Source organism: Triticum dicoccoides, chromosome 3B, assembly GCF_002162155.2.
Source record: "Triticum dicoccoides isolate Atlit2015 ecotype Zavitan chromosome 3B, WEW_v2.0, whole genome shotgun sequence".
Taxonomy (NCBI): Eukaryota; Viridiplantae; Streptophyta; class Magnoliopsida; order Poales; family Poaceae; genus Triticum; species Triticum dicoccoides.
In genome coordinates, this window is record NC_041385.1 from 1,933,759 (window position 1) to 1,991,848 (window position 58,090).

General features: G+C 42.8%; 2 protein-coding genes across 2 annotated transcripts; one reads left to right on the forward strand and one right to left on the reverse strand.

The window, feature by feature from the left end:
• Window positions 1-23,254: 23,254 nt before the first annotated feature.
• LOC119274240 (1-deoxy-D-xylulose 5-phosphate reductoisomerase, chloroplastic) lies at window positions 23,255-28,132 on the forward strand. The gene is made up of 12 exons (XM_037554907.1): window positions 23,255-23,477; window positions 24,720-24,898; window positions 25,044-25,130; window positions 25,258-25,383; window positions 25,472-25,534; window positions 25,942-26,091; window positions 26,204-26,271; window positions 26,360-26,471; window positions 26,560-26,664; window positions 26,933-27,054; window positions 27,152-27,298; window positions 27,721-28,132. The coding sequence occupies exons 1-12, from the start codon at window positions 23,372-23,374 to the stop codon at window positions 27,890-27,892; spliced, it is 1,437 nt and encodes a 478-aa protein (XP_037410804.1). The 5' UTR covers window positions 23,255-23,371; the 3' UTR covers window positions 27,893-28,132.
• Window positions 28,133-28,625: 493 nt separating this feature from the next.
• Window positions 28,626-31,300, reverse strand: LOC119274241 (RING-box protein 1-like). Its single transcript, XM_037554908.1, has 5 exons — window positions 31,107-31,300; window positions 30,961-31,011; window positions 30,785-30,844; window positions 28,973-29,044; window positions 28,626-28,887 (listed from the first exon to the last, which is right to left on the reverse strand). The coding sequence occupies exons 1-5, from the start codon at window positions 31,261-31,263 to the stop codon at window positions 28,850-28,852; spliced, it is 378 nt and encodes a 125-aa protein (XP_037410805.1). The 5' UTR covers window positions 31,264-31,300; the 3' UTR covers window positions 28,626-28,849.
• Window positions 31,301-58,090: the final 26,790 nt, after the last annotated feature.

The window sequence follows — 58,090 nt, forward strand, 5'->3', positions numbered from 1 at the left end:
CAGCAATATTTATATAAATGTCGGTTCTTGGACCATTGGGTCCCTCCTTGTATTAAAATAAAAAAATCATCACTGATCTACACTCAAACCTAGGAGTTTTAAAGTGTACCTCTTGACCTTCTTTAACCGGTTCCATGGTTTTTTGGGACTCAAGTTATCAAATTATTTTTTTCGGGTCATGCCCCGGCCTTCCGTTTCAAAGAAGGTGTTGCATGCCCATACGATGTACTGATACTGATACAGAGCATGCTTACGTCCAATCAATGGCCAGATTTTCCATATAACTCTACTTCTGGAACAATCTGGTTGGTAACACAGTTTAATATTGTGTGAAAGTATACTCTTGCCCCTCGTTCTTCTCGCACTCTTGGTTTCGTCCTTTTTTTTTGCGAGAGCATCAGAAGCATTACCCAAAGTCTAGGGTTACAAAGCAGAGCAATAATTACATCCAAGTCCTTAGGGACTGATGATCTTCTACTTCCCAAATGAGCCGGTGGTGCACTGCACTTCCGCTCCAGTCCCGGAGCCGGCATGACTTTGCTACCTATGGTTGAGAAATCATCAAAACAACGGACGAGGATCTGGAGGAGGACGTGGATTTTTAAAGCGCTTTGCATCGCAATCGTATGCAAGCCATGGGCCGCGTACGCCTATCCAGCTGCTGACGCGGGCAAGGCAATGAGCAGCAAGGGCTGCCAGGACTGCCGTCGACGAGCATCCCACCAGTCACCGCCGATGCTAGGCAATGGAAATGGAGCATTACGGTATGGGTAGGGTTCAGCAAGAAATGAAACGTTGGCTTTAGTGTTAGGAAAGTTTGGTTCCCTGCAAACAAATGGGGACTGTCGACCCACATCGGCGGTAGGAGATGCGATTCTGGAAAGTTTTGATTTGTGTTGTATACGAGGAAAGTTTTGATTTTCCCATGACTTTTGGGAGGAAATTAAAGTAGTGAGACGGGGAGGGATTTCAATGATGGGCAGATTTGTGTACGAGGGACACAAGAACCGGAAGAAAATGAAGAAAATGGGTACGGATGGCGGGGTTAGGCTAGGGGAAAATCGGTGGGGGTGCACCTTGGATTGATTGTGTTATTAGGAGTATCGAATCGGAGTAGAGATTGCAACGAATATCGAATCGTATCACATAAATACAAAGATTAGCTGGGATAATAGCTTTGCATTCAAAAATAGAAACAACAGTGCTTCCTTGCCCCCTCATATTGGGCATATATGTATATAAATAGTACTACACCCGAACAAAGATGGTCACCGTTTCTCAGAAAAACCAACTCTGCTATAGACGATATAGACGAGGGGCAAACAATTTCTCCATGGACAAGCTCTATAGGAACCGTTCCCTTGCACCAATCATACTGTCGGTGCTTCTTGTCACGTGCTTCACTACGGCCCATGTGCGGTGTAAGTTGATTTCTATTTACCGACAAGCGTTTACGTCTTTTCTGAGTGATTGCCTATTTGTTTGTTTGTTTGTTCATCAACTATATACTTTGTTTCTAAACAGAGAAGAGACTAATATGATTATTAATATATTTTCTGTTCCACAGCTAGAATATTGGAAGAGGTGGAAAGGGTTAAGATCCATCTAAATGGTCTGTGCCTCCTTAATACGTGCACAAACGACCCACGGATTTGCTACTACTGCTGTTTAGTAAAGGATGAGTGCTACCACTCAGTTGATGAGTGCAAGGCTAACTGTCCCAAGATTTCTCCCCTGGACCCAGCACCGGCGACGATCCTTGCACCATCGACTCCTATCTAATCTAATTATATAGCTTAATTTTCAAGTATATATAATGCATGCATGATGTGCCGATGAATAATTTGGATGAAAATAAATGCCATGATGTTCGTGTTTCATGAGATGAGAATTGAGTGTATTTGTTTCTTTGTTGCATGAAATACTTTGTGTATAAACAGAAACTATATATATGTGTGTATATGTATATGTATATGTGTGTATATATGTATATGTATATGTATATATGTGTGTGTGTGTCTATGTGTAATTAACCCACATCATCAAAATTAATTCCCAAATACTCAATAGTGCAGCTGCACTAATTAGGCTTCGCGAGCGCAACGTACATGACAAAAAGCTCACACTACAAAAAAAGTAATTAGCATTCCGAGTCATCATTACACTACGAAAAAGGCATATGGCACGTACAACATTATTGGAAGAGAACAAGGAAATCTTCCATTGATTGCCCCAAAATAATCAGGAAACAATTAGAAAAAATCTTGCTTATAGGACCCCACAGGCATCTTGATTTTATGGGTGGTGGTGCATGGCCGTTCTTACTTGGTGAAGCGATTTATCTGGTTAATTTCGTTAATGAACGAGACCTCTGATTGCATACTAGCTATGCAGAGTCATCCCTCCGCAGGTTAAAGAAACAGTTAAAAAAGGAAATTCACCATCCATAAAATATGCCGACGAAAATCTCCTTTACTCCTCTACATGGCCCCCGCCCATCAATCTTGCTCTTCTATCTATGGTCAGTAGCAGTGTTTTTTCTCGGTCAAATAAAGTGTATTGTGCTTTCCTAATTCGGGCAAAATGTATATTATCCCAATACCTTATTTTATCCTACAATTGTTGATTTATCAAGGAGCTGTACGGGATGTTTGTACTTTGAATTAGGAGGAGCCAAGTGTCTCAAAAGACCGGTTTTGCAGTTATATTTTCCTCTTTTTTCACAGTTCAATATATCGTACATCTAACTTATTTTTCTATATGCTAGATGGAAAAATAAATCTCTCATGTTTGGGAGATTCAGTATATTGTTTGAATGGGGGTTGAGACATAAATTTATCAATGACAGAGAGTTGATCAAGACTGGTGGCCAGATGACACCGGCGGATAACGGTAAGTAAAGACTTGCATCAAGTCAAATACTTCAAGACTATAATGCATATCATCGAAGAATTGAAGAACCTAGGGTTACTTGGATGCCTGCCTCGTCGCCTCTATTTAGGAAAAAAAGCACTCACAGTAGTATTATCTACTCCCTCCGTTCGGAATTACTCGTCAAAGAAATAAATGTATTTAGATGTATTTTTGTTGTAGATACATCTATTTTTGTGACAAGTAATTCCGAACGGAGGGAGTAGATAATACTACAGTGAGTGCTTTTTTTCTGTGGGAGTAGTAACTAACTCGTGATTAGCTTCTTGCTCCCCCACCCCACCTGAGAGTTGTACTTAATTATGAGCTTATTGTTTTAACGGGTAATGGTATGACTTGTAGGTATCTTGTCTACTCTGGATCAGGATGCAAGTTGGCCGGCCGGGAAACAGCAGGACTTGTAGGTATCTTGTAGGTATCTTGCTGAATTTTTTGGTTGGTAGCAACGCAACCAAGGATAAGTGTGACAGAGACGTACTAGGAGTATATAGCTGGAAGAGGGTTTCCCAGGCTGTATTGTAGCTCATGACCTTTTCTACAAATACAAAACAATTAATATATTTGTTGGACCTGCCATGTACTAGTAGAAAATTCAAACTCGTGTCATTGCATGCCTAGGACTCGTGTTGATCCAATTCAGACTCGTGGCATAGCATGCCTAGGAATCTTTAGTAAGTACTGGTATTGAATATGAACTCTAATCAATAGTTCATATGTTAGTGTGAAGATGAACCCTAGTTCATAATTTTTTTTGTTAAAAAAATTATGATGTAATGCATGTGGGAGGACTTGATTGTAGTTTGATGATGCATGTTGATATGATGATATGAAGATGTTGGAGGATTTTTTTTGTTTACAAATATGATGATATGATGCATATTGGAGGATTTTTTTTTAAATATGATGATATGATGCATGTTGGAGTGATGATGCATGTTGATATGATCATATGAAGATGTTGTTTGGAGATAATACATTGAAGATGAATGTTGGAGGATTTTTTTTTGTGATATGATGGATGTTGGAGGATTTTTTTTTTGATATGATTTGATCCATCATGTATAGTAGATGTTGTCGGAGGATTTTTTTTTTATATGATGCATGGTGATATGATTTTGATATGATGCATGTTTATGTATGCTTATGCTTATGATGTTTTTGTTTATGAAATTTTATTAAGGCGGCCACCTCTTGAGGACAACATCGGCCCACGGTACATCATGCTGGACTGGGCACTCGACAAGGGTCATCGTGCCCATTTCATAGAGAACGGAGAGGTAAGTGATATGAATGAAATATTGATCAAAGTTTTCGGATTGATGAAAATAACTTCCTAACTTTTGGCGTTCACTTTTTGACAGATGCTCCAGCCACTGCGCATGAGGGGTCACGGGGTTCATGGGCATATGGACTACGACAAGCGCTACGCGCCGTTCTTCAAGAAAGCCCGACTGTTGGGTTTCGTGTTGCAGTTCAAGCGTCAGCCGCCGATGCTTGTCCATGCAGCTCTGACAGCTTTGATTGACTGGCGGCAACCGGAGACCCATTCTTTCCATCTCCCATGCGGGGAGATAACGATGACCCTCGAGGATTGGTCGATGATTACTGCCATGTCGATGGAGGGTCATGCACTGACCGGGCGAGTGGAGAGGACAAACTGGCAGGAGAGGGTTACCACCCTCATCCGCGGCTGCCCCGAGGCTAAGGGTAACCGTACATCCGGTGCGCCGTTGCCCTGGCTCTCGGAGCACCGGAAGACATGCCCCGAAGACGCCGATGAGACGACTGTGGAGTGGTACACGAGGGCCTACCTATGGTATCTTCTCACAAAGGTCGTGTTTCCAGACGCATCTGCGAACTCTGCCAATTGGTCGTATCTGTTCTTCCTAGCCGACTGGGATGCAGGGTACAGTTGGGGGGGCGCATCTCTCGCCTACCTATACTGTTCGATAAGAGAGTATCTGATTCCCACCTACGAAAGTATGTCGACATTTTGTTATATCTGATCCTCATTTGGTGTTTTGCAGCTTGACGACGCAACGCAGAGGACGGGAGACAAGTCCAATATGGGTGGCTTTGTATGGGCCTTCTCCATTTGGATGTGGGAACGGCTGCCGGTGGGGCGTCCTAAGAAGCTGCCAAGACGCCCATGGGGTGCCTATAGCGAGGACGGCGACGCTACTCGACACCCCACCGTAGCTTACGAGTGGGACGTTGTCAAACTCTACACGGATCTAAACAAGACTTCATATAAGACCTACAACAACGAGTTGGACGCTTTGACGCATTGGCAGGTATATGAACTAGCTAAACACATTTCTCTTTGATTCCACTTTGGACCGAGAGTGGGAACTTACCAACGTATATGTAATAGGTAAATTGGTGGCTGTATCATGACCGAGAGTGGGACTTTGATCTGAACGTGATGTCCGATGAGGACCGTGGTCTCTGGCGGTGCATCATGCCCATGATCCGTGTGTACGGCGTCGAGTGGCACTTGCCACACCGTGTGGCCACGCACTTTGGGGCATATCAGCATACCCCACCCGGCCAGCCCACTGATACCGGCGGCCACACGCTCCACTTGTGAGTGCTCGCGCTTGTTATTTGTGCCCATGAATTCATTGCGTTCGACTTTATTATGATGTTTCTTGTTGCTAATGCCTTGCAGGATGAGCCGGAAGAAGAATCAGGCTATCATAGACTAGGGAGATGAGCATAAAACTCATGTGACGGAGTGGAACCGATGGAGGTACTGGAAAGACGGGGAGAGGAAAGTGACTGACTGGGATGCTTACCTGGACCGACACATGAAGTGGTACGATGATGGCCAGAAGCACCGTCTTCGTCTCAGGCCTCGGTGGACAGCGGAAGACATCGCGGAGCTGGAGAGGGATGACCCCGAGTAAGAGGCCTACCAGACCGGCATCAGAGACAAGCACAGTGGATTTAGGGAGTTTGCACCCCTCATCAACAAAGTGGTAAGTTTGAACCGACGGTTGTATTTAAATTATTGTATTCGTCATCGTGACTGACTTATGCCATTGCAGTCTGGTGAGCTGAACAGATGCATCTTTGAAGCCTCAGATGCACTAGGTGATGCCCCCGGGAGTATACAATCTGAGAACAAAATGAGGGGGACGATGAAGGTACAATTTCAGCCTCCTCGGAACAGATGCATCTTGTTCACTTGCAATCATAACCATGATACTTATTATGCCCTTGTTTCATTGTGAGTGCAGAAGTTCGTGAAGCGTTGTTGCAAGCTGGTAGGCCTGCTTGGGTGTGCTGGAGCTGGGTCGGTTGAAGCTTATCAGCCTGTAGCCACACAGGGTCACATCGCCTCATCGAGCCATGGCACTACAAGAAATATGTCAACTTAGGCAAAAACTGCCACATGGACATGACACATAGGCAAAACTGATGAGGTGGCGCCTAGTCATAGCAACCCACCACAATTTACAAGGCTATGACCATCTATATTGGTCGTTAACAACTAGAAATAAGGCAGCGGACTAGCGCTGTTAGCTTTATGACCATGTAAGGAAATTATGACCTCTCTGACCAAAATGGTCGCAATGGTTTAGGGTTAGGAGCCCCTCGAACAGCTTTTGACCAATTGGTCTCAAATGGTCATAAATCTATGACCAATTCTTCCAGGGTCACTGACAGAAGGTCATAAGTTGATATATTTCTTGTAGTGTGGTCCCTCGTCGTCTAGGTTGGTTGAGGAGGAGGAGGAGGAGGCCACACATGAAGAAAGGGAGGAGGAGTACGATGAAGATTATGGACCTCCAACAACTCAATCATCTCAAGCACCTCAGCTGCCGCCGAAGAGGAATCCGAAGAAGAAGGATTTGCTGAGTCCGGACCCTTTCCAGAGACCGGTTACTCGACGGCCCAAGAAGAAGACTGAAGAGCTTTGTTCAAAGAGTAACAAGGACCGTACCTCCAAGAGGGGAAGGAGCAACTGATTCTGCTCTTGGCTCTTGTAGTTGGGTTTGTTGGGGAACGTAGCGGAAATTCAAAATTTTCTACGCATCACGAAGATCAATCTATGGAGAGACTAGCAACGAGGGGAAGGAGAGTGCATCTACATACCCTTGTAGATCGCTAAGCGGAAGCGTTCAAGTGAACGGGGTTGATGGAGTCGTACTCGTCGTGATCCAAATCACCGATGACCAAGTGCCGAACGGACGGCACCTCCGCGTTCAACACACGTACAGCCCGGTGACGTCTCCCACGCCTTGGTCCAGCAAGGAGAGAGGGAGAGGTTGAGGAAGACTCCATCCAACAGCAGCACAACGGCGTGGTGGTGGTGGAGGAGCGTGGCAATCCCGCAGGGCTTCGCCAAGCACCATGGGAGAGGAGGAGGAGGGAGAGAGGCAGGGCTGCACCAAGAGGGAGAAGTTCTCATATGTTATGGGCAGCCCCAGGCCTCTATTTATATAGGGGAGAAGGGGGCTGCGCCCCCTTTAGGGTTTCCCACCCCAAGGGGTGCGGCCAGACCTAGATGGGACTTGGGGAGGCGGCCAAGAGGGGGAGAGAGGGGAGGCGCACACTAGGTGGGCCTTAAGGCCCATCTGGACCAGGGTTTGCCCCCCTCCCACTCTCCCTTGCGCCTTGGCCCCCTTGTGGGGGGCGCACCAACCCTCCTAGGGGCTGGTCCCCTCCCACACTTGGCCCACGCAGCCTTCTGGAGCAGGTGGCCCCACTTGGTGGACCCCCGGGACCCTCCCGGTGATCCCGGTACAATACCGATATCGCCCGAAACTTTTCCGGCTACCAAAACAGAACTTCCCATATATAAATCTTTACCTCCGGACCATTCCGGAACTCCTCGTGACGTCCGGGATCTCATCCGGGACTCCGAACAACATTCGGTAACCACATACAAACTTCCTTTATAACCCTAGCGTCATCGAACCTTAAGTGTGTAGACCCTACGGGTTCGGGAGACATGCAGACATGACTGAGATGTTCTCCGGTCAATAACCAACAGCGGGATCTGGATACCCATGATGGCTCCCACATGTTCCACGATGATCTCATCGGATGAACCACGATGTCAAGGACTTTAATCAATCCCGTATTCAATTCCCTTTGTCTATCGGTATGTTACTTGCCCGAGATTCGATCGTCGGTATCCAATACCTTGTTCAATCTCGTTACCGGCAAGTCACTTTACTCGTTCCGTAACACATCATCCCGTGATCAACTCCTTGGTCACATTGCGCATATGATGATGTCCTACCGAGTGGGCCCAGAGATACCTCTCCGTTTACACGGAGTGACAAATCCCAGTCTCGATCCGCATAAAACAATAGATACTTTCGGAGATACCTGTAGTGCACCTTTATAGTCACCCAGTTACGTTGTGACGTTTGATACACCCAAAGCACTCCTACGGTATCCAGGAGTTACACGCTCTCATGGTCAAAGGAAGAGATACTTGACATTGGCAAAGCTCTAGCAAACGAACTACACGATCTATGTGCTAGGCTTAGGATTGGGTCTTGTCCATCACATGATTCTCCTAATGATGTGATCCCGTTATCAACGACATCCAATGTCCATGGTTAGGAAACCGTAACCATCTGTTGATCAACGAGCTAGTCAACTAGAGGCTTACTAGGGACATGGTGTTGTCTATGTATTCACACGTGTATTACGATTTCCGGATAATACAGTTATAGCATGAATAAAAGACTATTATCATGAACAAAGAAATATAATAATAATCAATTTATTATTTCCTCTAGGGCATATTTCCAATAGTCTCCCACTTGCACTAGAGTCAATAATCCAGTTCACATCGCCATGTGATTAACACTCACAGGTCACATCGCCATGTGACTAATACCCAAGAGTTTACTAGAGTCAGTAGTCTAGTTCACATCACTATGTGATTAACACTCAATGAGTTTTATGTTTGATCATGTTGCTTGTGAGAGAGGTTTTAGTCAACGGGTCTGAACCTTTCAGATCCGTGTGTGCTTTACAAATCTCTATGTCATCTCCTAGATGCAGCTACCACGCTCTATTTGGAGCTATTCCAAATAACTGTTCTACTTGGAGCTATTCTAAATTATTGCTCCATTATATGTATCCGGTCTCTCTACTCAGAGCTATCCGGATAGGTGTCAAGCTTGCATCGACATAACCTTTTACGACGAACTCTTTTACCACCTCCATAATCGAGAAAATTCCTTAGTCCACTAGTTACTAAGGATAACTTTGACCGCTGTCCTGTGAGCCATTCTTGGATCACTCTTGTACCCCTTGACTGACTCATGGCAAGGCACACTTCAGGTGCGGTACATAGCATAGCATCCTGTAGAGCCTATGTCTTAAGCATAGGAGACGACCTTCGTCCTTTCTCTCTATTCTGCCATGGTCGAGCTTTAAGTCTTAACTTCATACCTTATAACTCAGGCAAGAACTCCTTCTTTGACTGATCCATCTTGAATACTTTCAAGATCATGTCAAGGTATGTGCTCATTTGAAAGTACTATTAAGCGTTTTGATCTATCCTTATAGATCTTGATGCTCAATGTTCAAGTAGCTTAATCCAGGTTTTCCATTGAAAAACACTTTCAAATAACCCTATATGCTTTCCAGAAATTCTACATCATTTCTGATCAACAATATGTCAACAACATATACTCATCAGAAATTCTACAGTGCTCCTACTCACTTCTTTGGAAATACAAGTTTCTCACAAACTTTGTATAAATCCAAAATCTTTGATCATCTCATCAAAGCGTACATTCCAACTCCGAGATGCTTACTCCAGTCCTTAGAAGGATCGCTGGAGCTAGCATACCTTTTAGCATCCTTAGGATCGACAAAACTTTTCTGATTGTATTGCATACAACCTTTCCTTACGAAAACTGGTAAGGAAACTTGTCTTGACATCCATCTGCCAGATTTCATAAATGCAGCTAATGCTAACATGATTCCGACGGACTTTAAGCATCGCTACGAATGAGAAAATCTCATCGTAGTCAACTCCTTGAACTTGTGAAAAACTCTTCGCCACAAGTCGAGCTTCACAGACGGTGACATTACCGTCCACGTCCGTCTTCTTCTTAAAGATCCACTTATCTCAATGGCTTGCCGATCATCGGGCAAGTCCACCAAAGTCCATGCTTTGTTCTGATACATGGATCCTATCTCGGATTTCATGGCTCCTAACCATTTGTCGGAATTTGGGCCCACCATTGCTTCTCCATAGCTCGTAGGTTCATTGTTGTCTAGCAACATGACCTTCAAGACAGGATCACCGTACCACTCCGAAGTAGTATGTGTCCTTGTCGTCCTACGAGGTTCGGTAGTGACTTGATCCGAAGCTTCATGATCACTATCATAAGCTTCCACTTCAATTCGTGTAGGTGCCACAGGAATAACTTCTTGTGCCCTTGCTACACACTTGTTGAAGTAACGGTTTAATAACCTCATCAAGTCTCCACCATCCTCCCACTCAATTCTTTCGAGAGAAACCTTTCCTCGAGAAAGGACCCGATTCAAGAAACAATCCTTATTGCTTTCGGATCTGAATTAGGAGGTATACCCAACTGTTTTGGGTGTCCTATGAAGATACATTTTATCCGCTTTGGGTTCGAGCTTATCAATCCTGAAACTTTTTCACATAAGCGTCACAGCCCCAAACCTTTAAGAAACGACAACTTAGGTTTCTCCAAACGGTGTCGTCTCAACGGAATTACGTGGTGCCCTATTTAAAGTGAATGTGGTTGTCTCTAATGCCTAACCCATGAACAATAGTGGTAATTCGATAAGAGACATCATGGTACACACCATATCCAATAGGGTGCAACTATGATGTTCGGACACATCATCACACTATGGTGTTCCAGGCGGTATTAATTGCGAAACAATTTCCACAATCTCTTAATTGTGTGCCAAAACTCGTAACTCAGATATTCATCTCTATGATCATATCATAGACAATTTATCCTCTTGTCACAATGATCTTCTACTTCACTCTGAAATTACTTGAACCATTCAATAATTCAGACTTGTGTTTCATCAAGTAAATATTCTCAACATCTACTCGAATCATCTGTGAAGTAAGAACATAACGATATTCACTGCATGCCTCAGCACTCATTGGACTGTACACATCAAAATGTGTTACTTCCAACAAGTTGCTATCTTGTTCCATCTTACTGAAAACGAGGCTTTTCAGTCATCTTGCCCATGTGGTATGATTTGCATATCTCAAGTGATTCAAAATCAAGTGAGTTCAAACGGTCCATTTGCATGGAGTTTCTTCATGCATATATACCAATAGACATGGTTCGCATGTCTCAAACTTTTCAAAAATGAGTGAGTCCAAAGATCCATCAACATGGAGCTTCTTCATGCGTTTTATACCACTATGACTTACATGGCAGTGCCACAAGTAAGTGGTACTATCATTACTATCTTATATCTTTTGGCATGAAAATGTGTATCACTACGATCGAGATTCAATAAACCATTCAGGTTTGATATTAATCTTGATGGTTGAGGGAGCGTGCGATGTTTGATCACATCAAACTTGGAAACACTTCCAACACATATCGTCAGCTCACCTTTAGCTAGTCTCCGTTTATTTCGTAGCTTTTATTTCGAGTTACTAACACTTAGCAACCGAACCGGTATCTAATACCCTGGTGCTACTAGGAGTACTAGTAAAGTACACATTAACATAATGTATATCCAATATACTTCTATCGACTTTGCCAGCCTTCTTATCTACCAAGTATCTAGGGTAATTCTGCTCCAGTGGTTGTCCCCTTATCACAGAAGCACTTAGTCTCGGGTTTGGGTTCAACCTCGGGTTTCTTCATTGGTGCAGCAGCTGATTTGCCGTTTCATGAAGTATCCCTTATCGCCCTTGCCCTTCTTGAAACTAGTGGTTTTATCAACCATCAACGATTGATGCTCCTTCTTGATTTCTACTTTCGCGGTGTCAAACAACGTGAATGCCTCAAGGATTATCATCTCTATCCTTGATATGTTATAGTTCATCACGAAGCTCTAGCAGCTTGGTGGCAATGACTTTGAAGAAACATCACTATCTCATCTGGAAGATCAACTCCCACTCGATTCAAGTGATTGTTGTACTCAGACAATCTGAGCACAAGCTCAACGATTGAGCTTTTCTCCCTTAGTTTGCAGGCTAAGAAAATCGTCGGAGGTCTCATACCTCTTGACGTGGGCACGAGCCTGAAATCCCAATTTCAGCCCTTGAAACATCTCATATGTTCCGCGATGTTTCGAAAACGTCTTAAGTGCCTCAACTCTAAACCGTTTAACTGAACTATCACGTAGTTATCAAAACGTGTATGTTCGATGTTCGAAACATCCACAAACGACGTTTGGGGTTCAGCACACTGAGCAATACATTAAGGACATAAGCTTTCTACTGTTCGCATAATTGCTACTATCAACTTTCAACTATATTTTCTCCAGGAACATATCTAAAATAGTAGAACTAAAGCGCGATCTACGACATAATTTGCAAAAGGTCTTTTGACTATGTTCAAGACAATTAAGTTCATCTTATGAACTCCCACTTAGATAGACATCCCTCTGGTCATCTAAGTGATTACATGATCCGAGTCAACTAGGCCGTGTCCGATCATCACGTGAGACGGACTAGTCATCATCGGTGAACATCTTCATGTTGATCGTATCTACTATACGACTCATGCTCGACCTTTCGGTCTCCGTGTTCCGAGGCCATGTCTGCACATGCTAGGCTCGTCAAGTTAACCCTAAGTGTTTTCGCTGTGTAAAACTGTCTTACACCCGTTGTATGTGAACGTAAGAATCCATCACACCCGATCATCACGTGGTGCTTAGAAGCGACGAACTGTAGCAATGGTGCACAGTTAGGGGAGAACACTTCTTGAAATTTTGTAAGGGATCATCTTATTTACTACCGTCGTCCTAAGTAAACAAGATGCATAAACATAATAAACATCACATGCAATTATATAGTTATGACATGATATGGCCAATATCATATAGCTCCATTGATCTCCATCTTCGGGGCTCCATGATCATCTTGTCACCGGCATGACACCATGATCTCCATCATCATGATCTCCATCATCGTGTCTTCATGAAGTTGTCACGCCAACGACTACTTCTACTTCTATGGCTAACACGTTTAGCAATAAAGTAAAGTAAGTTACATGGCGTTCTTCAATGACACGCAGGTCATACAATAAATAAAGACAACTCCTATGGCTCCTGCCGGTTGTCATACTCATCGACATGCAAGTCGTGATTCCTATTACAAGAACATGATCAATCTCATACATCACATATCATTCATCACATTCTTTTTGGCCATATCACATCACATAGCATACCCTGCAAAAACAAGTTAGACGTCCTCTAATTGTTGTTTGCATGTTTTACGTGGCTGCTATGGGTTTCTAGCAAGAACGTTTCTTACCTACGTAATACCACAACGTGATATGCCAATTGCTATTTACCCTTCATAAGGACCCTTTTCATCGAATCCGTTCCGACTAAAGTGGGAGAGACTGGCACCCGCTAGCCACCTTATGCACCAAGTGCATGTCAATCGGTGGAACCTGTCTCACGTAAGAGTACGTGTAAGGTCGGTCCGGGCCGCTTCATCCCACAATACCGTCGAAACAAGATTGGACTAGTAACGGTAAGCATATTGAACAGCATCAACGCCCACAACTACTTTGTGTTCTACTCGTGCAAAGAATCTACGCAATAGACCTAGCTCATGATGCCACTGTTGGGGAACGTAGCGGAAATTCAAAATTTTCTACGCATCACCAAGATCAATCTATGGAGAGACTAGCAATGAGGGGAAGGAGAGTGCATCTACATACCCTTGTAGATCGCTAAGCGGAAGCGTTCAAGTGAACGGGGTTGATGGAGTCGTACTCGTCGTGATCCAAATCACCGATGACCAAGTGCCGAACGGACGGCACCTCCGCGTTCAACACACGTACAGCCCGGTGACGTCGCCCACGCCTTGATCCAGCAAGGAGAGAGGGAGAGGTTGAGGAAGACTCCATCCAACAGCAGCACAACGGCGTGGTGGTGGTGGAGGAGCGTGGCAATCCCGCAGGGCTTCGCCAAGCACCATGGGAGAGGAGGAGGAGGGAGAGAGGCAGGGCTGCACCAAGAGGGAGAAGTTCTCATATGTTATGGGCAGCCCCAGGCCTCTATTTATATAGGGGAGAAGGGGGCTGCGCCCCCTTTAGGGTTTCCCACCCCAAGGGGTGCGGCCAGCCCTAGATGGGACTTGGGGAGGCGGCCAAGAGGGGGAGAAAGGGGAGGCGCACACTAGGTGGGCCTTAAGGCCCATCTGGACCAGGGTTTGCCCCCCTCCCACTCTCCCTTGCGCCTTGGCCCCCTTGTGGGGGGCGCACCAGCCCTCCTAGGGGCTGGTCCCCTCCCACACTTGGCCCACGCAGCCTTCTGGAGCAGGTGGCCCCACTTGGTGGACCCCCGGGACCCTCCCGGTGGTCCCGGTACAATACCGATATCGCCCGAAACTTTTCCGGTTACCAAAACAGAACTTCCCATATATAAATCTTTACCTCCGGACCATTCCGGAACTCCTCGTGACATCCGGGATCTCATCCGGGACTCCAAACAACATTCTGTAACCACATACAAACTTCCTTTATAACCCTAGCATCATCGAACCTTAAGTGTGTAGACCCTACGGGTTCGGGAGACATGCAGACATGACCGAGACGTTCTCCGGTCAATAACCAACAGCAGGATCTGGATACCCATGATGGCTCCCACATGTTCCACGATGATCTCATCGGATGAACCACGATGTCAAGGACTTTAATCAATCCCGTATTCAATTCCCTTTGTCTATCGGTATGTTACTTGCCCGAGATTCGATCGTCGGTATCCAATACCTTGTTCAATCTCGTTACCGGCAAGTCACTTTACTCGTTCCGTAACACATCATCCCGTGATCAACTCCTTGGTCACATTGCGCATATGATGATGTCCTACCGAGTGGGCCCAGAGATACCTCTCCGTTTACACGGAGTGACAAATCCCAGTCTCGATCCGCATAAAACAATAGATACTTTCGGAGATACCTGTAGTGCACCTTTATAGTCACCCAGTTACGTTGTGATGTTTGATACACCCAAAGCACTCCTACGGTATCCAGGAGTTACACGCTCTCATGGTCAAAGGAAGAGATACTTGACATTGGCAAAGCTCTAGCAAACGAACTACACGATCTATGTGCTAGGCTTAGGATTGGGTCTTGTCCATCACATGATTCTCCTAATGATGTGATCCCGTTATCAACGACATCCAATGTCCATGGTTAGGAAACCGTAACCATCTGTTGATCAACGAGCTAGTCAACTAGAGGCTTACTAGGGACATGGTGTTGTCTATGTATTCACACGTGTATTACGATTTCCGGATAATACAGTTATAGCATGAATAAAAGACTATTATCATGAACAAAGAAATATAATAATAATCAAGTATAATTGTTAAAGATCCCTGATATTACTGTCATATTTTTGAAACTTGTTGTGATATTGTTTTTGAAAAGGAGCAAGCAAATGAACTTGAAAAAATAAAACAAAGGACCCTACCGCCAACCGTCCTGGCAGTAGGATCACACAACCTACCGCCAACCACCCTGACGGTAGGGTGAACCTACCGCGAGGGCCTTTTCATATTTTGTTACAGAAGGTTTGCACTGCAAAACCCAGCCACACCCTACCGCCAGGGGATCTGGCGGTAGGGTACTTATCCACGTCATCTCGGGTAGACGGCCGCCGTCCCCCTCCGTCTAAATTGGTTACCACACCCTGGTAACGAGGGTGGCCCACACCCTGGTCACGAGGGGGCCCACACCCTGGTCACGAGGGTGGGGGGCGCGCCCCTCCGCCTGGGCGTGCCCCCTGCCTCGTGGGCCCCCTGGACGTCCACCGACCTCAATTCCAACTCCATATATTTGCTTTCGTGGAGAGAAAAATAAGAGAAGAAGGATTCATCACGTTTTACGATATGGAGACACTGCCAAGCCCTAAAACCTCTCGGAAGGGCTGATCTGGAATCTGTTCGGGGCTCCGGAGAGGGGAATCCGTCACCGTCGTCATCATCAACCATCCTCCATCACCAATTTCATGATGCTCACCGCCGTGCGTGAGTAATTCCATCATAGGCTTGCTGGACGGTGATGGGTTGGATGAGATTTACCATGTAATTAGGTTAGTTTTGTTAGGGTTTGATCCCTAGTATCCACTATGTTCTGAGATTGATGTTGCTATGACTTTGCTATGCTTAATGCTTGTCACTAGGGTCCGAGTGCCATGATTTCAGATCTGAACCTATTATGTTTTCATGAATATATGTGAGTTCTTGATCCTATTTTGCAAGTCTATAGTCACCTATTATGTGTTATGATCCGACAACCCTGAAGTGACAATAATCGGGATACTTCTCGATGATGACCGTAGTTTGAGGAGTTCATGTATTCACTAAGTGTTAATGCTTTAGTCAGGTACTCTATTAAAAGGAGGCCTTAATATCCCTTAGTTTCCATTAGGACCCCGCTGCCATGCGAGGGTAGGACAAAAGATGTCATGCAAGTTCTTTTCCATAAGCACATATGACTATATTCGGAATACATGCCTACATTACATTGATGAACTGGAGCTAGTTCTGTGTCACCCTATGTTATAACTATTACATGAGGAATCACATCCGACATAATTATCCATCACTGATCCAATGCCTACGAGCTTTTCACATATTGTTCTTTGCTTAGTTACTTTCCCGTTGCCACTGTTACCATTACTACAAAACTGCTACTACTACTTTTGCTACTGTTACCGTTACTTCCATATTACTTTGCTACTAAATATTTTGCTGCAGATACTAAGTTATCCAGGTGTGGTTGAATTGACAACTCAACTGCTAATACTTGAGAATATTCTTTGGCTCCCCTTGTGTCGAATCAATAAATTTGGGTTGAATATTCTACCCTCGAAAACTGTTGCGATCCCCTATACTTGCGGGTTATCACCTACCTATTATGGCATTTCCATATCCATTCCGAGATATATTGTCATGCAACTTCCATCGTTATTATTCATATGACTTGTGTGTGCATCATAATATTGCTTTGCATGATCATATAGAGCTGACATGATATTTACGGCAAAGCCACCGTTCATCATTATAATACATGTTATGGTAGATCATTGCATGTTGATGAGTCCAATTTATGTGATAGTTTTACTAAGTATTTTGTGCCTTAGACAGCACCATGTTATAAACCTTTTTAGATGAATGGAGAACAAAAGCTAATGAAAATGCCAAGTTATTTAAAGAAAAAAGTTAAAAGATGGCATGACAAAGGAATACAAAAACGGATATTTACTGTTGGCGATCAAGTTCTTTATTTCTTCTTCTTTTTTTGTTTCCTTTTTCATTTGCCTAAATTCGTGAATGTTTTCTAAAATTCATGAACTTATTTCAAATTTGTTAACTTATCTTTTGAATACATGAACTTCTTTTCAAATGAATGATTGTTTTTCAATTTCACAGTTTTTTTATCAAATTCATGAACTTTTTTCAAATTTGTGTACTTTTTGTCAAATTAGTGAACCTTTTTGTCAAATTCGTTAACTTTTTTCGAAATGATGAACTTTTTCCAATTTTGTGAACTTTTTTGTCACATTCGTGTACTTTTGAAAATCAATATATTTTTTTGGAACTTCTACACTTTTCTTTAATCTATGAATATATTTTTTGAAATTTAAAAGCTAGCAACCGTGTAAACAGACTCCCTATTATATAGCCCAGCTTCCTGCCTCCTTCTATGTAACCAACGAGGTACGACTAAAACCACGAACATCACAATACAAACATGTAGTTTTTCCTAATTTTAATGCCTCTGTTATTTGCAATATTCCCCATTATCAATCAACATGATCATCCTAATAATTTCTTTAAATTTTTCAATAATTTTGTATTCAAATTGCGAACTAATTTTTTTGTAAACTTGAACACTTCTCCAAATTTGTAAATAACTTCCCAACAATTGATGTTCTACACAAATTACAAACCACGTACTTTTTTTGCAATTTATTAAATTTTTGGAAACGTAAGAATTTCTTAAATTTGTGAGCAAAAACATTGGAATACGGAAACAGTTGTTGAAATTCCAAAACATTTTTAAAAAATTTAAAAATATTGGTAAGCATTAATATTTTTATTCCATAAATATGTCAAATTTTTATACAGGTTTCAAAAAGAAAAATAAAGTTAAAAAAAGAGAAAAACCAATTGATGAGAAAATAAAATAAAATAAACTAGAAAAGAAAAAAATATGCTCGGCTTTGGCCCAACTTGGCGACTGCATGGTTTCCTTCGGGTGCCTATTGGGCCAGCCCAAGCATTCACAGATTTGGAAAAGGTTTATCAATTTTGAAAACAAATGTTCACGAATTTTAAAAAAAATCACGGGCTTTGGACAAAATTCGAAGAACTTGAGAAGAGTTCGTGGATATAGAAAAAAGTCCAGGGATTTGAAAAAAAATCCTGAATTTGAGAAAATATGAACGAATTTGAAAAGTTCACAGATTTCAGAAAAGGTTGAAGATTCAAAAATAGTTTGTGAATTTTAAAAAGAAAATCGAAATTAATAGGAAAACTGGACAAACAAAAACAAAAAAAAATCGAAAACCACATTTAAAAAAATGCTTCGAGAGATGTTCAGAAATTGTTCATGTTTCGAAATTTGGTTCAAATTTCATAAAATGTTTCCTCAAATTTGTTCGTTAATTGAAGGACTATTTGGCATTAAAAATTGTTTATATTTTTTCAGAAAATATTTCATATATATGAACGCTGTTGTGTTTCCTTATATATTTCACACTACAAAATATCACAAGCAGCGGTGGGGTGAGATGTCTAGTACTGCACGCCTTTAAGTGTGAGATCTTGAGTTTGAGTCCTTGCGAGCACTCCCTTTTCTCCTCGTTTATATTCAACGTGGTAGAAGGTACGTGGCTTAATGCGCCAGCCTAGTCCTTCGCTGTGCAATTCGTATACGAGGTCTCGTGACTTACTTTTAAAAAAGACCATCATGCCTTTTATTATGAAAGGGTGTGGGGTAATCTTAGCCATCAGTGTGTTTAGGGGGTGGGGGCGAAGCAGCAGTGTTTATATAAATGCTGGTACTTGGACTAAGAACGACCTTCTTTAACTGGTTCCATGGGTTTTTGGGACTGAAATTAAGAAATAATTTTTTCTGGTCATGCCCCGGCCTTCCGTTTCAAAGAAGGTGTTGCATGCCCATGAGCGTCCCCATAAAATTCAGACTCATGTTTCCTATTCAAAACCACATGACTATGATCTTGACCATAAAGGTTTGTCAACAAGCAGTTAGCCAAGGCTGACCATGATCAACATCATGCATGTCTCATTTTGTTTATATATTGACATGTGTTGTGTCATGTGGCTTAGCAAAAATTATATATATCCTCCTCTCCCTTGATTATACGATGTACTCATACTGATAGAGAGCATGCTTACGTCCAATCAATGGCTAGATTTTCCATATCAACTCTACTTCTGGGTCAACCTGGTTGGTAACATAATTTAATACTGTGGGAAAGTATACTTTTGCCCCTCGTTGTTCTTGGACTCTAGGTTTCGTCCTTTTTTTAGAGACATATGAAGCATTACCCAAAGTCCAGTGTTACAAAGCACCCTAAATAATTATAATTACATCCAAGTCCATAGGGGGCGGTAGTCTTCTACTTCCCAAATGAGCTGGTGGCACAGTGCCACTTCCGATCCACTCCCGGAGCCGGCATGATTTTGCTACCTGTGGTTGAGAAGTCATCAAAACAACGGACAAGGAACTCACCAAAGGAAGTCAAGCGCCAAACGACCACTCGCTGATGCTGGAGAGATGAATGACCTAGAAGCCAGCCAACCACCCGCCGAGATGGTGCCACCGCGAAACAAGTTTTATAGTTAACTATTGAAACTCGAAACCATATGGATGTTGTCAATGGACAATGCAAGATGTACAATTTTGAATGACATGGCTTTGACTTTCGGGTTTAGAAGACCTAAAGGGTTAGAAAGGAAACCAAAATAATAACTAAAAACGAAAGTAAATAAAATAAACTCTTTCTTAGATCAAAACAAAACAAATCATAAGTATCCTATAAAATAAAAATCGAGGCAGGCCGCGAATAGTTCGTGAACACCCGCAAAAGAAGTGTATATGTTTAAACAAATGTAATAGTATAAAGCACCATATAAGATTCTGTTGTGGATATATATTTTAGTGTGTTTCTTAAAATTCTAACTTATTTTGAATTTTTCTGATCTTGTTCATGTTGATTGGTTGTTACATGTGTGAAACTGCTTTCTAACCATCCAGAATCTACTTGAAATTGTTCAAGGGACGAATGATAAAGTACTATTTGGTTTTTAATCAATGATCAAGCTGGTGTGCTTTTGGGGTTCTGAGATCACAACTCACAAACACTCATCCTATGATGATGAAAAAAGCTAATGCACAACAACCTTCACTTGCATGAATAATGGATGTTCCCTTATATATACCACCATACATCCATCTTCACCTGGCTAGATAGGAAAGTCCACTAAGCCACTTCACTTTTACATGTTTGCAGCACAAGTAAGCTTAGCAGGCCAAGTAGGTGAAACTCATGTATGCAATTACAAAGACGAGGAGGGGCTGAGAGATGAATAGAAGGGATGTAGGAAACCTTTTTTTTTGTTTTGGAAAATGGATGTAGGAAACCTTGGGAACAGGAGACAACGGGATGAACAAAAGATAAGGCTCTTGAAGAGCTTGAATTGAATTGCCATTGTTGATCTTTGCAATGAAGTTTGTTTCTAGTGCAATCATCAAATCATGGGCAGGGTGTCTAGTTCACTTGTCTGCCGAGTGGAATTAGTTTTAGTCACGCAGAGGGTCACTGTTGTGGCTGATTTAATTAGTCTACTATGGATAATACTGGAAGTACTTTTTTTCTGCGGGCGTATCTTTTTTTTTGCGAAAAAATTTCCAATTTATTCATCTCCAATCATGGCAGTACAAAGAACACCATAAATAAAAATTACATTCAGATTCGTAGACGGAGAGATTGTAGCTATGAGGTTAGTTATTATGTATCTATTGTTTTACCGGGTGATGGTATGACTTAGTCTACTCTGGATGCATGTTCGCCGGCCGGTAAGAGCCCAAGGCAAACAGCAGGACCGATGCTGAATTTTTGGTTGGTAGCGACCAAGGACAAGTGTGACAGAGACGTACTAGTAGTACATATATAGCTGTAGCTTATGACCTTTTCCTACAAATTACAAAATAAATTAGTAGTATATTATATTTCTAGGTCGTGCCGTGGAGTAGAAATTCAAACTCGTGGCGTTGCATGCCTAGGAATGTGTTGATCCAATTCAGACTCGTGTTTCTCCGGTCCACGCCATGCATATGCATGCTTCACCGTCTGCAACTGTCACACCAACTAATAAAAGGCGGCAACAACTTAATAAAGAGGAAGGCCCAACCCAGCCCAAGGCGGTCAATGCGTGGAGGCCAGCCCAACTCCACGTACGCAGGGCCCATATGAAAATCCACCTACCCCTAAAAAAAATCTACCTATAATGCTCTCTTTCTTAAAAAAAGAGGCCAAAATGCTCTAAACATTTCGGAAAGTTCAAATATAAAGGACATTAATTAATGCTATAGAGGCTAGTCGCTAACCCAAGTGTGTCGCCAAAATGAGCCTCTAGATAATAAGCCTTTAATTGAGAATCTACATACACGGCAAAAAAAACGTTGAAAGGGGGATCAGATTTTTATAAACCCAAGAGCTTGTAGAAGCAGCAGCCAGGAAGTCATCGATGCAGGTCAGGGGACAACGACGGCCACGATTTGTGAAGCAAATCGTCGCCCCGGAGAAGAAAACGCCGATAAGGGCATGTAGAAACTCCGATGACCATGAACATTGGCTAAATCCAGATGAATTCACCAGAAACTTAAGGGCATGTAGAAACTCCGGTGTCCATGAACACTGGCTAAATCCAGATGAATTCACCGAGTAGTTAAGGGCTAGTTCTTTTGGGGCTCATGGCTGGCTATGGAAATAAGCTACCCTCTCCCTAAACTTATTATAGAAGTCCAACGTAAAATTTTATTTTAGAAGCCTCTTAATTAAGGGTTAACTAGTAGGCTTCTAAAATAATATTGTAGGATGAGCTTCTAGAATAAGCTAGGGTGGGCGTAACTTATTTCCACATCTAGCCATAAGCTCCAAAAGAACTAACCCTAAACCAACTTGATCCCTGGAACCCTGCCAGAGACACAACACCGTACGCCCCGCTAGCGATAAGCCCACCAATGGAAAGGGGAAATGGCGGGAGGGCATTTATTCCTCCAATTGGGCAGCGCTGCCACCTTGCCGCCTCAAACCAAACACGAAGACTCCTTATAGAAAACCAGAAGAAAAATTACCCATGCTGTTGCACGACATGTTCGGGTATGATATGAAGCTCGCCGCCTTTGAGGCCCGTGCGCCGACACCCTCTTCTCCGGTGACCTTGCTATGTCGGGTCGCCCTTAAAGATTGCCAGACCGGATCCCTCTGGCCGCCACCGCTTCACCAGTGCCGCCGTCAAGGACCGCCTTATGCAAATCTGGCGATGGCGAGAGGGAGAGAAGATGGGTGATGAAAAATCGGCTAGCCCACTATTTCTAAGGAATACAACGATAAGATTTTTTTTTTAAAAAAGAGTTTACCTAAAAAGAAAATCTCAGGACCCAATGCTAAGCTAGTCAAGTTATGAGCTGTATAAATTTACTTTTATTGCTCACTAAGTAATACTGTACAATAGAAAGCGGCACGGCAAACGATGCCTAGAAAGGGAAAATGAAGACACGGATTCGGGATGCCTGCCTATAATCCCTTCCCTGCAAGCTAGGCATGAGGGCGGTGGTGGGCCCCACGCGTCGCGCGTACACGTGGACGCCAGCCTAGTACGCGAATATAATAAATAAATATTTTGCCGTCCAACCTTGCATGCTTTAAACATGATGACGACGATGAGGACGAGGAGGAGGAGGAGGAGGACGGCGGTGGCTGACGGGCGGGGCCGGGCGGCGGGATGACGTGGCCGGCCCGGCTCTTCAATAAACAAAGAAAAGAGCATCAGGGGAGGGGCAGTGAAGGCCATGGGAGTCTCAGATGCTCCCCTCGTCTTATCTCCACACGTTTTCAGTTTATATAGCGAGCGCTCATCGTCCCTTACCTCCACCCATCCACCTCCACTATCTATCTCCACCCATTTTTGGTCTCGCCCCACGCGGCACAGAACAGAGCAGACATCGATGGCGCTCAAGGCGGCCTCCTTCCCCGGCGAGCTGTCCTCCCTCCTCGACTCCGGCACCACCAGGAGCAGGAGGGGAGCCGCAGCCGCCTTCCGCCAGCGCAAAGGTAGACTCTTCTTGTCCCCTCCCCTTCCTCCTTTCCGGGATCCAACTGCCCTAGGAATACGATTGCGTTACTCTTCTTGCTAATCTCCTGCCATTTTTTAAGCAATTAGTCGTCAGTTCCGAGGTGACTTGTAGCAGCACTTGTAGCTAGCTAGCTAGATATAATTGTTTGTTTTTTAGGATCCTGCTCTTGCTGCAAAGATGAGTCGAGATTATATATGTTCTCCTCCCTGCACCTATGTATGCTGCACTAGCACTAGTACTGCTTTGGTTTGGTTTAGCAATATATTGTGTATCACGAATTAGGCCACTTCTGCCTCTCCTTTGATTTCGCGAGGAAGAAAAGAACAGAAAACAAAAGCTTGAGCTTTGCTCTGAAATCTTTTCTTGTTTTCGCGCCTTCTCTAGTGTAGTAAATACACTCTCTCTGTCTGTCTGTCTGTCTGTCTGTCTGTCAGTGTAAAGTCTCTTGTGATCTCATATTCTCATGATGCCTAACCGTTTTGATTTGGACGTCCTTCAAAAGCAGGATTTCCTTTCCTTTCATCCTAGTATAAAAAAACACATTTATCTATTAGAGTGAAAAATAAAGGCAGCAGAAAATTCAGAATTTGATGCAGCTTACTTGCTTTTTTGTCTAGGCAGCAGTTATCAGTTACCTGTCATTCACTCTAGAAAGAATCCCCTCTTTCCTTTTGCAATCCACTTAATGGCTGCATCAAATTCTGAAATATCATCAAGGAGGAGGGGGCCGCCGTTTGCCAATTCCATCCCTCTGCGCTGCCTGCCTGGAATATCTAATGTTCCTTCCTTCCAAAGTTCCAAGAACATATTCTCCTCTGCCTGGATCTGATCCCGTTCCACCTCCTACTTTCCACTGACATGATATTTTCATTCACAACAACTCTCACTGCCCTGCTCTGCTTTGTGCCTCTGTTCAAGTGCCTTACTTACTTTTAAGCTCATTTTTTGAATTTCAATTTTTAGCATATCCTTTTAGGTCCTGTTTGGTTGGTTGGTTGGTGCACTAGACATGAACTGGGTGGGAGATTACATGACTGAGCAAACATCAACGGTTAATGCTCAACATAGATTACATAGGGTGCAATAATTCATGGCTTGAATTTATAAACTTCCTTTAGCATAGTGGCCTAATTCTAGTGGAACTGTCCAACTTTGGTTGGTTATAGTGGTGTTGCTTTCAACTAATCTTAGTTTGACTTGACTTGTGCCCCCATTCCAGTCGACTTCACATATCAAAGGAGGGACAAAAGAGCTGCCTACCTGAGGACATGCTGCTCCATGCAGCAGGGCCCACCGCCCGCCTGGCCAGGCCGAGCCGTCGTGGAACCTGAGAGGAGGTCGTGGGAGGGCCCCAAGCCCATCTCCATCGTCGGCTCAACCGGTTCCATAGGAACACAGGTAAGACGCATGGAAGTTTTTAGTCCACACCACACCGTTGCAATGTTACATGTTCAGACAATAGTGATTCTTTTTGTCAGTCAACTTGGTGGATCTGCTGATAATTAACAGTTTTTCCTTTTTTTTAATTTGCGTAACTGAAAAGACATTGGACATCGTTGCGGAGAATCCTGACAAGTTCCGGGTTGTCGCCCTTGCTGCTGGCTCCAACGTCACTCTTCTAGCTGATCAGGTACAATAATCTATCTTCTGATTATATATTTATTCAGATTCAGTTCACCCCTTGTTGTGAATTGTCAGAGAAAACTGCGTGCATCTCGTAGTATTAACCCTATGAAAGTTACTGCTGAATTTAACAGGTGAAAACGTTCAAGCCAAAGCTGGTGGCTGTAAGAAACGAGTCATTACTTAACGAGCTAAAGGAAGCATTAGCTGGTTGTGAAGAGATGCCGGAATTTATTCCTGGGGAGCAAGGTGTCATAGAGGTAACAAGACATTTCTTCTGATCCTATATGCAAAAGGAATCAATTCTTTCCACTGAACTTTCACTAATATTCAACTCTTCAATAATAGGTCGCACGCCACCCGGACGCAGTTACAGTCGTTACGGGCATAGTAGGGTGTGCAGGACTCAAGGTAATTTACGATTTCTATATTGCATATTTTCCTTCATCTTTTGTTTTTAATAGTTTATAGGGTATTAAGAGAAGTCGGTATGGAACAACCTAATCGATAGTGCCGTAGTGGTGCAACCAATATCCTATCCTTAACAGTTTAGAGCCTTGGTCCATGGCTCTTTTATGAAACTGCATATCAGTAGGCCCATTATGCCTGCCTCAGTGGTGCTACTTTCAGACTCTGCTTAGTATCTTATCTTATCTTCACATTCCCAGAGAACTCAACATTATCGTGCTATTGTTAAATTTTCTCTCCTCCACTTTGGATTGAAAAATATAGATGTAGCCAAATCTGATTATGCATGCTTGCTGAAGCTACTATAAAGGCCAACTAAAATATCCATTAATTTTCTTTCTGTATGACAGCCTACAGTTGCAGCAATTGAAGCTGGGAAAGATATTGCGTTGGCGAACAAAGAGACGCTTATCGCAGGTGGTCCGTTCGTGCTTCCCCTTGCGCACAAGCACAATGTGAAAATACTTCCTGCTGATTCAGAGCACTCTGCAATATTTCAGGTACATACCATAAAATAGTTACCTGTTACTGCAGTTATAAATTTTTCACCATGCTGCAAGTTTAGCATAGGTAGGCTTGTCTGAATTTAAGTTTGCTGCTCCTATCCTATAGTGTATACAAGGCTTGTCTGAAGGATCGCTCCGTCGCGTTATTCTGACTGCGTCTGGCGGTGCTTTCAGGTAAGTCTGTTTGTTTTCATGTGTATTCTAGTACATGTTTTACTTCTGGAACCATCGAACTCCGTCTCATATCAATTGATGATGACAGGGACTGGCCAGTAGAGAAGCTGAAAGATGTAAAGGTTGCCGATGCCTTGAAGCACCCAAACTGGAGCATGGGGAAGAAAATCACAGTAGATTCTGCTACTTTGTTCAACAAGGTGCTTAGAAATTTCCTCCACTTTATGTTAAAACTTTCTTCTTGATTTCGAGGGGTTAATCACTATAGCGACAACTTGATTCTTGCAGGGGTTAGAAGTTATCGAGGCACATTATTTGTTTGGTGCTGAATATGATGACATTGAGATTGTGATTCACCCACAGTCCATCATACACTCTATGATTGAAACCCAGGTAAGGCCCTACAACATAGTTATCACCTCTTTCCAAGAAGCATATATTCTTAAGGACACTGTAACACGCGCACACGTCATGCCGATGCGGTGCATATCATTTATTATTGCTTTCTTGGTAGTACATTTAGCGCATCAGACCAGCAGAATCTGAGGTTTATGTTCCTTCAGGTCCTTCGGACTGATATGCTAAATTGTTTCTACTATAAGAACTCACATATGGCTTAATGTAATCTTCAAATATTCATGAAGTTGTATTATTTCATCAGGATTCATCTGTCCTGGCTCAGCTGGGATGGCCTGACATGCGGCTACCAATCCTATACACCTTGTCTTGGCCAGATAGAGTCTACTGCTCCGAGGTCACCTGGCCTCGGCTAGATCTTTGCAAGTAAAAGCACTCCCTACTAACTCCATAATTCAGTTCAAGAATGGCCTCTAAGAATTTCCAACTTATTTCATTGGCTAATTGCAATTGGACAATGCAGGCTGGGCTCGCTGACATTCAAAGCTCCCGACAACGTGAAATACCCATCGGTAGATCTCGCGTACGCGGCAGGGCGAGCCGGGGGCACCATGACGGGAGTTTTGAGTGCTGCTAATGAGAAGGCGGTGGAGCTGTTCATCGACGAAAAGTATGATTCTTTCTGCATGCTATCGTCCTTCTCTTGTTTTTTAGACAAAGCATTGCATAGTGGATGCCATTGTTCTGATTTGGTTGACGTAACTATGTTCCGCGTGTCTGTTTTGGTGATAGCAGCATCGCGATAAAAAAGTTATTTGGTATCAACCAAAGTTTAAAAATTCTTTGCGTAGTCTGACTTGAAAGAAGAATGTATCTCCTTAAAGCTAATATGCTCATGCACTTTCGACCATAACCTATACGTTACGGACTATAATAACTCTGCGGAACCTTGATTTCACGAGTGATTGATATAAGTTTAGCTTAAGTTTGGCCTACCTGTTGTTGCATATTTGTTGTGATAAGAAGTGTTTTATGAACATGGACATAAAAGCACCAAGTCCTCATCCATCTCCCCTGTTGTTGGTTTTGCAGGATCAGCTACCTGGACATCTTCAAGGTGGTGGAGATGACGTGTGACGCGCACCGCAACGAGCTGGTGACAAGGCCGTCGCTCGAGGAGATCATACATTATGACCAGTGGGCGAGGAAGTTTGCCGCCAACCTACAGCCATCGTCGTCCGGACGGAGCCCTGTGCTCGCCTAAGGCCCGTGGACGTTTGTGTCCCTGGCTCTTCCTGGAGCTGGCTGATGAAGCACAGAAGATGTACACTACTACTCCATGGTCTGGCCTTGCTAAGACTGGCCATGTGGAAACCAAGCTTAGATATTTCAACAAGGCACACGTAGGTTGCCTTCCTGAAATGTAAATCATGTGTTCACACGAATAAATCATGTAAGTTTTGATGGATGGATGGATGAATGAAATAGGCAAGAATCAAACACATGCATCCCTCCAGTTCTGGCTACCATGGTTAGAGAAATTTCATTTTCAGAACCATCCATGATTCCTTCAAAACTTGTTCAACGTTCAGAAAAGAATCCAACAGCATCCGAAGGTGGAGTCACAATTGTGTCTAGAGGATGAACCTAGCCAAGATTGTAGTACTATTTTTCTTCCTTTTCGCTAGGCGGTGCTCCCCAGATCATCATCCACATTGCAATTCGCAAAGAATTGCAACAAAGATAAGCACCGACAAAAGGTAGTCTATCTAATCACCGACAAAAGGAAGCACACGACCGACCTGAGACAGTTCCCACCGGATTCCGGGAGAAGCCATGCAGCTTTAGGTGGCATCAAAAGCACTCACCAGAATCTGATGCCCTTCCATAATAATACTACCACACTCAACATATCTCTACTCAAAAAGATAACCGACCGGGACAGCCTTCCCAAAGCGATATTCCTTATCCCAGCAAGCTCAGAAAAGGCACCGACCACAGGTACAAAGCACGGGTAAATTTAATGGGGGAATCCGTTAATACGATAGCATTAGTTGCGCAAGTACATGAATCCTTTATACAAAGTCATCAAACAAGAGATGTAGATGCAAATGTTCTAAAGTAGCTGGCGATAGCGATGTTCGACAAGAGATAGGCCTGGGCTTCTGGTGGGGCGCTAGTAGGCAAACAACATGCCAACCAGCAATGGAGGAGGGTGGGTCTAGTGGCCGTATTTCTGGAACTCCCATTCGCTGTTGTCTGCAACGTGGAGCAACAAAAAGATGCTGGTCAGTATGAAGATTTGCAACAAGATGAACTTGAGCCATACAGAAACTGTGGTTACCTAGTGGGCACACTTGGCGAGTCTTGAGCCACCTGCTGATGCAGTGGAAGTGGAAAGCATGATTACAGACACCTGTAGTGCACAAGAACACATCATGTTAGGTCCACTGAAGCTCAATACCAAAGAGTTTGCTTTACAGTAATAAATCTATTTACAAGGGAAATATTTGACCCCAGAAACTAGTAGATAACCCCCCTCCCCCGTCCCATAATATAATTATTACATCCAACCAATATATTCACAAATTGGATGTAATAAGATTTTTATATTATGGGACAGAGGGGGTACAAGGGGGTATATAGCTTGACAAATTTACTCGCTCGCAAGTCGCAACAAGATATTACTGACTTCAGTACCAAATATCAAACATTTGAATTAACCACACCCCCCATGACGGCATCCTACTATGTTCTGGGTCTTGAGACTACAATAACATGACCAGGTATAGCATAAAAAAAAATCATATCTCACAAGTTCATAATTCCATCAGCGAGCAAAGAGACAAACTATCGAAACTACAAGTAGCACATGAGTCGATATGTTCGGAGGTATACTAACTTGTCAAGTGCAAACATAAAAGCACTGTATGACACCTCATGGTCCACCAACAGTGATTATTATTTTCAATTCTACACATGGGCAAACTATATTCCTACTATTAGTGCTGTAATATCAGGCTATTATTGCTGTAGGATAGATAAGGCAAGTTGCACAAAAGGAACATGGAAAGGATGTATTAAACACTAGCATAAGTACAACGACATGTTATACTAGCTTAGGATTCACCAATAGTTGATGGTCACATAATAAATAGCTCCAGATGCAAGCCTAGTACTCCCATAGATGCATGACAGGTATATATTGGAGAAACAGAGCATATCTACTCCGTGAACGTTATTCAGGCCAACGAGCAAGGGAGCTGCATCCACTCATATTAGGCCGTTTGGCTGCCGTTACATCCGCTCATCAAGGAAAATTAATTCGCAGACGCTACAGGCATGCAAGCGAGCACGTAAGGGGAAAACCTGCTTACTATGGCAGTTAATCAAAGCAGACAATTTGGGGGATATCATGTCAGCTAAATCTAGAAGGATTATATTTATAGGTCATTCTCTAAACTGAAAAAAAAAATCTGGCACACGCTAATTGTGGTGCCTTATTTGCTGAAAGCCTGAAACATCTCACTGGCCTAATAAAGACAGACAGAGGGAGTTTCAGTTTATCAAACAAATACTAAGTTGATTTTTCATTCAAACAGATAGACAAGCAATTTAGCATCATGTCCACTCTGCGACAACATGAGTAGCAGGTTTTTCTTTTTCCCATATAGAAGAAGTATAGGTGCTGTAACATGCAAAAACAGAGGTTGCGGCCCAGCCTGATTGAGCAACTAGAGCGACACTAACCCGTAATCATCATGAGGTAGGTAAATATCAACTAGAGTAGATTAAACGAGGCAGTGTCTGACAAAAGATTATCATCTAAGAAGGAAATTTGAGCCTCTCTTTTTTATCTTTATTATGAATACAAGTATGTGTATTTCAGAGTCACCACACAGAGCCTCTTGTGTGGTCCTCAGAAGAAGTAGGGTTGTTTTTTTTACGGTTATATACACCTGAGCAGCCGTACGAGACTATATGTATGTAAGCATCTTCATGGAGACGGCAAATCGCGCACGCGCAATACAGCTGTAAGAGGCAATTTAATCTAGACTAGAGGCATATAAATTTGGCACTCGGCGGTGGAGGAAGCAACAGTGATATTGATATTTAAGAGAGATAGAGAGAGAGGGAAGGAAGCGTAGGGGCGTACCCCATGCGACGGTGCATTCCTCGCTGGTGGCGCTGGCCTGGTTGGCCTGGCACTCGATGCCTGCAGCAAGCAAGCAAGCAAGCAGATCAATCAAGGAAACCTTAACTAGCCGCAGATCGGCGATTCCCCTAATAGAAACAGAAACAGAAAACAAGAAATAGGGTTGGGAAGCTTACATAGATCCATGATGTGGTTACGGCAGATGGCGCAGTTGTCCACCACGATGTCTGCACACCACATAGATCAATCAATCAATCAATCAATCAACCGAAGCTATCTATCAAGGAGGGTTAGGGATGGATCGGATCGGATCGGCGCTTACCCCACGCCCAGAGCGCGACGGCGTTCCACTTCTTGATCTCGAAGCGCTTGCCCGGCTTGCGGGACGACGAGGACGAAGACCCGGCGCCGGCGTCGGCGGCGGGGGCCGGGGCGGCCGGCGGCGGCGCGTCGGGGGCGTCCGTCTCCATGGCCGACATCTTCTCCCTCTCTCTCTCGCTCTGCTGGGGGAGGGTTGGGCTTCCTCTTTCTCTTTGGGGCTGCTGCGCCGTGGAAGGGGTTGGGCCGTATCTATCTATCTATCTCTCAACCAAAACCGACTCCGATTTGATTTGAGAATCCATTCAGATTTCGGTTCAAAAACCAAAACCCACTCATCTACTGTATTTTCTAAATTCCCGATTTATCTATCTATTTATTTCCTCAAAAAACAACTACTCTCTCCGTTTCTATTTGCTCTGCATATTATTAGAGTCGACTCAAGTCAAACTTCGTAAAGTTTTACCAAGCTTTTTTATAGAAAAAAATGAATATACATATTTACCCTGACAAAATTTATATGATGATGCCAAGGAAGGTATGTTCAGTACTGAACCTAATGGCATTGCTTTGTTATTGTACATGTTAATAATATTTTTGACTACATAAACTTCGTTGCAAACCTATGCGGAGTAAATAAAAATGGAGGGAGTATGTATCAACCGAGCCACATACTGGGCTTGGGGTACAAACCGGTCTGATGCACTCTCATCATGTGTCGTCGTCGTCGTCTTCCATCAATTCATCCTCAGAGCAGAAACTAACACACCGACCTTGCCAGTCTTCTTTGCCATCGACGCCACACAAGCGTCCTCCTCCTGAGCGAGTCCATCTCCGCACATCGGACACCGAGTCTCTACTGCGCCACGCCGCCGAGATCCGCCGCCATCAATGAGTAAGATGAAGCACCGCTCCACCAAAAGAAGCCGTCCACTGGTCCCTCGAGCCCGTGTACACCTCCAAGAATGACGCCCCCAAGGGGGAAACGACACCAGAGAGTCACCGTTATACGATCTACTGATCTAGGGTTTCCCCCGAAGGTATCAGATAGAGGTCTGGAGCTTCTCCACGACAATGCCTTCAAGAAGGTAACGACACAAAACTGTGCTGCCATCGTTGGTCTTGGCAACAAGCCGAGAACAAGGTTTTCACCTGGATCCGCTCGACGAACCTCCGTCTCGCATCGTGCACGGTAAGAGGGTGATTGACGTCCACATTCGTAACACGAGATGTGTTTAACAAGTGCGAGCATGGGAGATGAAGCAACGATGGCCTCATGCAAGTGCAATCACACCGTGTTAGGGAGACCTTGAAAGCCCGACCTCCGTGATGGTGGCTATCATTTGTGGTTCCTCCAGGCTCTTTCACTTCATACATCCAATCGTTGTCGTCATATACGTACAGCTTCTTAGGAGTCTGCCTTCCATGATTGAAATTTCAACCATTCTTCAACTTTGGGTGGGAAATTGTACTTGTGCTTTTCCTTGTTCTCACCAGCAATCTACTTATCCGTCTCCATTGAGTACTTTTAAAAGTACGCATTCATCTTGTCAAATGTGTATTGAACTATTGTCGTCACGGGTAATGCACGTACACCCTTGAGCACCTTATTGAAGCATTCTGTCATGTTGCTTGTCATTTGACCGTACCTCCGGCCATCTCCATCGAAAGCATGTCCCCACTTATTCCTTTCTGCAATGTTCCTATTGATAAAGTCAAGACCACCGGGATCAAGTTTCTTGTGTGTGAGCAATGCATTGTACAAGTTGGCGAACCTCTTGTCGGAGAAAGCGAGACAACAATCTTGAAGATCATTGGCCAACTCCTTGATACCACATGCCCTATAAAAGTTTGCACAAAAGTGCCTCATGCACCATCGATGGTGCAACTTTGCATGTCCGAGAATGTCAACCACCACCGCGTTTAGAATTCCTGGATGGCGATCCGATATGACACAAATTTCCCTTTCAGTCGGTAATACCCATGTTCTTAATTGATGCAAGAACTACTCCCATTTATCATTGTTCTCCACCTCAACCAAAGTGAAAGCCAAAGGCAACACCCAGTTATTGGCATCACTTGCTATTGCAACCAATATAGTGCCCTTGTATTGTCCGGTCAAGGACGTGCCATCAATGGCGATGACGGGCCGACAATGCTCAAAAGCCCTCACGCATTGCTCAAAAGCCCAAAATGCACGGTCAAATACTCGATCGTTCCTCCCGTTGTGAATCAATGTTTGGTGCCCATGAGGCTCGACCACGTGAACCATGCCTGGGTTTGTGGCGGCCATAGCTAACAACAACCTAGGGAGTCTAGTTGTATGCTTCCTCCCAATTGCCATACAACATCTTGAATGCGGCTTGCTTCGCCTTCCATGCCTTGCCGTACTCGACCTCATAATGAAAGATGGCTCTCACAAAGTCAATGACACTCTTAATGCTCATTGTTGGAAGTGTGGATATTTGGTTGGAAAACCTATAAGCGATGAACTCGGACGTGAGTTGTCTGTGTTCTTGGGACACAAGCTTGCCATCCGCATTCTTGTGTCGGCACATGTGACTTGGTACACAACTCATGCGCCAAGTGGGACCTCCTTTCCATGGTCTTGCACACACAATCCATGAACATCTTGGCACTTCACATTTAACCGTGTAACGCACATTGACGTCCGAGTTGGCCATTCTATGTGGACGATAATGCGTAACCGAGTAGTTGTAGAGCCACATCTTCAATTCCAAGAAGGATTCAAACTCACAACCGGGATATATCCCGTTCTTGCCGTCTTCCAAATCACGGTGAGAACTTGGCCTACCTCCAACAGATATACATTTGCCACCATCTACAACGACTTCATCCGCGAGACTAAGATCCTTGAACAATGGTGTCTTGTGATCCCGCCGGAATACCTTCTTACATGCTTCGGCCTCCTTCGGCGTGAACCCCTCCTCATCAACTTCTTCATCGGGACCATCATCATCCGAGTCCAATGCATATGAACGGGAAAAAGGGATGGATTGGTCCATTGTCTCTTGCACATGATATTTGTCGAGGTCACCCACATTGTTGTCATGGAGATCAACTTCGTTGTTATCCTCCTCGTACTCATCATTCTCCTCTTGAAAAGCTGCATTTTGGTTGTTTGAAAGCAAGCTCAATGTTGGCCAAACTTGTTGCGTCAAATGAGGTTCACTCATTTGATCTTGGTTCATGGGTGGGGGAGTAATAGCAACCAACAGGGAGGGGTTCCGGTTCAAGTCCAAATGCAAACTAGACTCAACCTTCTTGGAGGCAAATAACTCAAGAGCCTTGTCTAGAGATTCGGCAACCGTCTCCTTGTATGCAACCCAACGTTGCTCGGAGTTCACACGCATTGTCTTCCAATGGATGTGCATTCCAAAACCAACATTATGCCTTACCTCCAACTCAACAACGTCACTTGGGTCCATCCAATTCAAATTCTTCCTCACTTGTTCCAAGACATCCGCATAGCTAGGACTACTCTCAAACACCAGGTCAAGCTCATCCAGGTCCGGCCCAACATTGCCTTTCCAAAAAGGCCTCTTTATCCAATGATGAACATAAACACATGTTCTTCTGATTCCTAAAATAATCGAAAAGCACAAATATATCCAATGAGTACTTAACCCAATATTTGCACAAAACTCATAAGCCCTAACATAGATATGAAACAATAACCCTAACCCCCACTTAACAATAACCACAACCCTAACCATAAGATAACCCTAACCCTGATATGTCTCCGTCGTATCTACTTTTCCAAACACTTTTGCCCTTATTTTGGACTCTAACTTGCATGATTTGAATGGAACTAACCCGGACTGACGCTGTTTTCAGCAGAACTGCCATGGTGTTATTTTTCTGCAGAAATAAAAGTTCTCGGAATGACCTGCAAATCCACAGAGACACTTTTCAGAATTAGTAAAAAATATTGGCGAAAGAAATAACGTCAGGGGCCCACACCCTAGTCATGAGGGTGGGGGGGGGGGCGCCCCCTCCCCTAGGGTGTGCCCCCTGCCTCGTGGCCCCACTGGACGTCCACCGACCTCAACTCCAACTCCATATATTTGCTTTCACGGAGAAAAAAAAGTGAAGAAGGATTCATCACGTTCTACGATACGGAGCCGCCGCCAAGCCCTAAAACCTCTTGGAGGGCTGATCTGGAGTCCGTTCGGGGCTCCGGAGAGGGGAATCCGTCGCCGTCGTCATCATCAACCATCCTACATCACCAATTTCATGATGCTCACCGCCGTGCGTGAGTAATTTCATCGTAGGCTTGCTGGACGGTGATGGGTTGGATGAGATTTACCATGTAATTAAGTTAGTTTTGTTAGGGTTTGATCCCTAGTATCCACTATGTTCTGAGATTGATGTTGCTATGACTTTGCTATGCTTAATGCTTGTCACTAGGGCCCGAGTGCCATGATTTCAGATCTGAACCTATTATGTTTTCATGAATATATGTGAGTTCTTGATCCTATCTTGCAAGTCTATAGTCACCTATTATGTGTTATGATCCATTAACCCCGAAGAGACAATAATCGAGATACTTACCGGTGATGACCGTAGTTTGAGGAGTTCATGTATTCACTAAGTGTTAATGCTTTGGTCCGGTTCTCTATTAAAAGGAGGCCTTAATATCCCTTAGTTTCCATTAGGACCCCACTGCCACGGGAGGGTAGGACAAAAGATGTAATGCAAGTTCTTTTCTATAAGCACGTATGACTATATTCGGAATACAAACCTACATTACATTGATGAACTAGAGCTAGTTCTGTGTCACCCTATGTTATAACTATTACATGAGGAATCGCATCCGACATAATTATCCATCACCTATCCAATGCCTATGAGCTTTTCACATATTGTTCTTTGCTTAGTTACTTTACCGTTGCCACTGTTACAATTACTACAAAACTGCTACTCTTACTTTTGCTACTGTTACCGTTACTTCCATACCGTTTTGCTACTGAATACTTTGCTGCAGATACTAAATTATCCAGGTGTGGTTGAATTGAAAACTCAACTGCTAATACTTGAGAATATTCTTTGGCTCCCCTTATGTCGAATCAATAAATTTGGGATGAATACTCTACCCTCGAAAACTGTTGCGATCCCCTATACTTGGGGGTTATCAAGACTATTTTCTAGCACCATTGCCGGGGAGCATAACTTTATTCTTTGAGTCACTTGGGGTTTATATCTGCTAATCACTATGAAGAACTTGAAAGATCAAAGAACTAAGATTTATCCCTCAACTATGAGGGGAGGTAAGGAACTGCCAGCTAGCTCTGCACTTGATTCTCCTTCCGTTATGAGTAAACTTGCGACACCTAAACCTGCTTCTGCTATTAATTCTGATATGTCGCATGTTATTGATGATGCCACTTCTGCTATGCATGATACTTGTGATGAAACTACTTCTATGCTTGATACTACTGTGCCACTTGGTGAATTTCTTGATGAACAACTTGCTAGGGCTAGGGAGAATGAAATTATTGAAGCTGATAATATTGATGATAGTGATGATGAAGGTTCTCCCCCTAAATATGAATTGCCTGTTGTTCCTGAGGGTTATGTTATGGATGAAGAAACTGCTAGAGATTTTCTTGCTTGCAATGATAGATCGGATCTTAAGAAATTATTAGCTAAGCTGAAACAAAAGACTTTGAATGCTAGAATGAAACATGACCCTGCTTTTGCTACTTCACCTATCTTTGTTACCGATAAGGATTATGAATTCTCTGTTGACCCCGAGATTATTACTTTAGTTGAATCTGATCCTTTCTATGGCACTGAATCTGAAACTGTAGTGGCACATCTTACTAAGTTAAATGATATAGCCACCCTGTTTACTAATGATGAGAAATCTCGCTATTACTATATCCTTAAAATATTTCTTTTCTCATTAAAGGGTGATGCTAAGACATGGTTTAATTCTCTTGATCCTGGTTGTGTGCGTAGTCCCCAGGATATGATTTACTACTTCTCTGCTAAATATTTCCCTGCTCATAAGAAATAAGCTACCTTAAGGGAAATATACAATTTTGTGCAAATTGAAGAAGAGAGTCTCCCACAAGCTTGGAGGAGGCTTCTCCGATTACTTAATGCTTTGCCTGATCATCCTCTTAAGAAAAATGAAATACTTGATATCTTCTATAATGGACTAACCAATGCTTCCAAGGACCACTTGGATAGTTGTGCTGGTTGTGTTTTGAGGGACAGGACAGTCGACCAAGCTGAATTGCTATTAAATAATATGTTGGACAATGAAAATAATTGGGCACCTCCTGAACTAACTCCTCAGCCAACTCCGAAGAAAAGAGGTGTTATGTTTCTCAGTCCTGAAGATATGCAAGAGGCAAAGAAATCTACGAAAGAGAAAGATATTAAAGCTGAAGATGTTAAAAATTTACCTCCTGTCGAAGAAACTCATGGCCTCAATATACCACCTAAAGAAATACAAGGTCTTGATAACCCGACACAGGTAGTGAAGGTAAACTCTCTTTATAGATATGATAAAGTTGAAATCCCGTCTACTAAGTTTGCTAGCCAATGCTTAGATGAATTTGATGATTTTATGGATAAACAATCAAATTTCAATGATTATGTTAGTAGACAATTGAAAAATAATGCTTATATGATTGGACACTTGAGTGATTATATGTCTAGAGTAAAGGGTGAACTTAAACTCACTAGTAAACATGTCTCTATGGTCACCACTCAAGCCGAACAAGTACTTAAGGCTCAGAATGAATTGCTTGATGAATTAAATAATAAACATGATTTTGCTGTTAGAGTGGCTACTAGAACTGGTAAAATGACTCAGGAACCTTTGTATCCTGAAGGCCACCCTAAGAGAATTGAACAAGATTCTCAAAAAAATAACCTAGATGCTCCTAGTTCTTCTAAAAAGAAGAAAAAGAAAAATGATAGGACTTTGCATGCTTCTAGTGAACCTACTGCAGAAACATCTGAGAATCCTAATGATACTTCTACCTCTGATGCTGAAACACAATCCGGAGATGAACATGAACCTAATGATAATGCTAATAATGATGTTCATGTAGATGCACAACCTAGCAATAACAACGATATAGAAATTGAACCTGCTGTTGATCTTGATAACCCACAATCAAGAAATCAACGTTATGATAAGAGATACTTTGTTGCTAGGAAGCATGGTAGGGAAAGAGAACCATGGGTTCAGAAACCCATGCCTTTTCCTCCTAAACCATCCAAGAAAAAGGATGATGAAGACTTTGAGCGCTTTGCTGAAATGATTAGACCTATTTTCTTACGCATGCGCTTAACTGATATGCTTAAAACAAACCCTTATGCTAAATACATGAAAGATATCATTACAAATAAAAGAAAAATACCTGAAGCTGAAATCTCCACCATGCTTGCCAACTATACCTTTAAGGGTGGAATACCTAAGAAACTTGGTGATCCTAGAGTACCCACTATACCATGCTCCATCAAAAGAAATTATGTTAAAACTGCCTTATGTGATTTAGGAGCCGGTGTCAGTGTTATGCCTCTTTCCTTATACCGTAGACTTGAATAAAGTAAGTTGACACCTACTGAGATATCCTTGCAAATGGCTGATAAATCAACTGCTATACCTGTCGGCATTTGTGAGGACGTGCCTATTGTTGTTGCGAATGTTACTATCTTAACAGACTTTGTCATTCTCGATATCCCTGAGGACGACAGTATGTAGATTATCCTTGGTAGACCCTTCTTAAATACTGCAGTTGTTGTTATTGATTGCAACAAAGGCAATGTCACCTTTCATATTAATGGTAATGAGCATACGGTACACTTTCCGAGGAAACAAGCTCAAGTTCACAACATAAATTCTATTGGGAAAATTTCATCAATTATATTTGGAGGTTTTGAATTTCCTCTTCCTACTGTAAAGAAAAAGTATGATATTCTTATTCTTGGGGATGTTCATATCCCCGTTGAGGTAACCTAGTGTCACTTCGAAATTCTCCGGTTTCATGTGATTCGGAATGAGTTTGTTAACAAGACTTGATCAACCTTGTTAGTGGATTCTTTTGATGAGCATGAGATGGATGAAGTTAGAAGGCACAACCTTCTGTACCCTCTCTTTACTTTCTGTTACTTAGAATAATAAAGTAGAAATAGTATATTTTGCCTGTTTTCTGAATTAGCCATGCAATAAAAAATATCCCAAAAATAAAAGTTCTCCAAATGCCATGCCAATTTAATATGATTTTTTCTGGATTATTTGAGAATATTTGGCACTGAGAACACAACAGGGGGAGGAAGCACCTGGCCACGAGGGTCCAGGGCGCGCCCCCTGCCTCGTGGGCCCATGGTGGCTCCCCTCCACTTATTCCTGCACCCACACACTCCATCTTCCTCCCAAAAAAATCATTACCTAGATCAAGCATGAGTCCTAGCTTGTTTTGCTGCCATTTTCGATCTCCTTGCTCAAAGCTCCATTCACAAAACTGCTTTGGAGGATTGTTCTTTGGTATGTGACTCCTCCAATGATCCAATTAGTTTTTGTTCTAGTGCTTTATTCATTGCAAATTCTTGCTGCTTAGGTGACCATGTTCTTGAGCTTGCATGTTAAATTTATGAGGTCCCAAGTAATTCTAACGCATGATAGAGGCTGTAGGCACTTGTGGGAGTAGTTGCTATCAATTATATTGAGTTTGTTTCACTTTCATTTTGAGTCACTAAATATTTCAGAAATTTTTTAGAGGAAGAAATATGTTCAGGAAGATGTACCAAGGTGGTTCTTCAAGGAAGAAAGGACCCCGGCTCGCGATACGTGAGCAGGATGACAAACCACCAAGGGAAGCTGACGTGCGGCCTTGTGAGTGGCCGTCTGAGGATTTTATGATCAAAGCAGGCATCAAGGATGAATTTGATGCATACGTGCGTAATACTAACTTTGAGGAATTCATGCAAGATAAGTGCCCTCAATACCAATACTTAACTGATTCATTTGTGAGAAGGTTTAAATTTACATCCTCGCGCAATTCTCAAAGTGTCCTGTTTGATATCTATGATAAATCGTATACCATGGACCTAGAAGATTTTACTACTGCTTGCAAACTCCCGCAGTGGGGAAGTGTTAATGAACCCAGTAAATCTGAATATAAAGACTTTCTTGCGAGTATCACTGTGGGAGAATCTAGAGAAATAGCACAAGCTACCATAGGGAGCATTCATTTTCCTGCTATACATTATTTTTGTCTCTTCATTGGTAGATGCATTAATGGTAAAGATGAAGCATGTCACATGTGTGTTCCTGATCTTTGTGTTCTCAAGAGTGCTATATTAGGTGATAAACAATATAATTTGGGGCAATTGTTGCACGTAGGTTGCATCATAATAGTTTAGCTGGAGACTTGTTTGGAGGAATTTATGCAACCTGTTTGGCTAAATATCTTGATATACCTATACATGAAAATGATACAGAGTTGCTTCCCGCTTGTTTAAATTATAATGCCATGGTTAGTCATCATTTTCTTGAGAGGAATGAACAATTCCTCCAATATCGACTAATCTTTGACAGACAGCGTGTTGTCCATATTACTCTCCCTGCTCCTACCCTTTTTGATTATCAGGCAAAAAGAAGATATGTTGTCACTAGGGAGGAGGCAAACGAGTACGAGAGAAGAGCGGAGGCAGCCCGCCGCCAGGCTGCAGCTCAGGAGGCAATGGCTGCTGCATCTCAGTACGACCCCAGTTACAACTACGGATATCAACCAGGCTACCCATGGACATAGACCAACTTAGGCCAAAAGCCTAAGCTTGGGGGAGTACGTATTTCTCACCTACTTTACATTCATGTCCACACACTCATTCTAGTGTCGGTGCTCATAATCTTTCATTGTACTATCCATGCTAGTTTAATTTCTTTTTCCTGCTTTCTTCTTGTGTGTTTGATAAACCTTAAGAAAAACCAAAAAAAATAGTTAGTTTAATTTCCATGCCTGTAGTAGTAATAATTAAAATAAAAACTCAAAAAGATTTCTTGTTCTTCTTTTGCTTGTTGGGAGCTTTCCCGTGTAAATAGTTTTATTTCTTTTCTTTTCCTTTGGGGGTCGAGAGGAGAAGACCAAAATGAAAATGTCTATGTGGCTCTCATATGCATAATTGATTTACTTTAACCAAGAGCCCATATTACTTTGTTTTCTCTCTTGAAATGAATGCTTGCAGATTCCAGCTTAGTCCAATGCACGTGCACTATTATTATTATCCACATCGTTCGGTCGTGCAAGTAAAAGGCAATAATGATGATATATGATGAAATGATTGGGATGAGAGAAGCTGGTATGAGCTCGACCTCTCTTGTTTTTGTAAATATGATTAGCTAATCGTTCCTGATTCAGCCTATTATGAATAAACATGTTTGCAATGACAATTGGAGATTGTAGTTGCTTATGCCATGCTTAATTAACTATGAGTTATAATGGTTTACCTTGCGTGCCAACATGCTATTAAAATGGTTGTGATGTGGTATAATAGGGTGGTATCCTCCTTTGAATGAATTGAGTGACTCGACTTGGCACATGTTCACGCATGCAGTTGAGACAAAATCAACATAGCCTTCACGATATTTATGTTCATGGTGGATTATATCCTACTCATGCTTGCACTCAGTGTCTATTAATTTTAATGCATGTTCATGACTGTTGTCGCTCTCTTAGTTGGTCGCTCCCCAGTCTTTTGCTAGCCTTCACTTGTACTAAGTGGGAATACTGCTTGTCCTTCCAAACTCCATAAATTCCAAAGTTATTCCATATGAGTCCACCATACCTTCCTATATGCGGTATCTACTTGCCGTTCCAAGTAAATTTGTATGTGCTAAACTCCAAACCTTCAAATGATATTCTGTTATGTATGCTCGAACAACTCATGTATCAACTAGGGCTGTCTATATCTTCCATGCTAGGCGGGTTATTCTCAAGAGGAGTGGACTCCGCTCCTCATTCACGAGAAAATGGCTGGTCACCAGGATGCCCAGTCCCATGCTCAAATCAAATCAAAATAATTAAATAAAACTCCCCCAGGATTGTTGTTTGTTGGAGGCACTCGTTGTTTCGGGCAAGCCATGGATTGATGCTTGTTGGTGGAGGGGGAGTATAAAACTTTACCATTCTGTTTGGGAACCGCCTATAATGTGTGTAGCATGGAAGATATCGAGATCTCATAGTTGTTATGTTGACAGTAAAAGTATACCGCTCAAAATACTATTATCTCTGCTTTCAAAATTGAGCTCTGGCACCTCTACAAATCCATGCTTCCCTCTGCGAAGGGCCTATCTATTTACTTGTATGTTGAGTCATCACCCTCTTATTAAAAAGCACCCGCTGGAGAGCACTGCTGTCATTTGCATGCATTACTATTAGTTTATATTGGGTATGACTATGACTGGATCTCTTTTACCATGAATTACAATGTTTAGTCAGTCCTTGATCTTTAAAGGTGCTCTGCATTTATGTTTTGCGGTCTCAGAAAGGGCTAGCAAAATACCATCTTGTTATATCATATTATGATTGTTTTGAGAAAGTGTTGTCATCCGAGTTTTATTATTATTGCTCGCTAGTTGATTATGCCATTTATATGAGTAAACATGAGACCTGAGTGTTATTGTGAATGTGGTTATTTATAATCTTTGCTGAAAACTTGAATGCTAGCTTTACATATTTACAACAACAAGAGCAAACAGAGTTTGTAAAAGTTTTTCTTTATCAATTTCAGTTTATCAACTGAATTGCTTGAGGACAAGCAAAGGTTTAAGCTTGGGGGAGTTGATACGTCTCCGTCGTATCTACTTTTCCAAACACTTTTGCCCTTATTTTGGACTCTAACTTACATGATTTGAATGGGACTAACCCTGACTAACATTGTTTTCAATAGAACTGCCATGGTGTTATTTTGTGCAAAAATAAAAGTTTTCAGAATGACCTGCAAATCCACGGAGACACTTTTCAGAAAAATACTGGCGAAAGAAATAACGTAAGGAGACCACACCCTGGTCACGAAGGTGGGGGCGCGCCCCTCCCCTAGGGCGCGCCCCTGCCTCGTGGGCCCCCTAGACGTCCACCGACCTCAACTCCAACTCCATATATTTGCTTTCGTAGATAAAAACATAAGTGAAGAAGGATTCATCGCGTTTTACGATACAGAGCCGCCGCCAAGCCCTAAAACCTCTCGGGAGGGCTAATTTGGAGTCTGTTCGGGGCTCCGGAGAGGGGAATCCATCGCCGTCGTCATCATCAACCATCCTCCATCACCAATTTCATGATGCTCACCGCCGTGCATGAGTAATTCCATCGTAGGCTTGCTGGACGATGATGGGTTGGATGGGATTTACCATGTAATTAAGTTAGTTTTATCAGGGTTTGATCCCTAGTATCCACTATGTTTTGAGATTGATGTTGTTATGACTTTGCTATGCTTAATGCTTGTCACTAGGGCCCGAGTGCCATAATTTCAGATCTGAACCTATTATGTTTTCATGAATATATGTGAGTTCTTGATCCTATCTTGCAAGTCTATAGTCACCTATTATGTGTTATGATCCGTTAACCCCGATGTGACAATAATCGGGATACTTAGCGGTGATGACCGTAGTTTGAGGAGTTCATTTATTCACTAGCTATTAATGCTTTGGTTCTGTCCTCTATTAAAAGGAAGCCTTAATATCTCTTAGTTTCCATTTGGACCCCGCTGCCACGGGAGGGTAGGACAAAAGATGTCATGCAAGTTCTTTTCCATAAGCACGTATGAATATATTCGGAATACATGCCTACAGTACATTGATGAACTGGAGCTAGTTCTGTGTCACCCTATGTTATAACTATTACATGAGGAATCGCATCCGATATAATTATCCATCACCTATCCAATGCCTACGAGCTTTTCACATATTGTTCTTTGCTTAGTTACTTTACCGTTGCCACTGTTACAATTACTACAAAACTGCTACTCTTACTTTTGCTACTGTTACCGTTACTTCCACACTGCTTTGCTACTAAATACTTTGTTGCAGATACTAAGGGTGTGTTTGGTTGAGGAACCAAGTGGAACGGAATGGAATGGAACCACGTAAAATTCAAAATTTTGGCAGCATTTCATTTGTATTTTGAAGAAAAACAGCACGACAACATACATATTGACAAAAATCACACATGTATGACATAAACCAGACACAAACTTAACAGAAGGTAGCAAGTTAATCCATCACATCCAAAAGCAATCAGCCATACATGAGTTCACATACAAATCATCCAAAAGCAATCAGCCATACATGAGTTCACATACAAATCATACATGAGCTCTTCATCAAATTCTTTCAAATTGGAGACTACATCCCGTCAGATTCAGCCACAAGCTTCAGCCATCAAATTCTTTCAAATTTCCCAAGAGTTTCAGTCACAAGTTTGAACCCACCAGATTTCACATGAATGAGGTCTTCCCTTCCTTATTCTAGCCGAACAATGACTGACGTTGCGACTAGTGCAACAAAAACAGCGGATTCCACCAGATTTCACATGAACGTGGTCTTCGTGACCATGTACAAATGATGCATACTATCAAAAATATGGCTAGCAATGACTTGTAACCATGGATCTAGGTTGTACACAGCAGCACATATTGAAGTAAAAATTGGGTAACCATGGATCTGGGTAGTACACAGAAGCACATATATATATGAAACAAATTGAGGAGCGTACAAGAAATAAAATCTGCCCAAACAGGAGCGTACATGGCCGCCGCCGATCCAGACCTTGCCGCAGCTCCTCCGGTCGCTCCCTGCTCTCTGGCCGCCGCCCCCTGAGTGGTAACCGCCCCGCTGCTTTGTCGCTGGCTCGCTGCTGCTAGGTCGCCGCCAAGCTGCAGATGCGCGCCATCACGGAGGAGACGACGGGAGGAATGTGAAGCCAGCGCCGGGGAGGGATGGAGAAGGCAGATCGAGAGAGAGGGAGATGCAGGAGGGTGGCGGTGCTAGTGCGAGTAGTTGCGAGAGGATAGGGTACGGGCGTGGGCCGAGGGGAACGAGGGCTCGTTCCCTGTCGTCCGGTCGATTTCAAGGTATGCCTCGGTTCCGGATAATGAGTGAATATTCCATTCCCTGGGACGGGTGGGTTCTAATTCGTTCGACTAACCATACGCGGGAATGAGCTGCGGGAACGGGTCGGACCCATGACGTTCTATCTGGTCACAACAACCAAACACACCCTAAATTATCCAGGTGTGGTTGAATTGACAACTCAACTGCTAATACTTGAGAATATTCTTTGGCCCCCCTTGTGTCGAATCAATAAATTTGGATTGAATACTCTACCCTCGAAAACTGTTGCGATCCCCTATATTTGCGGGTTATCAAACCCCAACATAACAACACACATAACCCTTACCATAGCATAGTAGGAAGCCTAACCCTAGAAAATTGGCAAAGAAACATAACATGTTTCAACACAAATTTCCAAATCCAAGCCAAAACTAGGTTTCCCAAACTACGAAGATTTGAGCAAATGTGACAATTCCTATGGATGAAAACGAGGGGATCGGGGAAGATTACCTTAAGGAAGGGGTTGGTTTTGAAATCCACGGACAAATACTCCGGATTTGCAATATTTCAGAAGGATTTGAGAGGGCGGAGAGGGGCTTAGCTTAGGGTGTGGGTGGGGGTGGGGGCAGTCTAAGTGACACACGGACAATGCAGCGCCTAAGGGCCGGGCGCTGCACATTACATGTGTGTCACCTATGCATTAGGCGGTGCACGGCTGGATGTGGGGCCGCGCCTGGCCCCGGGGCTGCAAAGTCACATGTCAGTCTACTCCGTATGCACGCATATGTTGCGATGAACCACTTGGCTGTTTTCCTTCGTGCTATGCCAGTTCATCCATGCATGGCGTGCTCTGAGTCATATATGCATGTGTCATCCTCACTTGGCAAGCGTTCAAAGTCTTGTTGGTGTTATCCTCATATATCTGGCGCGTATGTTAGTCTTGTTGGTGTTACCATGCATGTTTCTTTTAGCTCTGTATATATGTATACGCGTGCAAGCGTTCCCAAGTGCATGCTTACCTACCTTTTATTAGAATGCTCAAAGTTTAGCCACACAGATTTTTTTGGCAAACTGTAGCCCTCAAAGAGGGCTAACAAATTTATTAGCAACTTAGACAGTGTACAGACAGAAGATGGAAGAATTAATTAGGTGTAATTATATAACTTGTTCTACTGTCAAGGGCTTTGCAAACACATCCACAACTTGATCTCCTGTTGTGGAATAAGCCAAATTTTGAGGAGTGCGGCGAATCTGCACCCTTGCTCACGAAAAAAATCAAAACAAATATAAAAATAATTCAAAATTTTTTAATTTTTTTGTGTGATAGATAATTAGATGCGTGAGGTTCGCTGTAAAAATCAACTTCTTTGGACATTTGAGCAAGTCTGTGCAAAAAAGACAAAACCGGGGTCTCTAAAAAAGTTTACTGTTCATCAACTGTTTTGACCCGATTTGTCTTTTTTGCCGAGACCTACTCAAATGTCCAAACGAGTTGATTTTTGCAGAGGGCCTCATGCATCTAATTATCTACCACACAAATTTTTTTGAAATTTTTTGAATTTTTTTAGTATTTATTTTGAATTTTTTGCTGACCGGGAGCAGCTGAGCCCGGGCTCCAGGATGAATTATCGAATTTTGAGTAGCTTATTTGCTGCTACTGTCTGTGTGTGCATCACAAAATGATAATCTACCTCAATATGCTTAGTTGTAGCATGAAACACACGAATTAAAACAGACGGAATTTTTAAATTAAATATTTAATAAATCATGAAATGTTTGTCGATTAAAAAATGTTCATGATTTTACAGAAACAATTTTGCTTATTCAAAAGTTGTTAAAAATTGTAAAAACAGATGCTCGGGAAATCAATCAGTTATTAAAGTATTTGTATTAAAAAATGTTAACGAAATTGAACAAAATATCGCCAATTCAAAAAATGTTTATGAATGGAAAAATATCGTAAGAATTCAAAAATTGTTCGTGACTTACAAAATATTTTATTCATTCATAAAATATTCGCTGATTCAAAAAATGTTCTTGCATTTAAAAAAATGTTCACTAAATCAAAAAAATGTTTGTTAAATCAAAAAATTGTCCACAATTTTCCTAAACAATGTTCATCCATTCTAGAATGTTCACCGACTCAAGAAAATTGTCAAAACAAATGTTCATATTAAAAAAAATGTTTGCAAATAGTATAAAATGTTCATAATTTCAAAAAATGTTCTTGATATTAGAAAATATTAGTAAATTTGTAAAAGTGTTTATGAATTTGAAAATTGTTCACTATTTCAAATATGTTCACGAGTTTAATAATATGTTCATGATTTCACGAAATTGAGAGTGACAGTGTATCTCGGTGATGCAGCAAAATGAGATCATGGCCGCTGGAGATTATAATATATTTTTGTTCTGTCGCAACGCACAAGCCCTTTTGCTAGCAACAACTAGAGGACAAGATTCTATAACTATAAAATTAAGCGGCTCACCATTGACATGCGTTAGTGGCCTATAAAATAGGGCGAGATATTCGCCTGCTATCAGCCAGTGACCGCGGCCACTCGTGGAAAAATGGGCGGGAAGTTAACTGGCCCCTCCATGAAGCTTTGACGGGGACCTGCTGCAGGCGTTCTGGTTGACCCATTTGCACCGAAACAAAGGAACCTCACCATATCTCCTCTATATAACCATAATATGTGTCTTTTCTCTATTGATGTTTGCTGCATCAAAGCGGACACCACTATTTTGGTTGGTGCTCTTTTTATCTTGGGCGATCAAGTAAAATGTATTCCCATTTATCTCGTACCATTGAAAAGTCAATACAGTCGAAGATGGTGTCTTGGCCAGCAATTACATCTCATCTCCAACAATAGTGTTATTCATGAGATGTGTTTGCAACCAATCGCCGAAAGTCGGCATGTGTATACGTCTAATCCAGTCGTTAGACTGCCCTGGGTGTTGGGAGCGTACAATATTCTTGTGTTCATTGATATACGGGGCCATCAAGGTAGAATTTTGTAGAACTATGTAGTGTGCTTGAGTGAGAATGCCCGTCCCTACATATTATTGCTTTCGGTCCTAGCATGCCTTTTCCACTAAGTCTCCTCTCATGCCACAATTGAGGAACACCAATCGGGTTAATCTCAGGAATAAAGTCAACACAAAACTCAAAAACCTCCTTTGTTTCATGGCCCTTGGAGATGCTTACTTTTGTCCTAGCACACTAATGAACATATTTCTTTAAGACTCCCATTAACCTCTCATAGGGGAACATATTGTGTAGAAATACAAGATCCATAATGGCAACCTCTTCGACTAGGTAAACAAGGACGTGCGTCATAATATTGAAGAAGTTTGGTGAGAATACCAACTCGAAACTGACATGACATTGGACCAATTATTCTGTAACCTTGGTAGGATTTCTGGATCAATTACCTTATGAGAAATTGCATTGAGGAATGCACATAACTTCACAATGGCTAATCGAACATTTTCTAGTAGAACTCCCCACAACGCAACCATTAGCAATTGCGTCATAATCATGTGGCAGTCATGAGACTTTAGGTTTTGGAATTCTTTCTCTCCTATATTTATTATTCCCTTTATATTCGACGAGAAGCCAAACGGGACCTTGATACCCAGCAGGCATTCAAAAAATATATTCTTCTCTCCTTTGGTAAGAGCGTAGCTCGCAGGACCTTGATACTGCTTTGGATGCATGCCGTCTTTTTCGTTCATACATTGCTGGTCCTCCCGTGTCTCTGGTGTATCTTTTGTCTTCCCATACATGCCCAAGAAGCCTAGCATGTTCACGCAAAGATTCTTTGTCACGTGCATCACCTCGATTGCAGAGCGGACCTCTAGGACTTTCCAATAGGGTAGCTCCCAAAATATAGATTTCTTCTTCCACATGGGAGTGTGTCCGTCAGCGTCATCCGGAACAGATTGTCCGACAGGACCCTTTCCAAAGATTACTTTTAAATCCTTGACCATATCAAGTATCATCACCGGTACGGGATACAAGCTTCTTCCGGTGATCCGCCTCACCTTTGAAATGCTTGCCTTTCTTTCTTAAGGGATGCCTGCTCGAAAGAAATCGACGATGTCCCAGGTACATTCTTCTTACATTTGTCCAAATACATACTTTCAGTCTCATCTAAACGGTGCGTGCATGCATTGTATCCCTTGTTTGTCTGTCATAAAAGGTTACTAAGAGCAGGCCGATCATTGATGGTTACAAAAAGCAATGCTCGTAGGTAAAATTCCTACTATTTGTGCTCATCCCGCTCACGTACACCTTTTATATCCCACAACTGTAAAATTTCTTCAACTAATGGCTTTAGGTACACATCAATGTTGTTGCTCCATTGCTTAGTGCCTTGGATGAGCACTTGCATCATAATGAACTTCCGCTTCATGCACAACCAAGGAGGAAGGTTATAGATACATAGAGTCACAGACCAGGTGCTATGACTGCTGCTCTGCTCTCGAAAAGAATTCATGCCATATGTACTTATACCAAACCATAAGTTACCTGCGTCATCTGCAAACTCTGGCCACTTTCTCTCGATTTTTCTCCACTGCGACCCATCAGCGGGTACTCTCAACATCCCGTCTTTCTTACGGTCTTCTTTGTGCCATCGCAACAACTTGACATGCTCTTTATTTCTGAACAAATGTTTCAACTGTGGTATTATAGGAGCATAGCACATCACCTTGGCAGGAACCCTCTTCCCGGGGCGCTTGCCCTCAACATCACCAGGGTCGTCTCGTCTAATCTTATACCGCAATGCACCGCATACCGAGCATGCATTTAAATTCCCGTACTCCTCACCACGGTAGAGGATGCAGTCTTTGAAGGAAATATGCCCTAGTGGCAATAATAAAGTTATTATTTATTTCCTCATATCATGATAAATGTTTATTATTCATGCTAGAATTGTATTAACCGGAAACATGATACATGTGTGAATACATATACAAACACAAAGTCACTAGTATGCCTCTACTTGACTAGCTCATTAATCAAAGATGGTTATGTTTCCTGACCATAGACATTGTGTTGTCATTTGATTAATGGGATCACATCATTAGGAGAATGATGTGATTGACATGACCCATTCTGTTAGCCTAGCACTTGATCGTTTAGTATACTGCTATTGCTTTCTTCATGACTTATACAAAGTTCCTACAACTATGAGATTGTGCAACTCCCGTTTACCGGAAGAACACTTTGTGTGCTACCAAACGTCACAACGTAACTGGGTGATTATAAAGGTGCTCTACAGGTGTTTCTGAAGGTACATGTTGGGTTGGCATAATTCGAGATTAGGATTTGTCACCCCGATTGTCGGAGAGGTATCTCTGGGCCCTCTCGGTAATACTCATCACCTAAGCCTTGCAAGCATGTAACTAATGAGTTAGTTATGAGATGACGTATTACGGAACCAGTAAAGAGACTTTCCGGTAACGAGATTGAACTAGGTATTGGATACCGACGATCAAATCTCGGGCAAGTAACATACCGATGACAAGGGAACAAAGTATGTTGTTATGCGGTTTGACCGATAAAGATCTTCGTAGAATATGTAGGAACCAATATGGGCATCCAGGTCCCGCTATTGGTTATTGACCGAGAATGGTTTTAGGTCATGTCTACATAGTTCTCGAACCCGTAGGGTCCGCACGCTTAACGTTTCGATGACAGTTTTATTATGAGTTTATAAGTTTTGATGTACCAAAGTTTGTTCGGAGTCCCGGATGTGAACACGGACATGACGAGGAGTCTCGGAATGGTTGAGGCATAAAGATTGATATATTGGACGGCTATATTCGGACACCGGAAAGGTTCCGGGAGTTTTCGGAGAAAACCAGAGTGCCGGGGGGGTTACCGGAACCCCCCGGGAGAGTTAATGGGCCACATGGGCCTAGGTGGGAAGAGAGAGGGGCGGCCAGGGTGGGCCGCGCGCCCCCTCTCCCTCTGGTCCGAATTGGACTAGGATGGGGGGGGGGGGGCGGCGCCCCCCTTTCCTTTCCCCCTCTCCCCCTTCCTTCCCCCTCCTAGTAGGAGTAGGAAAGGAGGAATCCTACTCTCCTACTCCTACTAGGAGGAGGATTCCTCCTCCCTTGGTGCGCCCAAAGGGGCCGGCCGGCCTCCTCCCTCCCTCCTTTATATACGGGGGCAGGGGGCACCCCATAGACACACAAGTTGATCTACGGATCGTTCCTTAGCCGTGTGCGGTGCCCCCTTCCACCATATTCCACCTCGGTCATATCGTCGCGGAGTTTAGGCGAAGCCCTGCGCCGGTAGAACATCATCATCGTCACCACGCCGTCGTGCTGACGGAACTCATCTCCAGAGCCTTCGCTGGATCGGAGGGCCGGAGATAGTCATCGAGCTGAACGTGTGCTGAACTCGGAGGCTCCGTACGTTCGGTGCTTGGATCGGTCGGATCGTGAAGACGTACGACTACATCAACCGCATTGTGCTAATGCTTCCGCTTACGGTCTATGAGGGTATGTGGACGAACACTCTCCCCTCTCGTTGCTATGCCATCACCATGATCTTGCGTGTGCGTAGGAAATTTTTTGAATTTACTACGTTCCCCAACAGTGGCATCCGAGCCTAGGTTTTATGCGTTGATGTTATATGCACGAGTAGAACACAAGTGAGTTGTGGACGATATAAGTCATACTGCCTACCAGCATGTCATACTTTGGTTCAGCGGTATTGTGAGATGAAGCGGCCCGGACCGACATTACGCGTACGCTTACGCGAGACTGGTTTCACCGTTACGAGCACTCGTGCTTAAAGGTGGCTGGCGGGTGTCTGTCTCTCTCACTTTAGTTGAACCGAGTGTGGCTACACCCGGTCCTTGCGAAGGTTAAAACGGAGTCTATTTGACAAACTATCGTTGTGGTTTTGATGCGTAGGTGAGAACGGTTCTTGCTAAGCCCGTAGCAGCCACGTAAAATTTGCAACAACAAAGTAGAGGACGTCTAACTTGTTTTTGCAGGGCATGTTGTGATGTGATATGGTCAAGACGTGATGCTATATTTTATTGTATGAGATGATCATGTTTTGTAACCGAAGTTATCGGCAACTGGCAGGAGCCATATGGTTGTCGCTTTATTGTATGAAATGCAAACGCCCTGTAATTGCTTTACTTTATCACTAAGCGGTAGCGATAGTCGTAGAAGCAATAGATGGCGTAACGACAACGATGCTACGATGGAGATCAAGGTGTCGCGCCAGTGACGATGGTGATCATGACGGTGCTTCGAAGATAGAGATCACAAGCACAAGATGATGATGGCCATATCATATCACTTATATTGATTGCATGTGATGTTTATTCTTTATGCATCTTATCTTGCTTTGATTGACGGTAGCATTTTAAGATGATCTCTCACTAAAATTATCAAGAAGTGTTCTCCCTGAGTATGCACCGTTGCCAAAGTTCGTCGTGCCGAGACACCACGTGATGATCGCGTGTGATAAGCTCTACGTCCATCTACAACGGGTGCAAGCCAGTTTTGCACACGCAGAATACTCAGGTTAAACTTGATGAGCCTAGCATATACAGATATGGCCTCGGAACACAGAGACCGAAAGGTCGAGCGTGAATCATATAGTAGATATGATCAACATAGTGATGTTCACCATTGAAAACTACTCCATCTCACGTGATGATCGGTTATGGTTTAGTTGATTTGGATCACGTGATCACTTAGATGACTAGAGAGATGTCTGTCTAAGCGGGAGTTCTTAAGTAATATGATTAATTGAACTTAAATTTATCATGAACTTAGTACCTGATAGTATCTTGCTTGTCTATGTTTGTTTGTAGATAGATGGCTCATGCTGTTGTTCCGTTGAATTTTAATGCGTTCCTTGAGAAAGCAAAGTTGAAAGATGATGGTAGCAGTTACACGGACTGGGTTCGTAACCTGAGGATTATCCTCATTGATGCACAGAAGATTTACATCCTGGAAGCACCGCTGGGTGCCAGGCCTGCTGCTGATGCAACTGACGACGTTAAGAACGTCTGACAGAGCAAAGCTGATGACTACTCTATAGTTCAGTGTGCCATGCTTTACGGCTTGGAACCGGGTCTTCAACGACGTTTTGAACGTCATGGAGCATATGAGATGTTCCAGGAGTTGAAGTTAATATTTCAAGCAAATGCCCGGATTGAGAGATATGAAGTCTCCAATAAGTTCTATAGCTGCAAGATGGAGGAGAATAGTTCTGTCAGTGAACACATACTCAGAATATCTGGGTATAATAATCACTTGATTCAACTGGGAGTTAATCTTCCTGATGATAGTGTCATTGACAGAATTCTCCAATCACTGCCACCAAGCTACAAGAGCTTCGTGATGAACTATAATATGCAAGGGATGAACAAGACTATTCCCGAGCTCTTCGCGATGCTGAAAGCCGCGGAGGTAGAAATCAAGAAGGAGCATCAAGTGTTGATGGTCAACAAGACCACTAGTTTCAAGAAGAAGGGCAAAGGGAAGAAGAAGGGGAACTTCAAGAAGAACGGCAAGCAAGTTGCTGCTCAAGAGAAGAAACCCAAGTCTGGACCTAAGCCTGAAACTGAGTGCTTCTACTGCAAGCAGACTGGACACTGGAAGCGGAACTGCCCCAAGTATTTGGCGGATAAGAAGGATGGCAAAGTGAGCAAAGGTATATGTGATATACATGTTATTTATGTGTACCTAACTAGAGCTTGTAGTAGCACCTGGGTATTTGATACTGGTTCTGTTGCTAATATTTGCAACTCGAAACAGGGACTACAGAATAAGCGAGCACTGGCCAAGGACGAGGTGACGATGCGCGTGGGAAACGGTTCCAAAGTCGATGTGATCGCGGTCGGCACGCTACCTCTACATCTACCTTCGGGATTAGTTTTAGACCTGAATAATTGTTATTTGGTTCCTGCGTTGAGCATGAACATTATATCTGGATCTTGTTTGATGCGAGACGGTTATTCATTTAAATCAGAGAATAATGGTTGTTCTATTTATATGAGTAATATCTTTTATGGTCATGCACCCTTGAAGAGTGGTCTATTTTTATTGAATCTCGATAGTAGTGATACACATATTCATAATGTTGAAGCCAAAAGATGCAGAGTTGATAATGATAGTGCAACTTATTTGTGGCACTGCCGTTTAGGTCATATCGGTGTAAAACGCATGAAGAAACTCCATACTGATGGACTTCTGGAATCACTTGATTATGAATCACTTGGTACTTGCGAACCGTGCCTCATGGGCAAGATGACTAAAACACCGTTCTCCGGAACTATGGAGAGAGCAACAGATTTGTTGGAAATCATACATACAGATGTATGTGGTCCGATGAATATTGAGGCTCGTGGCGGATATCGTTATTTTCTCACCTTCACAGATGATTTGAGCAGATATGGGTATATCTACTTAATGAAGCACAAGTCTGAAACATTTGAAAAGTTCAAAGAATTTCAGAGTGAAGTAGAAAATCATCGTAACAAGAAAATAAAGTTTCTACGATCTGATCGTGGAGGAGAATATTTGAGTTACGAGTTTGGTTTACATTTGAAACAATGCGGAATAGTTTCTCAACTCACGCCACCTGGAACACCACAACGAAATGGTGTGTCCGAACGTCGTAATCGTACTTTACTTGATATGGTGCGATCTATGATGTCTCTTACCGATATACCGCTATCATTTTGGGGTTATGCTTTAGAGACGGCCGCATTCACCTTAAATAGGGCACCATCTAAATCCGTTGAGACGACGCCTTATGAACTGTGGTTTGGCAACAAAACCAAAGTTGTCGTTTCTTAAAGTTTGGGGCTGCGATGCTTATGTGAAGAAACTTCAACCAGATAAGCTCGAACCCAAATCGGAGAAATGTGTCTTCATAGGATACCCAAAAGAGACTGTTGGGTACACCTTCTATCACAGATCCGAAGGCAAGACATTCGTTGCTAAGAATGGATCCTTTCTAGAGAAGGAGTTTCTCTCGAAAGAAGTGAGTGGAAGGAAAGTAGAACTTGATGAGATAACTGTATCTACTCCCTTATTGGAAGGTAGTTCATCACGAGAACCGGTTCCTGTGACGACTACACCAATTAGTGAGGAAGCTAATGATATTGATCATGAAACTTCAGATCAAGTTTCTGCTGAACCTCGTAGGTCTACCAGAGTAAGATCCGCACCAGAGTGGTACGGTAATCCTATTCTGGAAGTCATGTTACTTGACCATGATGAACCTACGAACTATGAGGAAGCGATGATGAGCCCAGATTCCGCAAAATGGCTAGAAGCCATGAAATCTGAGATGGGATCCATGTATGAAAACAAAGTATGGACTTTGGTTGACTTGCCCGATGATCGGCAAGCCATTGAGAATAAATGGATCTTTAAGAAGAAGACTGACGCTGATGGTAATGTTACTGTCTATAAAGCTCGACTTGTTGCGAAAGGTTTTCGACAAGTTCAAGGGGTTGACTACGATGAGACTTTCTCACCCGTAGCGATGCTTAAGTATGTCCGAATCATGTTGGCTATTGCTGCATTTCATGATTATGAAATTTGGCAAATGGATGTCAAGACTGCATTCTTGAATGGATTTCTAGAAGAAGAGTTGTATATGATGCAGCCGGAAGGTTTTGTTGATCCAAAAGGTGCTGACAAAGTGTGCAAGCTCCAACGTTCCATTTATGGACTGGTGCAAGCATCTCGGAGTTGGAATAAACGCTTTGATAGTGTAATCAAAGCATATGGTTTTACACAGACTTTTGGAGAAGCATGTATTTACAAGAAAGTGAGTGGGAGCTCTGTAGCATTTCTAGTTTTATATGTTGATGACATATTATTAATTGGAAATGATATAGAATTTCTGGATAGCATAAAGGGATACTTGAATAAAAGTTTTTCAATGAAAGACCTCGGTGAAGCTGCTTACATATTGGGCATCAAGATCTATAGAGATAGATCAAGACGCTTAATAGGACTTTCACAAAGCACATACCTTGACAAAATTTTGAAAAAGTTCAAAATGGATCAGGCAAAGAAAGGATTCTTGCCTATGCTACAAGGTGTGAAGTTGAGTCAAACTCAATGCCCGACCACAGCAGAAGATAGAGAGAAAATGAAAAATGTTCCCTATGCTTCAGCCATAGGCTCTATCATGTATGCAATGCTGTGTACCAGACCTGACGTATGCTTAGCAATAAGTTTGGCAGGAAGGTACCAAAGTAATCCAGGAGTGGATCACTGGACAGCGGTCAAGAACATCCTGAAATACCTGAAAAGGACTAAGGATATGTTTCTCGTATATGGAGGTGACAAAGAGCTAGTCGTAAATGGTTACGTCGATGCAAGCTTTGACACTAATCCGGACGATTCTAAATCGCAAACCGGATACGTATTTTTATTAAACGGTGGAGCTGTAAGTTGGTGCAGTTCTAAACAAAGCGTCGTGGCGGGATCTACATGTGAAGCGGAGTACATAGCTGCTTCTGAAGCAGCAAATGAAGGAGTCTGGATGAAGGAGTTCATTTTCCGATCTAGGTGTCATACCTAGTGCATCGGGACCAATGAAGATCTTCTGTGACAATACTGGTGCAATTGCCTTGGCAAAGGAATCCAGATTTCACAAGAGGACCAAGCACATCAAGAGACGCTTCAATTCCATTAGGGACCAAGTCCAAGTGGGAGACATAGAGATTTGCAAGATACATACGGATCTGAATGTTGCAGACCCGTTGACTAAGCCTCTCTCATGAGCAAAACATGATCAGCACCAAGACTCCATGGGTGTTAGAATCATTACTATGTAATCTAGATTATTGACTCTAGTGCAAGTGGGAGACTGAAGGAAATATGCCCTAGAGGCAATAATAAAGTTATTATTTATTTCCTCATATCATGATAAATGTTTATTATTCATGCTAGAATTGTATTAACCGGAAACATGATACATGTGTGAATACATAGACAAACACAAAGTCACTAGTATGCCTCTACTTGACTAGCTCATTAATCAAAGATGGTTATGTTTCCTGACCATAGACATGTGTTGTCATTTGATTAATGGGATCACATCATTAGGAGAATGATGTGATTGACATGACCCATTCTGTTAGCCTAGCACTTGATCGTTTAGTATACTGCTATTGCTTTCTTCATGACTTATACAAAGTTCCTACAACTATGAGATTGTGCAACTCCCGTTTACCGGAAGAACACTTTGTGTGCTACCAAATGTCACAACGTAACTGGGTGATTATAAAGGTGCTCTACAGGTGTTTCCGAAGGTACATGTTGGGTTGGCATAATTCAAGATTAGGATTTGTCACCCCGATTGTCGGAGAGGTATCTCTGGGCCCTCTCGGTAATACTCATCACCTAAGCCTTGCAAGCATGTAACTAATGAGTTAGTTATGAGATGACGTATTACGGAACGAGTAAAGAGACTTGCCGGTAACGAGATTGAACTAGGTATTGGATACCGACGATCAAATGTCGGGCAAGTAACATACCGATGACAAGGGAACAAAGTATGTTGTTATGCGGTTTGACCGATAAAGATCTTCGTAGAATATGTAGGAACCAATATGGGTATCTAGGTCCCGCTATTGGTTATTGACCGAGAATGGTTTTAGGTCATGTCTACATAGTTCTCGAACCCGTAGGGTCCGCACGCTTAACGTTTCGATGACAGTTTTATTATGAGTTTATAAGTTTTGATGTACCGAAGTTTGTGCAGAGTCCCGGATGTGATCACGGACATGACGAGGAGTCTCGGAATGGTCGAGACATAAAGATTGATATATTGGACGACTATATTCGGACACCAGAAAGGTTCCGGGAGTTTTCGGAGAAAACTGGAA

Excerpts from the sequence above, each read along its gene's own strand:
- LOC119274240 (XM_037554907.1), top strand. The coding sequence starts at position 23,372 with ATGGCGCTCAAGGCGGCCTCCTTCCCCGGCGAGCTGTCCTCCCTCCTC. Across the intron at positions 26,092-26,203 it reads AGCACTCTGCAATATTTCAG|TGTATACAAGGCTTGTCTGA; the intron begins GTACATACCATA and ends CCTATCCTATAG. Across the intron at positions 26,272-26,359 it reads GCGTCTGGCGGTGCTTTCAG|GGACTGGCCAGTAGAGAAGC; the intron begins GTAAGTCTGTTT and ends TGATGATGACAG.
- LOC119274241 (XM_037554908.1), bottom strand. The coding sequence starts at position 31,263 with ATGTCGGCCATGGAGACGGACGCCCCCGACGCGCCGCCGCCGGCCGCC. Across the intron at positions 30,845-30,960 it reads TAACCACATCATGGATCTAT|GCATCGAGTGCCAGGCCAAC; the intron begins GTAAGCTTCCCA and ends TGCTTGCTGCAG. Across the intron at positions 29,045-30,784 it reads GGAATGCACCGTCGCATGGG|GTGTCTGTAATCATGCTTTC; the intron begins GTACGCCCCTAC and ends TGTGCACTACAG.